Raw genomic sequence first — 72,089 nt, forward strand, 5'->3', positions numbered from 1 at the left:
TTACAGGCAACCTGACAAGGATACGGACAACCGGCTGTGGTTACAGACAACCTGCTGTGCTTACAGGCAATCTAGGGTGGTTACAGGCAACCTGCTGTGGTTACGGTAAACATGAGGTGGTTACGGGCAACGTGGAGTGGTTACGGGCAACGTGGGGTGGTTACGGACAATCTGGGGTGGTTATGGGCAATCTGGGGTGGTTAAGGATAAACTGAAGTGCTCATAGGTAATCTGGGGTGGGTACCTGTAATCTGGCGTGGTTACGGGCAATCTGGAGGGGGTCATTGGCAATTTGGGGTGGTCAGTGGCAAGGTGCGGTGGTCAGAGGCAAGGTGCGGTGGTCAGAGGCATATAAGGAGCAAAAAAAATTAAAAGAAAGAACTTAAGGTGGTATACGAACATCTGAACAAAGAAGGGGAGGTATGAGTTAGAAATAGGGAGAAGTGGCATGAAGAGATAGGGCAGGAAAATCAGTGGTCAGACATAATAAAAAATATAAAGTTAGTTTCCAAATCGGGGGATCATAGAATTATCCAATTTAACATCATTAATCGTGTATACTACACTCCAAATTTTCTTTATAAAATAAAGAGAAGAAATGATAATATCTGCCCTAGGTGTGGCAATTCAAGAGCTGGCTTTGCTCATATGCTGTGGGCTTGTGGTGGGGTGGAATTATTTTGGCGGCAGATGTTATTGCGAATTTTCAAAGAAGTAGATCTGGTTTTGGAGCCGACACCAGAGATGGCAATATTGGGAGATACCACAAAGATAATAAAGGGTAGGAAAACGAAGAACAAAATTGTAAGATGGTTATTTTATGCAAAACTGGTAATAATTAGAAATTGGATGTCATCCGTAATTCCAACAGTAAGGATGTGGGAGGTTTGTGTCGAAAAATATGAGAAATGGCAGAATTTCGGGAAGTAGAGAGTGTATTTATCTTTTTTTTTTTTTTTTTTTTCTCTCTTGGGGGGGGGGGGGAGGGGGAGGGTGGGTTAAAGGAGGTTTTTTAGGAGAAGGGGAATAAAATATTGAGAGTATTGTATAAGATTATTGTAAATTGAGAGTCTTTTTTATGCTGTATTATATATTATGTGACATGTTTAATGCAGATGTTAAAAATTAAATAAAGTAAAAAAAAAAATGATGCTGGCAGTAAAATTATTGCATGATTAAACCTGCGCAGTGACTGCAGAAAGTTTTAAATGAGGAAAATGCAAATTTTGTCATATTTTCTGCCTGAATTACAATATGTAAAAAAAAAAAAAGATCTTAGAATCGGAAAGAAAAGTGATGGCATCACGTAGCTATTTAAAAAATGGGCTTTGGTCCTGAAGGCCAAAATCAGTCCGGTCCTGAATGGGTTAAAAAGGAAAAAAATGATATGTTATAAGATGGTAAAAATGGATGCTGCTATATGCCATACAATAGAATCTGTGTAATATACAGCGAATAAGGACCCACAATTGGTTTTGGGCCACTAAAGGGAGCGGAATCTAATTCTCCTTTAGTTCTTCACTCTTTATCCCACTCTTTATCCCATGATGCGAAAGCTGGACTTCTGTGGCAAGAGGACACCATGTCACTCCACAAGTGAAGTCTAGGTTTAAACAGCAGCTGGTCCCCAAGGCATGGGTGAATTGTAGTCAGCCGGCTTGATTATCAACAGGAAAGTCAGCGCAGCAACAGGGATGAGACAGGTATTGTAGTTGGAGAAAAAGTCAGGGCAGGTGGCTTCAGAGGAAGGACAGATGGAGGAAGATTCGAGGTGGCAACAGGGGGTCAAACAGTACACACAGGGGGACAGAAGGGAGGGAAAGGGGCGCCTCCTGGTGTATTGGAGTCAGGTAAGTGTTCACACAATTTTAGATGAAAAGCACTCACCCAATCGAGTTGTGCTATTTTATAGGCACAACTCTACATAGCACATGAGGGTGGAAGTGTCGCAGCTCCTAGCGGGAACACTGACCGAAGTGGTGCAGAGGAAGATATTGCTGTGAAATAAACATTTTTATTGGCAAATAACCTGTGGATCATGGATGGTTTACTTTGGCCAAACACCGATGACCTATGAATCTGAGTACCTGCACCCGACTATTGACTGGGAGTTATCCAGGTCCAGTGACCCCGAGCGGTCCACACCAGTACAGACAGGGGACAGACAGGAAGCATAATCTGAACAACAGCCACAGGTCAAAATACAGAGAAATAAAGAAGGAATAACAGATAGACACGTCTTACGTATGCAGAAATGCAACAATGCTTAGGCAAAGATGAGTGGGCGGAGAGATTTTAAATAGGTGCAGATAGAGTTTGACTGGCAGAAGGCACCAGCAGGTGAAAACAGACTGGGCATAAAAATCCAGAGTAGGTGGCTGCCCACACATCGTAGTGGCCAGAGGTGTCATTGTAACAGGAATCATAAATATCATACTCTAAGTAATGGATACTATTTAGCCTAAATGTAAGCAAAACAGTGTTTCTTATCTATGGTACTAAATATTTTTTTTTTTTAAATCAACCAAGTTCAACTGCACAAGTCAAGGAAAATTAAACTAAATGAAATGACAATTGTTATCCACGAGCACATTTAGTCACTTATTGAGGCATTAAATATTCTTGCAGTGTTTTCAATGTTTTATGTAACCCCTCTGTGATGAGTTTTATCTGATTTGACATTAATCCTGTTATGTTAGACAAAGGCATAAAATTCATGTTTTCTTTACAAATCTAACATTTGGATAGTTGCTGAATAGATTGCTAGATAAGTATTAGAAATGCAGACTGAAGAAAATCTTTGTTTCTGCAAAAATAGTTTTACTTAGTTTTAAGTAGAAGAAAGTATTTGCTGGGATTTGTTGCCGATAAAGATCAAGTGGTAGATTGTTCCTAGAGAAGTGGGGGTAATACTGTTTGCAGTGTTAAGGGAATGGTTTGGCACACTGTACTCATCATGCCAGATGTTATATGTCCTAAAAAAATATGGCTATTGTTTGTCTAATATTAGAGGAGTTATTTCAGTGAACATTAGCATCACCAATGCTAATGTGGAATGTACAGTGCAGTAAAAAGTACAGGGACACATAAAAATAAAGAATATTCTATGAAACACTACGAAGTAAGTCTTTATGTAATAGTACTGTGCTGAGCAGAAGGCAATACACAAAATATTTATGAGGGTCCCCCCCGTCAAAAGCATGCTGTTGGGGTAGGGGGTTACAATTATTGAGACCACCACAGACCCTGAGAAAGAGTTAGTCTCGCTTCCAGCTGCTTTTGGAGTAATGTCAACTAAAATGAATGTACTGTATGTTATATATATTTCAATGGGATAAGCAAAACTGGCACATGTTTAAGTCTTAGGACCCTCTATTCAGTATTTAGCGGCCAGCATATTACATCAGCTTTAAAAAAAATGTATAAATTATGTGTTATAAAAACCCTTTTTAGTCTCCATAGGGACATATAGAGTACATACAGTATGTACTGCATAGATCAATTAGATTTGTACTGTGTTGATAGCTGATTCAAAGCAACCATGAGGCCTTGCAATGGCCTCGGGCTGCTATTACAATTGATCACGTTGCGAGGAGCCAACCTGAAGCACTGGACCACCAATGATATGCTGTAATGCCATTTAGCTGCCGCCATAAGCTTTGAGAGCAACATCAAAAAAGTTAAATAGCTGGGGTGGAGTTCACTAGCGAACGTCTGCCTGCTCCAAACACCCTTAATAGCAACATTGCATACATATATATATACCTGATTTTGTGTTAAGGGGTAATAGCTGCACAATTGAGGGAGCTGGGTAAAGGCTCATTGCCCCCCCCCCAATTGCCTCTTGTTAAAGGGCATTTAGGGGGAGTCTTGTTTTTCACATTTTAAATAAGGACATAAGGAAAAAATTTTTAATTACATGAAGATGTCAATTTCAAATGGCCGTGTGGTATAGTATAAGTATAATATCAAGTATAGTAGTATAGTATCAAGACCACAAATCACATAGGGGGACATGTATCAACGGGCGTACATTTTTTTTTCGAATAAAATATTTGCAAATCGCCCCTTTCCGCTGTGTACGCAGGGGGGCGGGGAGGGGGTGTGGAGGGGGCGGGACAGGGGACGCAGACTCATAGTCCGCACGATTCATCATTTTTTAAACTGAAAGATACGCCGAAAACCTACCCCACATTTTAGGTGGCGTAGGTTTTCGGCTGTGCGCACCGACGCGCACAAGATTTGTATAGAGGCAGTCCACCTCTACATAAATCTCCGTAGCGCCGGAGATGCGGGGACATTTATAAGTCCAGCGTAAAAAACTTCGGACTTAATAAATGTCCCCATAGTGTGCAGTCAGCATTAGGGTCAGGTGTATTTTCCAATGGATCCTATAGGGAAGATTTATCAAAACTTGTGCAGAGAAACAGTGAAAGAGTTTGCCCATGACAACCAATCTGATAGGTTGTTAACCAATTAATCTGATAGGTTGTTATGGGCAACAACTCCACTGCACAAAATTGTATTAATGTAGATTTCTATAGCTAAACAAGTGTCAAAGAGTGTCTTTTTTTAGCAAAATTTGGTCAGAATGCACTGAAAAGAGTATACCACACTTCTCAGTATAAGGAACCCTGCAAAAAATACATTTTTTTCAGTGGGAGTCAATAGCAGACAAATACTCAAATGTGCATGCCAATTGTATGTCACTGTCCCTAATGTGATAAGTTTACCCACAGTATTTTGGTCAGTATGTTTTTAAAAATATAAAGAAAAGCCCTCCCATGGTAAAGTTCACACCCCACCATTTTCCATTCTCTATATAAAAAAGGTAAACAACAAGAAAATTGGTTTTGGTTAGTGATCATGATAATTGTAGTCACATCACATCTTGACTGAATAAAAAGTGTTACAAAAGTCCAAAAAAAGTCCAAGTACAAAAATGGCAAAATCGAAACTACAGATAATGGTGCACAAAATGATCACCCAAACAGCTCTGTAGATAAAAGAAAAACTTATAGGGGTCAGAATATGGTATATGAAAGTTTTAAAACATTTTTTGGATTTTTTCAAACCAATAAAACAACAAATTGGGTGTCATCATAATCGTTCTGACCTGAGGGATACTTATAATGTGTTGGTTTTACCGCACAGTGATCAGTGTAAAAACAAGCCCCTAACAAATTTACCAAATTGCAATTTTTATTTTTCAATTTCACTTCACATTTTTTTTTGTTTGTTTTTGCAGTACACTTTATTTTATGGTAAAATATAGGGTGTAGAGATGAGTCGATCCGAACCCGAAAGTTCGGCATTTGATTAGCGGTGGCTGCTGAACTCTAGCTCTAAGGTTGTCTGGAAAACATGGATACAGCCAATGACTATATCCATGATTTCCACATAGCCTTAGGGCTTTATCCAAGTTCAGCAGCCACCGCTAATCAAATGCCGAAAGTTCGGGTTCGGATCGACTCGAGCATTACAAAGTACAGTTAGTGCCGCAAAACAAGCCCCAATGTGGCTCTGTAGATAGAAAAAATATATTTATGGCTCCTAGAATATGAGGAGAAAAAAATAAAATGCAAAAATAAAAATGGTTAAAGGGGTTAAAGAGATTGGTTGAAGGATACAGCACATTTGTGCAAAAATAAGTTTAAGACTTGCTTTTCTTTCTGTATGTTGCAACAATCCAGAATTTTTCAGGACCATATGACAGCACTGAAATAATTATTGAGAGCCTTTAGCCATATTTTCAATTGTTAATTTGATTCATATGTGACTTTGCTGATGGGGCGCCTGAGCCACCGGATGATATAATAAATGATCTTGTGGGAAATATTATAAGACCAAGAACTGTAATTAGGAGTGACTTTCTCAATGTTTTCCCCTTAGTAATAAATAAATTGATCTTGGAATTATTAACAGTATTGTAAATGTGCCAGATTTTAAACAACACAGGATGTACCAGGAACCCCATTGAGGTTAATATGTATCTTTTGCTGTGAGTACATTGCTTAGATTTTACTCTTAGTGCTTCCTATCGGTGCAGGAATGAGGTGGCATAATAAAAGAACTAGAAGCCTGTTAAATTACGGGTTTGTTGCTTCTCTGCTGTTTGTGTTGAAAGGCAAATCCTTGTTTGTGTCCGATTTTTCCCTGTATCTCCCTCCATCTAAACAACAAAACATCAAATATTTCTTGGGTGTTCTTGCCAAAAGTATCAAGCAGATTCCTGTGGCATTTTTTTTATCTCAACCATATTTCTTAATATCTCACATCCTTCTGTGCCTTTCTCCTACTTGGCTGTGTATTTGAAAGAATAGCAGTACTTCTGTAATTCTGAAGCTGATTTCCTTCTTCTAAAAAGAAATGAGATTGTTGGATCCTGTTGTCAGCGTCAGGTATGGCAAAAGGCAGTCAGACAGGACACAGACAGTGAGCCCTAGCTGAACCCGCCCACTGTCCCTGCCTACTTGCCACAGACAGCCCTAGGAGGCTGCGGACAACCGCAATGGCAGTCCCTACACTGATAAAGTGTAACACAGAAAAATGACAGACAAAACAAACACAATGGGCCACAGTATACAATCCAGGTCAGCAACGTCGGGCGGCAAAAGTTCAAAATCAGGAACCAAAAGAGTAGTCAAAGTCAGGTGGTAATGTCAGGACAGGCTGCAAAACAGGGAAGTCAGGAAACAAAGTCAAAGGTCAGAAATACACAGACAATAGTAGAGGTAAAAGCTGTAGCAGAGTATAATTCAATAGCCAGCATCAAACTGCTGGAGTGTCAGGCTTTTATAATAGACCAGGAGCCCAGTCCATAACCTCATTGGACCGGCCGCCTGAATCCACCTGTGCAAGTAAACTCTGGCTGGCAGAGGCATCTGTCAGTCAAGAGAACACAATACTGAGCAGATGAAGGAACCCTGAGTAGCAAAGAATCTAGCAGCAGAGTAACTCCTTCACTACCAGAACTCTGACAGACAAAACGGGTGGGGCTGAACAAACAAGACAGATCCCTGTTCAGACCAGGTTCAGGAATCAGCACCTTGTCTGCTGCACAGCCTGAACTGATGAGCAAAAAGGCACAATCCTGACACTTGTTGATCAATAGCTTTGACATATATATTTTCTAGAATAATTACTAGTCCTGAGATGTACTTGTTATTTTTATTATAACTTGTCTGGATCGAGGCATTTTTGGCCTTCAGGACAAAATAGAGGGGCCGTTTTATTAAAGATAATTGCTTTACAGTTCATGCTTCTTAGCTTATCTGTTCTGGAGTAAAGTGGTTAAAATTTATTAGGAGATGCAGCCCTCATAATAAATATGTCACATGTGTGGCTGTATGTACACTAGACACAGAGAGAGTCTAAGCAATGGTAGATGTTAGCAACTTATTTTTGAGCATTTTTAAATGGCATCTCTCAGCTCTAGATCATTCTCAGAGCTCAAGTGTCAAAGAGGTAGTGCTGAGCGGCTGCTGCTGCATCATGTATATCTCCTCCCTTCCCCAATGTTAGGGTCCTATTCCACGGGCCGATGGCCCAATCAATGATGTAAACGAGCGCCGATCTGCTAGATTGGCGCTCGTTTACTGGGCCTATTCCACGGCCCCGATGATCTTTAAGCGAGGGCTGCAGGGACATCGTTACCGATGTCCTTGCAGCCCTTGCACCATACATTACCTGGCTGCGGGTCTTCTCCTTCTCCCGGGGTCGTGCACGCAGCAGCTTCGGAGCGCGGCTGTCAGAACTGACAGACTGCTCAGCCAATCACTGGCCGCGGCGGAGAGAAGGAGAAGACCTGCAGCCCGGACAGGTAATGTATGGTGCTGCTGAAATCGTCAGTCGCCGCTGTGCTCCGCTATTCCACCGTAGCGATGCGCTGGTGGCGAACGATGATGACGCGATCATCGGCTGATCGTTCTCTCTATTCCACGGAGCGATAATTGCCCGAATTGGGCTGATTCGGCCGATTATCGCTCTGTAGAATAGGCCCCTTAGGACTGGGTGGTATACTCAGTCAGAAAAGGGACCGGGAAGACACAGACAATGGACCCGAACATTGTCCCTGCCTACTTTCCACGATCAGCCCTAAGCGGCTGCGAACAAGTTGGTGACAATCCCTAACTTGGATACAGTGGCACACAAAACACAGACAAGACAGACACACACACACACACACACACACACAAGAAGGGTCAGCAAGCTGAGTCAAAACCAGAGGACAGCAGAGGTACAAAATTGGAGGCATAATGAATAGTCGGGTCATGAAGCAAACGGTCAGGGCAGATGGAAAGCAAAGATAGTCAGGGAACAGATGCAGGAGGGTCAGAAAAGGCAGAAGGTAAGTGCAGGGAACGCTGTGCTTGCTAGGGGAAACTAGATTTAATAGCCAGCATGGAATAGCAGGCAGTGATGCACTTAATAGAAGACAAGGGACCCAGTCCAGAAGATGATTGGACCACATCCAGGGCCGTATTTACCACTAGGCACCCGTGGTCCGGTGCCTAGGGCAGCACCTTGCAGGGGGGCAGCACAAGGGAGCAGGGGGGAAGGAAAGAGTTTTTTTTTTTTTTTTAATCTTACACCTCCTGTTCAGACTTGCCAGTAAATCTGGTGTCTTTTTAAGGGGGTAAGGGGGGAGGTATGATCAGGTCTGGTGTGGCAGTGTTGTTCAGGTGTGTTTTGGCTTTGACGTCTGGAGCTATTACCTACCAATCCTGTGGTGAGAATACCTTCAGACAATATGCAGATGGCTCTAATCATTGATTCAATGTGGAAATGTATGTTTTAAGCAGTTAAAAACCATGAAAATGCGATTAAGATAATCTTTCTACATGTAGAGAGATGCATGTGGCCGAAACCACGTTCCCCCATGCTCCGCAAGATGGGGGCGTCTTCAGGTTTAGTGCCTAGGGCAGCAGCAGCTGTTGAGACGGCCCTGACCACATCCACCCACATGGAAACAGAAACAGTATGGGTGAATGGAGAAACCAAATGTCAATCACCTAACCAAAACAGAGGTTAATGGTGAAGAGGCCAGAAGGAACTTAGCAGAGCAGAGATGGGTAAAGGACAGAAGGAGTAAGACAAGACAAGACAGAAGGAGTAGGACAGAGTTCAAACAAATGCAATTAACACACAGAAAAAACACAAATTCATGTACCTTACGAACCGAGGACCGCGCCAAGTCTAAACAGGTACATTCATAACAGTTAGCCTCCCTGCCTTGATTTGTTTATGTACAAGGCTTGTCTTTCAATCGCACAGGTAAATCTGTCAAGGCAGGGAGTGGTAGAAGAGGCATGCAAGCTATGAGCTACAACCTTTTTAACACCAAGTCCTGGGCATGATTGAGAGCCAACAGATTTAAATTGTAAATTGTAGTTCTGCATGCACATTTTTGAGTATATACCATGGGTATGCCTTAAAGGAAAAGTCCAGCGGGGGCAAAAATATAATTTTGCGAAGGGGGTGGGGGAAACATAATAACGAATTTATATTTACCTGTCCTGGTGCCTGAGTTGCACCATGTCCCGCTCCTGGACCCCCACCAACAGTCTTCATATCTCTCATCTTGCTACGTCACAACCCGACTGAAGGATGGCCTGTTCAGAGACTGGTGTGGGACACCCCTGTAGTCACTATTTGGCTGGGCAGGCTAAATCCCACCCTTTCATAACATTTCAGCTGAGTCGTGAGCCTGGTTATAGCTCTGTATTACCTATCCTAGGGATTCTGAGATTTTTTTTGTTACACATTGTGTTGGTAAATATTGGCCAATATCCTTACAATTTCCGTGTGAAAAATGCCCCGTTCCATGAAAAAATGGCATAGCAGATAAGACTCTGCCTTTGGGTTGATCAGCTTCTATAAATATGACATCGGATCTCTCAGGGAGACCTCCGGTTCTCATAGTTACTATCGGGACTCTACAATCGCAACTACCTCTTTTCTTCGCAGCATCTATAGGGTTAAATGCCAAGATCCCAGTGTGGCTCAGGCCTAGGCAGTGGGCATCCAGCTATCACTGATGTAACTGTAAGTCCATGAGCGGGAACACACCGAAAAAATGGATGTGCAGTCAAGATTGATTATATATAATTATAGCACTTAACAAGTTAACGTCTTTAAAGAAGCAAAACATACTAACGCTTTGTAACAAGATTTTTGGTTTGGCATTATGGAAATTATCTGAAAGGCAGAGTCCTACCTTTGCAACTAATTTATTCCTTATACATTTGAACTAAAACTGAACTTTGCAAACAGCCTTGTTAAACTTAACCCCTAGATAACCCTGGACGTACAGTTACATCATGTTTGTCTAGCCAGAAACCTACTCCACACTGATGAGGGGCAAAAACCCCTGAAACAGCTGTCTGTGGATGGATACCTTGCTGAGGTGGTTTCCTTAACTAAAGAACGCCTTTGGCTTGGTTGTTCCTTCCCGGAGGGAAGGTCTGGCCAGTTCACTGACGTCGAGACATGTGATGGTGTCTCTGCAGTGTTCTTTTGCACATCATGGATGTCTGTCACCAGATGACCCTGGGTCTCTAAGGAGTAATGAAGTAGAGTAGCAGAGAGGAGGATTCCGTTAGAGTCTCAACCCATGTAGTACTGTGCTCTGCCGGGATGTTGGAGGATGAGGTAGAATACTTAGAATAATAATAATAAGATGAACACTTGTGCCTGTGTATTGACCTTTGACTTCAGTCTTCACACCACCTTATGCCCACTAGACTCAGCTGAACCTTCCTAATGGGTAACGAAGGCCCCAGACCTTGTTACCTGGGATAAGCGGAATGCTGAGGGTTCCCTGCTGACACCCACCCTGCCGGACAGAGTTCCTAGGCTACTGCAACTTTGCTCTGTCCGGATCAGTTCCTAGCTCTTTGGCTCTGTTGTGGATACTGTCCTGCTCTGTGACTTCTCCTTTTCCTCAGTGTGGGCTGAGGTTGTCTCTGGCTAGTCCTCTCTTAAGAGGAGTTTAACAGTGCATAGTGCTTTGGAATGTTACTAGGGAAGAAGTTGTGAGAGACGTGCTGTCTTGCATTCTTCCCATGAGGGGTACTGACTAAGACTGACTTTGGGGTACGGGGACCTGGCAGAGGGCCAGGGCCCAGATAAGATCACTGTGGAGAACTATTTGGCTCAAGAACGAAAAAGGCTTAGCTTCTCCACCACTCGTGACTTACTTCCTCCCCAGCGTGTAAGGTGCGCTGCGAGTGTCTGAAAGGGTGCAACAGAAAAAGAAAGGAGGGAGATGATAGGAAAGAAGAAAGCAGAACTCCTACTGGTCTACAGATTCAGGTGACACACAGAAAACAATAATCCTTTAGCTGTGCAGCTTACATATACATATACATAATATAGCGACATCTAGTGGTGAACTTTAGTACTACTTTCATCATCATAATAACACAATAAGTACAGACTTTTGCAAAGGGTGTTTATAAACGCAACAGCCCTAGTGGCACACCACATATACCATCTAAAGATTGCATGTAAAGGCTGGGTTCACACTACGTATATTTCAGTCAGTATTGTGGTCCTCATATTGCAACCAAAACCAGGAGTGGATTGAAAAGACAGAAAGGCTCTGTTCACACAATGTTGAAATTGAGTGGATGGTTGCCATTTAATGGCAAATATTTGATCGATTTTTTTGTTACATTATATATAAAAAAAAAAATAATAAAAAGTGATCAAAACATACGAGCTACACACATATGGGATATATGGTATGGTATAAAAACTAGAGATCATTGCGCAAAAAATACACCCCATACAGCCCCATAGGTAAAAAACTAAAACCGTTATAAGAGTCACACTAGGCCCATTTTATTAATAATTAATTGCAAAAAAAAAAAGGATTTAATAAAAATATATGTATATAACATTAGAGAATCTGTGTAAACCTTCATATGATTGCTTTCGGACTGACCTATAGAATAATGGTATCATGTCGCTTTTACCGTATAGTGCATTACGTAGACACAGGAACCCCCCAAAAGTTACAATATTGCCTTTTATTCCCAATTTCACCAATTTATATCATCATAAATAATATTTTTGGGGTTCCATCATACACGTTATGATAAAATGAAAGATGCCATTACAAAGTATACCTATTCCTAAAAAAAGAAGCCCTTTCATGGCCTTGTAGATGGAAAAAAGAAAGGGCTACAGCTTTTAGAAGGGGAGGAGAAAAAAAAATGAAAATGCAAAAATGAAAATTATCGCGGTCCACTGGGTCATTTTGGGCTTTTTCCTAAAAAGGGTTAAAGGGGTAATTCACCAATATTTTTCTTTTAAATCGATTTGAGATTTGTAATTTACGTCTATTAAAAAATGTCAAGTCTTTCAGTACTTATCAGCTGCTGTATGACCTCCAAGAAGTGGTGTATTCTTTCCAGTCCGGAGAGGTGTAGAGGTTTTCTATAGGGATTTGCTGCTGCTCTGGACAGTTCCTGACTGGAAAGAATACAACACGTCCACAGGATATACAGCAGCTGATAAGTAAATTACAAATCTCTGACACTTGCTGGGACCAGCTGATTTGAAAGAAATTTCTTTGGGGGTGAGCTACCCCTTTAAAAAGGATCTGTCAGCCTGTACAATGCTTGCAGACCCCACTAATAGGATATAATTGGAAAGAACTAACTACAATTTTTTTTTTTTTGCTGTGGCAGATTGATGTACAGGGCTAGACTGTCTGACTGTTTGTATAATTGTGCATGACTGCCCTGCACTAATCAGATTTTATAGTCATTTTATATATTTCTATATGAAATAAAAATGTCTGATTTGCAGCAAGGATGCCCTGATGTGAGAAACTGAAGAGCGATTTGTAAAACGTAGCAACCAAATACCTAAATATTTATTTTACTTACGTAAATCCAGCATAAAAATTCTCCAGCCACCTCGGTAACATTAATGAGCCTTTCCGTGGGGACAAGAAGGGTACAGTTAATTTTGTCCTATGTGTATGAAATGTATCCTGTTTTCAATCATCGTTGTGCTGACAAGTCCCAAGCTTATGATTTTTGGCAGCACTGACTATCTATGGGCTTAATCAGACTGGAAGATTTGTTTTTGAAATGCTGCTAACTAAACATAGAGAGACTTACTATCCTGTCTTTATAACTAATCCTTAGTATATGGCCAGACTGTCATATGCAAATAAATCTTTGGGTACATCTTGAAAATACATCTTTTTGGACAGGTCATACATGTGGTAAAGGTGGCATGCTGTGACAGTGTGTGCCTTTTCAAGTCACAGAGCAGCACAAAGCAGCTTTAGTATAAACCAGACTGATATTGTACTGAGATTGATGAGTAAAGGGGGCCGATTACCGCTGCAACCATACTAATGCCCTAAAAATTAATAATGGGTACCGCAAGGGTCACAAGGTTAACAGGTGGTACACAAAGCTTCACCCAGAGGCAAACAGGAGGAAATTTGCAAAAATGAAGGAACATTTCACCAAAGTCCGCTATAGCATGGGAGTGAGCAATCATCTTGCTTGTAATTGCTTTTAAAGAAGAAGTCTGGCGAAAATTAAAATTTTATTAAAATATTGTATTGACCCCCAAAAGTTACACAAATCAGCAATATACACTTATTACGGGAAATGCCTATAAAGTGCTTTTTTCCCTGCACTTACTACAGCATCAAGGCGTCACTTCCTGGATAAAATGGTGATGTCACGACCTGACTCCCAGAGCTGTGCGGGCTGTGGCTGCTGGAGAGGATGATGGCAGGGGGACACTGATGGACACAGGGCACTGGGGGGACACTGAGCATCCCCCTGGCATCATCCTCTCCAGCAGCCACAGCCCGCACAGCTCTGGCATTTCAGGCCCACTCAGCCAGTCAGGGGCTGATGCAGAACACTGCTACAGATGCTGAGTGGGTGGATGGGCCTGGCACATCACTTACCAGGTCCCCTCTCTTACCAGGAAGATGCCAGGGACTGGGGGCCCCAGAGCTGCAGGATACCAGCTTTAGCGCTGAAGTGGGGGAGGTGAGAGCATTTAGCTTCTTTCATCCTCTCCCTCACCGGCATTTTGCCAAAAATCACCTCAGCCCAGAATTCTCCTTTTATAAATGAAAACAAATGCACACAAAAAAAAGCCAAAGTGCAAAATTGCTGTCTTTTGGTCGCAATCAAGCTACCAAAGTAAGTACAGATTATGGTGCAAAAAATTACACCTCCTAGCTCCGTAGACCAAAAAATGCTTTGTTTTCTTAACTTCACTGTGCAAATAATCTTTTTGCGTTTTTTAAAGCAATAATTAAGTCTGTTATTGCAAAATACAATTGGTGTTGCAAAAAATAAGGGCTCATGTGGATCTGCAGCGGAAAGAATGCAAGTGCTAGGGCCTTTTAAATATGAGAAGGAAAGAACGTAAGAGCAAAAACGAAAATTGGCTATGTCCTTAAAGCGACTCTGTACCCACAATCTGACCCCACCAAACTGCTAGTACCTTAACCCTTTAAGGACATGGCCCATTTTCGTTTTTACGTTTTCGGTTTTTCCTCCTTGTGTTTAAAAGGTCATAGCACTTGCATTTTTCCACCTAGAAACCCCCATGACCCCTTATTTTTTGCGTCACTAATTGTACTTTGCAATTACAGGCTGAATTTTTGCATAAAGTACACTGCGAAACCAGAAAAAAATTCGAAGTGTGGTGAAATTGAAAAAAAAAACGCATTTCTTTTATTTGGGGGAAATGTGTTTTTACGCCATTCACCCTGGGGTAAAACTGACTTGTTATGCATGTTCCTCAAGTCGTTACGATTAAAACGATATGTAACATGTATAACTTATATTGTATCTGATGGCCTGTAAAAAATTCAAACCGTTGTTAACCAATATACGTTCCTTAAAATCGCTCCATTCCCAGGCTTATAGCGCTTTTATCCTTTGGTCTATGGGGCTGTGTCAGATGTCATTTTTTGCGCCATGATTTGATCTTTCTATCGGTACCTTGATTGCCCATATACGTCTTTTTGATCGCTTTTTATTACATTTTTTCTGGATTTGATGCGACCAAAAATGCGCAATTTTGCACTTTGGGATTTTTTTGCGCTGACGCCGTTTACCGTACGAGATCAGGAATGTGATTAATTAATAGTTCGGGCAATTACGCACGCGGCGATAGCAAACATGTTTATTTATTTATTTATTTGTTTACTTTTATTTAAAACCTGGGAAAAGGGGGGTGATTCAGACTTTTATTAGGGGAGGGGGCTTTTTACTATTAACAACACTTTTTTTTTTTTTTTTTACACTTATACTAGAAGCCCCCCTAGGGGACTTCTAGTATATACACTGTGATCTCTCATTGAGATCTCTGCAGCATAGATATGCTGCAGAGATCCATGAGATCGGCACTCGTTTGCTTTCGGCTGCTGCAGCCGGAAGTAAACGAGTGCCGAGCCGAGGACGGCGCCATCTTGGACGCGTCCCCGGCCGGCATCAGTAACGGAGATCGCTCCTCCGGGACAAGGTCCCGGAGGAGCGATCTCCCCCACTAGACACCAGGGAAACGTTGCCTCCGGTAATCGGAGGCAGCTGTCAACTTTGACAGCTGCCTCCGATTAGCTAATTAGCGGGCACGGCGATCAGACCGTGCCCGCTAATAGCGGCGGTCCCGGGCTACACGCGGCACCCGGGATCGCGGCACTTCAAAGCGGGGCCGCCGCGCGGCCCCGCTTTGAAGTGCAAGTGAGGACATAGGACGTACCGGTACATCCTATGTCCTTAAGAGGTTAAAGAGTCACTGTCGTATTTTTTTTTTTTTTTTTCAGAAATCAATAGTGCAGGCGATTTTAAGAAACTTTGTAATTGGGTTTATTAGCCAAATATGCCATTATCTGCATGTAAAAAGCCTTTTCCCAGGTCCCCCCCTCCTTCCTCTTTTCCATCCACTGCAAAAAATCTGAAAATTGTGACTTGTTGCAGGAGTCGTACCCTGTCTGCTCTAGGGAGAGGGGAGGGGGGAGTAGGGAGGAGGGAGTTAGCCGGCAGCAGAAAGCATATAACAGGATTACAGGCACAGAGCTGGGTGACAGCTGTAATCTGAGCTCAGACAGGTCAGTGGTGACTGTCCCAGGAGATAAAGGGTGAGGTTTTTTGTAGATTAACTCTTTGTTGTCCTGTTTTGGTCTTTTCTTTAGCTCTCTCCATAGGAGAACAATGAAGACAGGGGGGAGAGCTTCAAACTGCTTTTTCATGATAAAAATGCATTTTTTGGCTATTAAACCTAATTACAAAGTTTCTTAAAATCGCCTGGACTATTGATTTCTGCAAAAAAAAAAAAAAAAATCACGACAGTGACACTTTAAGATAGCTGCTTTTATTCCAAGATCTGTCCTGGGGTCCGTTTTGCAGGTGATGCAGTTATTGTAATAAAAAACAACTTTTAAACTGGCAGCCCCGTGCCCTACAGGAGTGTCCTAGATTGTGTATACATTAGGCTGGCACACCCTCTCTGTCCCTCCTCCCCGCCCTCCTTATCATTACCAATGCTCCTGGCAGATTGCCTACTATTTGTCAGCTGTGTCAGCCCGGGACATGGGCTGGATGGTTAAGACACCTGTGCAAATGTTCAGCATGGAGAAAATGTTCCAGTGGCATTCCTAATGATGAAGAGGGTGGGGAGGAGGGACGGAGGGGTGGTGCATAGTTAGGGCACAGATACTCTAAGCCAAGCCCGTAGGGCACGGGTCTGTAAGTTTAAAAGTAGTTTTTTAGGACAATAACCGCATCACCTGCCAAATAGACCGCAGGACAGATCTTGGATTAAAAGCAGCTATCTGAAGGTACAAGTGGTTTGGGGGGAGTCAGATTGTGGGTAGTCGATTTAAGGGGCTAATAGTATGAGTTGCTTTAAGGGGCTAATAGTATGAGCTCAAATGTAATACACAGATCCTGGCAGTTTACCTGCTTGTTGCTGCAATGAAGGTATTCAGTTTTCTAACTTTGATTTAGTAGGCTGTACATACATGTATATTGGATGTACATACACTTTCTGTAGATATCTCTTTTAATCTGGATGAAATATGTAACATATGACTTTTGTCACTTTTGTCATGAAACTTTTTAAATTCTTTTTAGATACACTTTTAAAATAAAACAAAGGGAGATTTAAATATATATATATATATATATATATATATATATATATATATATTTTTTTTTTTTTAATTAGTCAGGTGTATACTGCTTACTGTGTGTTTTGCTTGTTTGACACCCTAGAAAATAAAAATGTACAGTTGCTTGCTGAAATGCTTATTCTTAGCATATATATCTAATGCTGTCAAAGAAAAAAGCTGCACATGGCTGCCAGAAGTAAACTTCACAATAACATTAAAACATCTGCAAATATTTAAGTGAAACCTGTTGTACAGACACACAATCACAGAGCACACTTTCTAACAAACATCAAAACTCATTGCAAACCCTGATGTGACATTAAGGTCTCACGTGCATGCCTGTTTGCAATATGTAATGGAGTTGTGCAATTCAGTACTGTACCACACGCTTTATTGCAGTCTAGCTCTGTGTACACTGTATTTACGAAGGACATAGGTGGAACTTTGCGCCTATTTTTAGGTGAATGATTTGATTTTTCACCCATTTTTGGTCTAAGTTCTGTTTATGAACCAGTATTCAACAGGCGAATATTTTTGAGATGCAACCTTTTTTTTAATCTGCCTGTTTTGAGTATTCACCCAAAAGTTCGGATAATCTGGGATTAGCGCCCAATTTATCATTTGCAACTTATTAAAAAGTTGCACAAACAGGTGCAGTCCTACATCTGGTCAGTACCAGGTGAATATGCTTGCACAATTTTTGCACCTTTTTGTGTGCTTTTTTTGTGCCCTTTAACTTAAATGCATTTACTAAAGCAGTACATTTTAATAAATCAGTTACAATGTATTGGACCAAAATATACACCAATCCTCATTAGAATAGTCCCACAAATTAGACTTGTCAGTAAATGTTCCCCGTAGTGTATATAGGGCCAGCTCACCACTTCATATCCATGGTACACACTCCAACCGCCTGTAGTTTTAAGTTCCAATATTCAGGCAGACAAAAATCTTTTATTTAGTGAATAAAAATAGTATCCACATCACTGCACGGCAGGCCCAATGGAGAAAAAAAAACATGTTTCAAGTGTGATATGCACTCTTAAAGCTAATGTACCACTAGTGTGATGAAACCTCTCCCCTTTAAGGGGAGGTTGCCACACTAGGGACCAGCTCACCCACCTCCAGTGCTTCATGCCCGGCAGCCGCTCCGGAGCAGACTGGCACTGGTGCGGGAATGCTGGTGGTACGGTCCTTTTCTTAAATCGCGACTCGGTTCCTGCACACAGCGCCGGTCTGCTCCCGAGCAGGTGCCGGTTCATTTAAAAAACAAAAATGCGATGTACCTAGTGGTACATTTGCTTTTACTGTGCTATGGAGTGGGCTTACGACCTGAGTTCGCCCCATAGCGGGTGAGGACCGGCTGCTATCTGCAGCCAGGCCCTCACCCTCAATGGCAGGCCGCCGTGATCATGCGGCCGCCCGCCATTAACCCGGAGGCCCCTTACCTTCCTCCATGCAGTCAGGTCTTCGGTCTGCTGATAGAGTCTGTCACAGGCAGGCTCTTTCAGAAGATCACAGATAACACTGATCCCTGCTATGCTATGGCATAGCAGTGATCAGTGTTACTGATCTATTGCAATAGTGTAAAAGTCGCCTAAGGGGAGTTAAAAAGTGTAAAAAAAAAAATTAATAAAAGTTTTATAAAATGCCTCAAAGCCCGTCCCCCAATAAAAGTGAAAATCACCTCCCTTCCCATTTTATACATAAAACACATAAAAATAATAAAGTTAATTAACATATACCGTACGTAATCGTCCGATCTATTATAATAGAGCAATATTGTTCCTGTACGGTGAACAGTGTGAACAAAAAGCAGTAAAAAATCTTTTTTTAATCTTTTTTTTTTTTAATCAAATGTCTTTTTATTTCAAAGATTACCATAACAGTCAAGTATAGCTGATTAATTCAGTGACAAGCCATCAAAATCAATAAGCATGAAGTGATCAGTGACTTGCTCACATCAATTTGAAACGTACAATAAGAGTTTGTTTCACATCTTTTAGTGGGTATAACTTAAGTAAAACCAAAACATAACTTGTAAGACAAGTGAGAGTATCAGTCAGTTATAAAGGGAAAGGTGGACTAGGGTTGCCCAATGTCCCTATGTGGTGCCCTATGGTCGACTGGTCACTTGCCAGATAGTACTGTGTGACGCCACTGCTGTGGTGGTTGGTCGGAGTGTAGCTCAGCCAGATGGTAGGTTGTCCTGACAACAGTGTCGGATAGGCACACCTGCTTTTATTTTAGGAAGACTGGTTATACCCTTTCCCCTGTAGTCAGTGACCTTCCGGGCTGTGAGAGGTTCCCTTGGGTACTTATCATGGTGGTTCAGAGTGGAATTATGACCCACCCGGACTATTGGTACCGCCACCCACAGAAAGGGGAAATGAACCAAGGATGGTGTAATGACTGTGTAGGTGCCGAAACAATAATCACTTAGACCTGTTACCATAAATAAAATCTTCTTTACTTCGGGAATACTTAGTACAGTAGCTCATAATAGACTTCTGACTTGACTAGACACAATCTGCATTCAAGAGGAAGTATCATCAGGTACATCCTCTTTAATATGATAGAACGGGGAAGCCTTCATGGGGAAGCCGGTGCTGTGATCCGATTTTTGAACCTCGGCCTGGTTCCCGTGTACGGTTCCATTCTATCCACGGGTAATGGAGCCGCATCATAGAGGGGAGGGAATTCCCTCCCACTGGGGGCGTGCCGGCCCACTTCCAGTGCTTCAGCCCCGGCCTGTTACCCGTGGATAGAACAGCGTCATACACAGGAGCCAGGCCGCGGTTCAAAAAACGAACTATGGCATCGGCTTCCGATTTTCGTTTTTGCACTTTTTCTTTTTCCACTTTATCTTTAAAAGGCCATAGCGTTTGCATTTTTTCACCTAGAGACGTATATGAGCCCTTATTTTTTGTGAAACCAATTGTACTTTGCAATGACAGGCATTATTTTTCCATAACATATGCTGCGAAACCGGAAAAAAATCATTGGCGCCGTCAAATTGAAAAAAAAAAGGAATTTGTTTTGATTTGGGGGAGTTTTGCATTTACGCCGTTCACCCTATGGTAAAACTGACTGGTTATGCATGTTCCTCAAGTCGTTACGATTACAACGATATGTAACATGTATAACTTTTATATTATCTGATGGCTTGTAAAAAATTCAAACCATTGTTAACAGATATATGTTCCTTAAAATTGCTCTATTCCCATGCTTACAGCGCTTTTATCCTTTGGTATATGGGGCTGTTTGAGGTGTCATTTTTTGCACCATGATGCGTTCTTTCTATCAGAACCTTGATTGCGCATATACGACTTTTTGATCACTTTTTATTACATTTTTTCTGGATTTGATGCGACCAAAAATGCGCAATTTTGCATTTTAGAATATTTTTGCGCTTACGCCATTTACCGTGCGAGATCAGTAATGTGATTAATTAATAGTTTGGGCGATTACGCGCGGCGATTCCAAACATGTTTGTTTATTTGTTTATTTATTTATTTATATTTATAAAATAGGAAAAGGGGGGTGATTTGGACTTTTAATAGGGGAGGGTATTTTTTATTAATAAAAAAATTTTTTACTTTTATTTTTACTGTAACTAGAAGTCCACCTGGGGGACTTGTATATAGACCGCACTGATCTCTCATAGAGATCAATGCTGTGTATATACACAGCAAAGATCAATGAGATCGGTCATAGATTGCTATGGCCTGCTGCAGGCCATAGCAATCTATTGCCGAGCCGGGATCAGCGTCATTCCGACGCTGAGGCCCAGCACGGGCAGAAGAACGGATCTCCCCCCGCGATCGCATCGCGGGGGGGGGAGATCCGTCCCACTAGACACCAGGGACGTGAGGTCTGAAGCCTCTAAGTGCAGCTGTCAGGTTTAACAGCTGCACTTAGAGGCTTAATTAGCCAGCGCGGCAACGGGACCCGCGCTGGCTAATAGAGGCACTGCCTGGCTGCACATGTAAGCCGGGATCAGCGTCGTTCAGAGCGGGGTCCCGGAGGGACCCCGCTCTGAACACCCCCTGCGGCACCATGACGTATCAGATACGTCATGGGTCGCTAAGGGGTTAAGAGCTTTTGGAGCAGAAGAGCTGTGCTGACTTAGTTGCGTGCTGAGAAGTAGAGTGAGTTTCGAGCAGTAGAAAGGAGTTTGTGCTGAGAATTCAGAGTAGTATAGAGGAGTTTGGGCTGAGAGTCCCAACCCAGGGTAGACGTTTGCTCTGCCGAAATTTTAGAAGAAGAAGTAGTAGAATACTGATGAATATCTGAAAGTATAAGACTACTTGTGCCCATGTTTCGACCTTTGTTGTCGCTGTACCACCTGTTGCCCTACAGTGTCGGGTGACCCCTCCTCCTAGGGTGACACAAGCCCCAGACCTTGTTACCCGAGTTGAGCAAGGTGGCCAAATTACCTGGTTAAACCTGTGCTGCGAGAGAGTACGTAGGTTTGTAGGAACTTTGTTCGATCCAGATCAGTTCCTCTTGTTTCAGGATACTGTCCTGCACTGTTAGAGATGTTCACGGCATGGGTTGGGATGATCTCTGACTTGTCCTCTCCATAATGGTTTACCACTGCATAATAAGAGTAAGTGTAGCTTTGAGGAAGAAAAAAGTCTCTGTGCTTCCCATACATCTGTCCACTATCACACTCCTGACTAGACTACACTAGACTGACTTAATGTGACAACTTACTAAAGGGTGTTTAATACTTTCTGTGAGTGGTGGAGAAGTAAGTGCAACTACCTACAGGGTGTTTAATACTTCCCGTAAGTGGTGGTGAAAAAAGTGCAAAGAAAGAAAGGAGAATAGAGATAGGTGCTAAAAGAAAAGAGCTCTTATTGGTGCGCAGATTACCAACAAACAATAACCCCTTGTTCACTACAGCTGTGCAATATACAAATGCATAAACAAATAATAGTGACTACAGATGAGCGAATACGATTCGATCGAGTAGGTATTCGATCGAATATTGCGGTATTCGAAAGATTCAAATTCAATTGAGTAGTGAGGCGAATACACGAGAAACATTCGAAAGCCCTCTCATCGCAGTTGGCACTTTTTAAAATCCAATGACCAAGCAGGGAGGCCGTGAGAGACCCTGAGAGTACGCACGCAGCGCGAAAACGGCATCTACCCTCATTGGATATCTGAACCATATGACCTCAAATCTTAAATACCTGCTTCTTGACCGCAGATGAGCTTTCAACCTAGCCAGGGAAAGATCTTGCAGCAGGGAGAGATAGGTTTTAGTAGCGTTTTGGTTAGGCAGGTTTACTACAGAACCCAAAAGTCCTTTTCAGGGCTAAGATCAAGCGAAAAAGTTATCTCTGAATCAAAAGCACTGTACCCGGCGTTGCCCAGGTATAAAGTTTCAGTGTGTTAATTAGATTTATTCTAAGGTGCACAGGAGGCCAATCTATGTCCTTGTTTTTTTTGTTTAAGGGAAAATCGCCAGTAGCCCTATATGACCCTATATACCCGACAATTCTGCACTGATTATGTAAATTGTAGCTTATGCACATTAGAAATAAACTAAAAACTTCAAACATCCATCCTGTATACCTGTAGTGTATAGTTGGGGGGGGGGGCTGTATATCTGTAGTGTATAGTTGAGGGGGGACCTGTTTACCAGTAGTGTATAATTGGGGGGAAGGCCTGTGTACCTGTACTGTATAGTTTGGGAAGTACTGTATATCTGCAGTGTATAGCTGGTAGAGGTCCTGTATACCTGTACTGTATAGTTGGGGGTCCTGTATACCTGTAATGTATAGTTGGTGGAGGTCTTGTATACCTGTAGTTTATAGTTTGAGGGTCCTGGATACCTGTAGTGTATAGTTGGTGGAGGTCTTGTATACCTGTAGTATATAGTTTGGAGGTCCTGTATACCTGTAGTGTATAGTTTGGGGGTCCTGTGTACCTGTAGTTTATGGTTGGTAGAGGTCTTGAATACCTGTAGTGTAAAATTTGGGGGTCCTGTATACCTGTAGTGTATAGTTTTGGGGTCCTGTTTACCTGTAGTATATAGTTGATGGAGGTCCAGTATACCAGTAGTGTAGAGTTGGTGGAGATCTTATATACCTAAAGTATATAGTTCGGGGGTCCTGTATACCTGTTGTGTATAGTTTGAGGGTCTTGTATACCTGTAGTATATAGGTGGTGGAGTTCCTGTATACCTGTAGTGTATAATTGTGGGGTCCTGTATACCTGTAGTGTATAGTTTGGGGTCCTGTATACATGTAGTATAGAGTTGGTGGGGGTGCTGTATACCTGTAGTGTATAGTTTTGGGTTCCTGTATACCTGTAGTGTATAGTTTGGGATCCTGTATACCTGTAGTTTATAGTTGATGGAGGTCCTGTATACCTGTAGTGTATACTTTTTGGGTCCTGTATACCTGTAGTGTATAGTTGGTGGAGGTCCTGTATACCTGTAGTGTATAGTTTTGGGGTCCTGTATACCTGTAGTGTTCTGTAGTATATAGTTCGGGGGTCCTGTATACCTGTACTGTATAGTTTGAGGGTCCTGTATACCTGTAGTATAGAGTTGGTGGAGGTGCTGCATACCTGTAGTGTATAGTTTGGGGTCCTGTATACCTGCCGTATTTAGTTGGTGAAGTTCCTGTATACCTGTAGTGTATAGTTTTGGGTCCTCTATACCTGTAGTATAGAGTTGGTGGGGGTGCTGTATACCTGTAGTATATAGTTGGTGGAGGTTCTGTATATCTGTAGTGTATAGTTTGGGGTCCTGTATACCTTTAGTATATAGTCGGTGGAGGTCCTGTATACCTGTAGTATAGAGTTGGTGGACGTCCTGTATACCTGTAGTGTATAGTTTGGGGTCCTGTATACCTGTCGTATATAGTTGGTGGAGGTCCCGTGCACCTGTAGTGTATAGTTTTGGGGTCCTGTATACCTGTAGTGTCCTGTATACCTGCAGGGTCGTATTTATCACTAGGCACTCGTGGTCTGCCTAGGGCAGCACCTTGCATGGACGCAGCACCAGGGAGCAGGGGGAAGGAAACAACTTTTATTTTTTTGTTTCTAGTCTTCCACCTCCTGTTCAGACTTGGCAGAAAATCTAGTCTTTTCGAATGGAGGGGGGGGGGGGGGGGGTATGGTAGTATTGATCAGGTCTGGTGTGGCAGTGTTATCCAATTATAGTATGGTGGTATTGGTCAGGTGTGGTATGGCGGTGTTATCCAGTCACAGTATGGCGGTATTGATCAGGTCTGGTATGCCAGTGTTATCCATTCACAGTATGGCGGTATTGGTCAGGTCTGGCGGTGTTATCCAGTCACAGTGTGGTGGTATTGTTCAGGTCTGGTATGGCAGTGTTATCCAGTCACAGTATGGCGGTATTGGTCAGATCTAGTATGGCAGTGTTATCCAGTCACAGTGTGGCAGCATTGGTCAGGTCTGGTATGGCGGTGTTATCCAGTCACAGCATGGCGGTATTGGTCAGGTCTGGTATAGCAGTGTTATCCAGTTACAGTGTGGCGGTATTGGTCAGGTCTGGAATGGCAGTGTTATCCAGTCACAGTAAGGCGGTATTGGTCAGGTCTGGTGTGGCGGTGTTTAATGTGATGTCTGGAGCTATTACCTACCTATCCTGATGCTAATTGGTGAGTGAGGATGAGGCATCTTCAGGTTTAGTGCTTAGGGCAGCAGTTGCTGGTAATACTGTCCTGTATACCTGTATAGATGGAGTAGGGGGTCTACCAGTTATTACTGTGGATGTTGTGAGGCAGCTTCCCTAGCAACCATTCACATTCCAGCTCCCTGTGAAAGTAGTAATCCCAACTGCCAACTGCTGGGCAGCTGCAGCTAATTATATCACCTGTGTGCAGTGTGGAGATTTTCCCATTCATTTCTATGGGGCGCCGCGCTTCCCCCTCCCCCTCCTCTCCTGTATGTCTGGCGGGGACGGGACCTTCGCAATTACCTTCCCGGGCACCCAATGTATCTGTGTGCCAAATTTGGGGTCAACGGTTTGGAAGTCTATTTGGGACAGACAGACAGACAGATAGACTGACTTTCATTTTTATGATATAGATAACAGCAGCATTAGCATCAGCAGGTGTATTCATTCCAGTACTCTGTGTGTACAAGTGACTTATAGTGTCCCTGTTTAACACCACTAAGGGCACGTTATACATATTGTTCTAGTAGCCCACTAATTGCACTTGATATATACTGTTTCAGTAGCCCATTAAAAGGCACATGATACATATTGTTCCAGTAGCCTAGAAAAAGGCACGTCATGTATACTGTTCCAGTAACGTTCGTACAGCATTACGCGCGATACGCGCCAATAACATGACGCTCTGCATAAGAAATACGAACAAAATGTGTGAATATTGCCATAAATGTTCATAAAGCGTTCGCAAATATTTTTCCTTCGCAACTGCAGAGAGTAGCATTATACTGCGATTTTGGGGTGTTGGGTGCACCCAGGCATGCTCCCCCTAATGTCCCAGTGTCATTGCGGAGGTGTTTGCATCGTTTACGGAGGTGTCATGGAGGACTTGGTGACCTCCAAGTGGTCGAATTTTGATTTCCAAGTGCCGCTAATTTTTTTCCCATACACTATAATGGGATTGAATACTCGTTCGAATAGTTAAATATCGGTGCCTATTCAATTCCAATTCTCGAAAGTCCAATATTTAACTACTCGCTCATCTCAAGTAGCGACATCTAGTCGTAAAACTTAGGTATGACTTCATTACCACTTTACTTAGAGTACAGGCTTTTGCGAGAGGTGTATAGACCAGTAACACCCATGGTGGAACACGACACCTATATACCAGGAACACTTGAGACAACAGATGTCAAAGGTGTGGAGGGAGGAGCTGGGCTATTTTTGGAATCCAGGATGGGGAATACTCTGACTCCAGCCAAGGCTGCCAGGTTTTAGCAAATATGTCATGGGTACTACTCAACCAGCATGACATTTCTCCAAAACAACAGATTTGGTTTACCTTATTTATCCAGTCTGCAAAAAATGGTGGTAAAGTTTGTTTCCATTTTGAAGGAATAAGAGATTTTGCATCTGCTCAAAGATGGGTGGTTAAATTACGTTTAATCAGGTTGGAGAGGTTTGGGAAGCTGATATCACGGAGAGCAAATTCAACCTGTTGCCAGAATGGACAATATGTGGGCAGTCCGACCATATGTGGGTAAGAGATCCAGTCTGTGCCAAGCTTCTCCAACATTTGTAAGTTGGGGATAATTTATATGTGAATAACCACTCAGGTGTTTTGTACCATCTCGTCAGTAGTTTGTAGTGGTTCTCCTGCAGGAGGACTCATCTAGAGAATCCATGAGAGTTTTCCAAAATTGTGTGCACCTCCGCATCTGTGTGAGAGATATGCAACTCTTTTCCCCAAGAAACAACAAAACCTGGTCTGGATGAATGCAAGGAAGTAATAAGAAGATGGTACAAAAAAGAGAAAAATCTCTGTTTGCAGGTTTGGGAGCAAAGTTTTTCAAAGTTGATGAGCTCTTTAGAAGAAGGGCTGTTGGCAATTAATATGAGAGAGATGTAGAAAGGACAGTTTGTGTGGCCCCAGATCCCCATAGATTTTTTTTTTGTCTTCTTCAAATGTATCTGTAAGAAGGGCAGAGGTAGGTGTTTGGTCTAATTGTGACTACATGGGCAGGTAGGTGGGATTAGGGTTGTTTGTCAACCCTGGGAGTAGCAAGGCCGGCATGATTGGAGGGGATCAGAGGGGATTGGAGGGGATCAGACTTCCTGACTTAAAGGGTGTCCAGCAGAATCGGGGTGACCGATGAGGCCTTGTAGCTTTGAATAATGGGCATCCACAAGTCCTTTAGTGGCAATGGGGATGAGGGTGCATGAGGGGGATCTTGAGAGGGGGATGGTTGGGAGCAACTCATTTTTGTAACAACAGTTTTTATATATGAATCCTAGAGATAAACAAACATTTCTAAAATTTGGTTTGGCAGATTTGCAGAAGTAAAGGTAGGTTGGTTTGCAGGTAGGTTTGCTGAAGTAAAGTTTAGTTTTGTCTGAAGCAAACCTTAAATGAACTGCAGTAAAATGTGTTGCGCATGTCCTCCATCTTGTGCTAAACGTCATCTTCGGCCGGCTGGCCGAATCGCTGCCGCCATCCCCCCTCTGCCGCGTCATAACTGTGCTCAGCTGCATCATCAGCCGCTCAGCCAATCGCGGCTGTGCACAGTTACGACGCGGCAGAGGGGGGGGGGGGGCGGCGGCAGCGATTCAGCAGGCCGAAGATTACGTTTGGCACAAGATGGAGGACATGCGCGACACGGATCAGGTAATGTATAATGCACCAACACTTCCGGGTACACGTACGGGGGTGGTGGGACACGGGAAGGGGGCGATTCACAGACATAACATACATTACAAAGTTCTATAACTTTGTAATGTGTGTTATTCTGTGAATAATTTCTTAGCGCTGCACTACCCCTTTAATATGCGATGATTGTTTGAATGTGATCAATGTGGGAGACAGGTGGCCTGTGTATGGAATAAATAGATTGTGTATTTATAACATAAGCTGTTTCACATTTTTCTTGTAGGGTGTAAAGAAGTTAATGTAACTTTTTTCTTCTTTTAAGGGGCCCTGATATTCCTTGGGGGTCTTTCTATAGATGTACAGGGGAGTAGGGTAGAATGATATGTTTTTTCAGGCTGCGTTCACACTACATATATTTCAGTCAGTATATTTCAGTCAGTATTGCAACCAAAACCAGGCAAGTAAGGCAAGATAATTAGGGCATATTTCAAGTTACTGTTTATGGTACTTTTCATATATCTGTCTGCACTTCCATAGCATGAAAAACTACTTTGATTCTTTAGTGCAAACCCATCCCTATACCTACAAAAAATTACAGGCTCCAGCATTGTCCTGCTTCCAAATCTCATTCTTGTGCTTTGCATACGAATGTGTGCCAGCAGTTATCAGAGTACCCCAACCTTGTGCTGAGGCAGGTTCCCCCTGCTCACCCCCTAAACCTATAGAGATAATTAGCCCTTGCTGATCCTAAACTTATAGACTACACTAAAGGAAACCTACAACAAAATCTGCCCTAAGAGGCAGCCTCCAGCTGGTCAATTGTTCCTACTCTACTTACTAGGTCCAGGAGCAGTCAGGGAAAAAATTAAGTCATCAGTCCAAGTCAAAACCTGTCAGTCATGACATTGAGTCATTGAGTCAAATCATATATACAAACATCAATTAACACATCCTCTTTCTTCAATGTTATACCAACCTGTTGTCTTTGCCTGCTAAATACCAGACTTTGTCTTATCATGTGTATTAAACTCTGAGAGCTCCTCTGTAGCACCAGCATTTGACACAGTCATAGCCTATAACTACTTGATAGGCACCCATATTAACCAATGAGATTCTCTAGTGACAGAAAGTGCTCATTGGTTACTAATAGCACTTCCATGTGTGTGTGAAAGGAGCCTGCATTAACTAATCACACACTTTCCTTTACTGGCAAGTCAAGTACCCATCATAGTCACCAATTGTGTCTTTGTTCAGGAAGATGAAGTCTGCAAGCAGAATTATTGCACCCCCTTCTCAAAGTCATGTATTGTTAGGGGTCTGGCAACATGTAATATGATAACTTAGGGCACATACCTAATTTCTAAAAATATACAATTGCTGGTGTCTGGAAATGGAACGACCATTGTACCACTTTCTTTTGCACATTGGTTTCAGTCATTGTCTCCCTGCTGTACAGAAATAGTACACGTTATTAATTAATGCCTCTTTTTGGCGTTTTCTCGCCAAATGACAGTTAGATTGGGAAATGAGATCCTTATGTCTCAGCAAGCGTTAAGGTCATTTTTCACAACCTTTATACTTCTCTATTGCTTTGGAGCTTGTATGGGTTGGGTAGTCTGTCAATCTTCTTTTGTTAGATTATCTTGTTACAAAGGTTCAAGGTTTGCCAAATGAAGATTGCTGTTTAGTTGTTTTTCCTCTCAGCTGAAATCCTACAGGTTATCAGGTTGCTTCTAAAATAGTGCCAGGTTACATTCCACTAGCTGATGCCAGACTGTCCTGAATAAGATTCAGTGCAAGCTTACATTAGCTGGTCCTGCAACCTGCCACCCAAGCAGTACCCATAATACATGTATTATTAAGCATAACATAAACTGACTCATGTACTGAATTGCAGGACTAGGCCCTAGGGCCGAAAATTAAAATCTCATTTTTCCTTTAGATGATTCTTGATTTTAATCTTGATATTCCTTTTCTTCTGAAACATGCTAAAAATACAAAGAGAACTGCTACAGAATTGTCCCCTAGGGTTTTTAATTGGTATTTTTAAAAAGAGGACAAGTTCCAGTCTTTCCTTTATGTATGTCCTCCATTTAGGTTATCTGTTCCTTGCTTTGTATTTAAAATTGCAGTTAAAAATCTAAACTTGTCAACACACTCTTAATTAGAACCTGTTACCTGATTTTGGGGCACTAATTCACCTGTATGTTATTAATCAGCTGCGGTTTAGGGGGCATTTACTGGTTCCGTGCATGCAACGGTATTTAAAGTTCATGGCCTGTCAGATCACTGCTCGCTTGCCCCTCGTTCCCCACTCGCTGATGGCACTACTACGCACGCCGACAGTGAGCGGGTAAGAGTGGGGGTCGCAGGCAGCTGCTGGAGGGGCTTTCTGGATGATCTTTAGATCATCTGAGGAGCCCATAGGAGATAACGGCGGTCTGCTGCCACCGCTTTTATTGCATGGAGCGATGACCAGCAGACCGCCACTATTCTAAATTTTTTCAACAAGTTGAAAAGCAAGGATCAGCTAACATCTTTCATGTTGGCTGATCATTGCCTTTTAACAAGAGCTACTACACCAAGTGATTATTGGCTGTAACGTATTTGGCCGATAATCGCTTGGTGTAATAGCGCCTTAAAGGGAACCTGTCACCTGCCCAGAAGCCCCCCCCCCGGTGCAGCCCCCCGGATACTTACCCTTTCCAGCGAGTCCCGCTCCTGGAGCCGGTCCCGGGACGAAGATATCAGCGCCTGAAGCCATGCGCGTGCTGTATGCAAATTACCTGAGATGAGTCCGATGCCCATAAGCTTCGGGCGCTGATATCTTCGTCCCGGGAGCGGCTCCAGGAGCGGGACTGGTGGAAAGGGTAAGTATCCGGGGGTTGCACGGGGGGGTCGGGCGGGCTCTGTGCCCGCGTCCGTGGTGACAGGTTTCCTTTAAGGAGAGATGGAGGTGGTGGAGGTGTAGGGGTAGTGACATGGAAGAATTTGAACACAGCCTAAGGGAGGCAGTACGTAATGTTTCCAGTAAGGGATCCAATTTACCAATAGGACAAAGGGTTTCTGCACAATGAGTAGTAGCAGTAGAAGGAGTAATGTAGAAATAAAAGCACAAAAAACACCTTAAGGTATTAAAATATTTGTTTATGTATACAATATGTGTCTCCACATTTTGTATCAATTTTATGATTACTGATAACCCCTTTAAGCTGTTAGATTTAATGGTGGTACCTCCAAATACATTGGCATGAAAAATACATTTATTTTTTATTTTCAATGTGAAGCAAAGGATGTTAAAGGAGAAAAATAATACCAGTCATTATTTAGCAGCAATAAACAATGACTTTTTCATTGGAACATATTACTGTTTTACACCTTTATAAACTGAAATAAGTTAAGATTTTTCCACTTACTGCAGCTTCGGCTTTAGTGCAGTTCATGAGAAAGTAAATGAGCACTTTATAAAGCATTGTCAGCAGCATTAAAAATATTAATCATTATGAGTACTAATGGGAATGAATGCAGCAGAGGGATGTTCAACAAACGCCAGGGAAGCGTGTAATGGAAATATACTGCCGAGGTTGAGTGTGTGTTCAGTAGATCAGTCAATGGTATTAGTTAGCGGAAACAGTCTTGATAGCAAGGTCAGCTTCAGTATTGAGATCCAGGATACTGCAGGGGAAGTCAGAACAAAACCTTTCTTTTTTATCTTCCAACATGACTCTGTCGGTTAATTATCACTTTAGCAGCTTTGTATTCTCTTTCTGAAGAATTTCTGCGTAACATTGTTTGGCTTCATAGTTAACACAAGCCTATTATATGTATAAAACTGAGGCGTAGGCACAGATTGCTTAATAGGAACACTTAAGTATGCATATAGCTGACGTTAGATCATGATAGGGGATGTATGATCATTTAAAGGAGGACCTATCACTTTTCAAGCATTAGAAGAAAATATTTCTTACATTACAGTATATATATATATATATATATATATATAGTTGTCCAGTTATTTTTTTTTATTAAACTTAATAAACTTGCCCTGTCTAGCTAAACTCTAATTGGCATCTATTCCTAATTCCATCTAGTTTTGAGGTTTTCCGGGTTGGTCACGTAAAGCAGTGATGTATTGGTTTGTATACATGTTTAAAAGTCCTGCCCTATACATGGAATGTCACACCCTACTGCTGTGTTAATATTTAGGTCCGGCCCCAGGAAGTGATAACTTGAGGAGCGGGAGGGACAGATGACAGCAAACTCAATATGAATATATATCTGCTGTCTTCTGCCAAAATGTCCCTCTCCTTCAGTTATAGACCTAGCCTCCCCCATACTCTGCAACTCACTACCCCGACACATCCGGCTCTCATCCACCATCAAGTCCTTCAAAAGTAATCTGAAAACCCATCTTTTCAAACTAGGTTACAACCTATTATAATAATTCTGCATCACACTTGACTGGCTGAACTCTACCTCCTGTTTCTCTCCCCGTACCTTATAGATTGTAAGCCCTTGCGGGCAGGGTCCTCTTCCCCCATGTACCATTCTTTCTTTTGCCTTCATGTAATGTGTTCTGATGCTCAGTGTCCCTCCAGTGCATTGTGTCCCTCAGTGTCCCTCTGCCACCATCCTCTCCAGCAGCCACAGCCAGCACAGCTCTGGGAGTCTGGTCGTGACATCACCATGTTATCCATGTGAGACCTTGATGCAGTAGTCAGTGCAGGGAAAAAAAGCACTTTATGAGCATTTCCCCTAATAAGTGTATATTGGTGATTTGTATAACTTTTAGGGGGCAATACAAAACTTTAATACAATTTTTTGCTGGACTTCTCCTTTAATTATTAACAAACTGGCTACAGTTTCTTGTTTATCCCAAACATATTGCTAGCTTCATATGGTAAAATACCCAGTTTGCACCATTATCTGGTTTGGTTTTTGGCATTTTCAAGCTGTTCAAAGAAAATTTGGAATTCAATCAGTAAAGGTAAACTCTAAGGGTACTATTACACCAAGCAATTTTTCGACGACTAACGATTAACGATAAACAATCTTAAACGACTGCTAAGGCAAACGACCCAAAATCGTTCGCCCAATTACACGGAACATTGATCGTTACTTAATGATTGTTCTTGTGGTCGTTTAGTTGTCACTATTGCGTACGTTTCAGCTGCGAATTCTTATTCCACCGAACAATGTGCCAACGATGTGCGAACGATCAAACGATAAAAATAGGTCCGGATCTTATTAAACGATCAACAATTTCTTGTTGGTCGTTTAATCGTTGCCTGCTATTACATGAAACGGTTATCGTTCAAATCCGAACTATTTAACGATTTTTCGAACGATAATCACTCTGTGTAATACCACCCTAAGTGATTTAATCCTCTGGGTCTCTAAATTGGTAATTAATTGTATTTTGATAGATGCCTCCCTATGGAATTTTCTTATCTGGGTTTTATTTTAAATGTTTTTGTCTTTCATTCAATGGCTTGTTTTGTGTAGATGTAAAGAAGGATATTCCTATAAACATGTGTAATGGCCCAGAAAGGTGTTTATTGTCAGGCGTCTGGAGATGTATTGTTTCTATTGGCAACCTTAGACAGTCTGTATTGGGACTTATGTATTTGCTGCTTTTTCCTAACTCTCTTATGGAGATAGTGTTTTCTGTCATACACTCACTGGCCACTTTATTAGGTACACCTGTCCAACTGCACGTTACCACTTAATTTCTAATCAGCCAATCACATGGCGGCAACTCAGTGCATTTAGGCATGTAGACATGGTCAAGACAATCTCCTGCAGTTCAAACCGAGCATCAGTATGGGGAAGAAAGGTGATTTGAGTGCCTTTGAACGTGGCATGGTTGTTGGTGCCAGAAGGGCTGGCCTGAGTATTTCAGAAACTGCTGATCTACTGGGATTTTCACGCACAACCATCTCTAGGGTTTACAGAGAATGGTCCAAAAAGAAAAAACATCCAGTGAGCGGCAGTTCTGTCGGCGGAAATGCCTTGTTGATGCCAGAGGTCAGAGGAGAATGGGCAGACTGGTTCGAGCTGATAGAAAGGCAACAGTGACTCAAATAGCCAACCGTTACAACCAAGGTAGGCAGAAGAGCATCTCTGAACACACAGTACATCGAACTTTGAGGCAGATGGGCTACAGCAGCAGAAGACCACACCGGGTGCCACTCCTTCCAGCTAAGAACAGGAAACTGAGGCTACAATTTGCACAAGCTCATCGAAATTGGACAGTAGAAGATTGGAAAAACGTTGCCTGGTCTGATGAGTCTCGATTTCTGCTGCGACATTCGGATGGTAGGGTCAGAATTTGGCTTCAACAACATTAAACCATGGATCCATCCTGCCTTGTATCAACGGTTCAGGCTGGTGGTGGTGGTGTCATGGTGTGGGGAATATTTTCTTGGCACTCTTTGGGCCCCTTGGTACCAATTGAGCATCGTTGCAACGCCACAGCCTTCCTGAGTATTGTTGCTGACCATGTCCATCCCTTTATGACCACAATGTACCCAACATCTGATGGCTACTTTCAGCAGGATAATGCGCCATGTCATAAAGCTAGAATCATCTCAGACTGGTTTCTTGAACATGACAATGAGTTCACTGTACTCAAATGGCCTCCACAGTCACCAGATCTCAATCCAATAGAGCATCTTTGGGATGTGGTGGAACGGGAGATTTGCATCATGGATGTGCAGCCGACAAATCTGCGGCAACTGTGTGATGCCATCATGTCAATATGGACCAAAATCTCTGAGGAATGCTTCCAGCACCTTGTTGAATCGATGCCACGAACAATTGAGGCAGTTCTGAAGGCAAAAGGGGGTCCAACCCGTTACTAGCATGGTGTACCTAATAAAGTGGCCGGTGAGTGTATATTTATTCAATATGTTGTTATGTATTAATCACTAATAATACAAGTGTTGAGCTTGATCAGTGCTCCTCCTCTGCAACCTATCACACTCTAGTGATTGGCCAGGGGAAAGCTAGCTCCGCCTACCTTCTACCCAGAAGGGCTGTGCGGTCTTGTCACTGACAGTTGGTAGTCTGGCATTGCCAGAGTCACATCTAACCTCCCTACGTCACCTCAGTAATCCTGTCAGACTCCATCTTCAACCCCCTAACCTGTTTCTAGTCAGCCATAAGGACTAATACGTGTCTTCAAAGTCTCAGCAGGACATCCTCTGTATTTATTAGTGCCTGCTGTCGGATTGGTGAAGTGTACCTTATAAAGGCTGGAATCACAAAGTCCCTGGAACAGGTCTGTCTATTTAAAACCCTATTTTTCCACCAAGTCTAAGCTATAGTAACCAAGGTAACTCTCCCCCTGAAGCTAAGGACTCTGATCAAGCCAACAGTTTACAATCAGATGCCCCTGTATTTGATTGTACATAGTTATCCTTCAAGTAGTTTTAATATACTTTCATCGCTATTGTGTGAAGACTTTTACTAAAAATTATATGTCCCTGTGTGTATGCCCTCCTCACCTTGCTGTGCCCCCCTACCCACCCATCGGGCAAGCGGGGGATACAGCAGGAGTACGCCAGGGAGAAGGGACGAATCTGCGCCTGCTGGACTTTTCATAAATGTCCCTATAAGTGTTTAAAGAAGACCTATGGCCTTTCCTGTCTGTTTGAGTAAATACTTGTACTTCTCATAAAATAACAAATATGGATCACCCATTTATTGGTTATTCCTCCTAGAAATGTATGACAAAATAGCAGACGGGGTGATATCACTTTGGGAAAGTTCTTCTGGCAAGGTAAGCTTTCATTGCATAGTTCAAAGCAAACATCCCGACAGGTATATCGCTGCACTTTTTTTTTTACCTCAATGGCCGCCGCACTTTTTTTTACCTTAATGGCTCAGTGCCAGTGGGGGGATGTCGGTGGCACAGTCTTCTTTTTGAAACACCGTCTGGTTTGCGCATTCTGTTCCAGTCTTTTCCTGAGCACCGACCTGTCCCGAAGCACTGGGGGGCCACCGTCCTCCCCCCCAGTGTGACAAAATCCCCAAAATTTGTGAAACAGCTTTATTCAATCAATGGAGCAACGTCACAGAGGGGATGGGATATAGCTTTAAACAGTTTAAACTGATGGTACATTCTCTTTAAACAGTGTGGGTATACTCCACCAACAGTTAACACCCATTAGCAATGCTTATGCAGTTCGCTGTATACTGTGAAGCGCTATTTGTCCACAGTATCAGTTAATGTGATACTGATTCACAATCATATATTAAACAGCATCTATTTAACAAAATTTTAATATAATTTCCTACATATTTCTGCAAAGTAGTTATAAGTTGTCTTCACAATATTATATGACACTTGCAAACGTAAGCATTTTAATGACCTGGGGTCATGGTCCTTAACTTACACACCCACACATGCCCTGAAATGTTAGCACTCGAAATTCAAACAAACCTTTGCTTCAAATGACCGAAGACCTTAAATAACTTTTCACTGTGCCTTCTATGCCAATGATCATTCGACGATGGGTCAAATACTGTAATGAAAAATCTAGTTGAAATGTTTTGTGGTGTAAAAAATACTAACTCTGTGTTGACTTAATATTGCTAACTTTGCCAGTTGTATTAAAGTTTATAATTTTTCCATACCAATATAATCTTGCATCAACTTCTCTGACCTCTGGGGTGTTGTGGATTAACTGAACAAATACAATCTATTGACCTTATGTTTAGCATAATTGGGTCAAAGTTTTAAGGAAGTTTTAAGTTACAGATAACAATGTTGGCTTTGTTTTTTATAAGGAAAATAATCCAGCACTTTAATCCTAACTCTGTTGATTCATGGACCAGTATCCTAAACAGTTGTTTTAAAGGGGTACTCCAAATTTTTTTTAGTTTCTAAATATCAAGCCTTCAAGTATTTATTAGCTGTTGTACACCCGGGATTACAGCGCAGCGGGGAGTGACTACAGCCCGGGATAGACTAGTTGAGGGAGAGATGCTGCCTATATGACTTGTTAGTAGAGATAAGCGAGTAGTGAAATATTCAACTTTCGATAATTCGAATCGGCACCGAGATTCGACTATTTGAACAAATATTCGATCCCATTATAGTCTATGGGAAAAAATTTCTCGCCACTTGGAAATCAAAATTCGACCACTTGGAGGTCGCCAAGTCCCCCATGAAACCTCACACATTTCTGTTGTATTTCCTGCGCAACGTTACATATATGATTCCAATGTGCGTCTGTAGTGCGTCATGTTATTCACGCATATCACGCATCATGCTGTACGAACGTTACTGGAACAGTATGTATGAAATGCCTTTTTGTGGGCTACTGGAACAATATGTATCACGTGCCCTTTACTGGGCTACTGGCACAATAGGTATCACGTGCCTTTTACTGGGCTACTGGCACAATAGGTATAAGGTTAACGTGCCCTTAGTGGGCTAAACCACTAGTCACTTGTAAACACAGGGTACTGGAATGAATACACCTGCTGCTGCTGTTATATTATCTATGTCTTAGCACTGAGAAGTGCTTTGGATTCAGAGATGACTTTTTTTGCTGGATCTTGAAAGCGCCTCTGCGGTCGAGAGGCGGAAGTCAAGTCTTAAATATTCAAGGTCATGTGGTTAAGCCATCCAGACGCCTTTTCGCACTGCGCGCATACTCCCAGGGTCCTTCATGGCCTCCCTGCATGGTGATTGGATTAAAAAAAGCGCCAAGTCCGATGGAAGGGCTTTGGAATGTTTGCCGCATATTCGACACACTACTCGATTGTATTCGAATCTTTCGAATACTGCAATATTCGATCGAATACCTACTCGATCGAATCGTATTCGCTCATCTCTACTAGTTAGTATTAATTTGCATACAGTAAGGAGAGCAATAAAACTACATTTTTAGGGAGATGAAGGCAACGGCAAACAAGCAGTTAACATGATAGAAAATGCTGCAGCATGCTTCATAACATGATTAGGCTATGTTAACACTATGTTTAACAGCGTCAGTTGCATAGCAATAGACGCTGTTAAACTGTTGGTCGCAATGCTGCATTCAGCCCGTTCCTGCAGCCGATACCTCTGTATTGGCTGCAGGAACGTTCTTAATTTAATTTAACACCCGTCGGGTGTGCCCGCAAATTAATTAGTCATTCACTTCAATGCAATGTGCGGAAATAATAGGCAGGTACATTATTTTAACTACCATTCTAAAGAACGGGCATTAACATAACACTATGAGCACAGTGGGCGGCATTGCATTGACTTCAATGCAATGCTGCCTCTGCAGTAAAGAGCGGACACTGATTCCATTGCAATCAGCGTCCATTCTTTACTGGAATCTAACATTGTGTGACCCTAAATCCTCATCATTGGTTCCCTTTAAGACCAGCGTATGAGTATGCCAGTCTTAATAAATGTCCCCCAATGTGACCAGTTTTAAAAAATAAAAAAGACAATCAATACTTATGATGGGGCCCTAGCGCCAAACTCCTGCCCACCCTATTCTCCATGTATCTCACAATATGAAGTCTATAAAAATTGTGCTCAAATTTAAAGAACATGTAGGATTGGCACCTGTCAGATATCTTCCTAGATGTTGCAATCACTATTGACTGTGGAATCTAGGGACTTAAATGACCAACATCAGAATAATCTCTGTTTTCAGCTGTAGTTAAAAATTGGAGGTCTCTGGGTATGAAGTCAGCTCAGCGAATGCTCTACACTCCCTCATCCAACATACTGTAAGATGTCCATGTTCTTTATAGTTTGGGACGCAACTATAGTGGTTTTCCTTTCTGACAAATTGAGGCTCTAATCATACATAGTAACATAAAAATGAAATACAACAGTAAAATAGGTGTATAATGCAGCTAATTAGAATAAACTAACAGATTTTAGTATCTGGCTCTAATCAGTAAAAAGAAATCTAGGTGATACATTCCTTTTAATAAAAAGAACACAATCTCATCACTGGAAGGCTCTATATGTAAAAGCAAGGTATACATAAAATCAGACTGAGAAGCCCTATACAAACATGTTTAAAGGGAACCAATCACTTGTTTTATGGTAAGGAAATGTGCTGCTACATGACCCAGCACACTTCTGAAACATATTCCTGTAGCCCGCATCCCTGCCTGGTATAAAGAGCAAACTTACATTTATAAAGTACTGGTCACCAGGCTTGTCAGCATGTCATTCAAAGAGTTGTAATCTCCATAATGTCACAAAGAGGCAGGCCTTCACGTCACTGAAGAGAGGACAATGCTCTGAAGTCTTCTTTACGCTGCACAGGCTCATATGCAACGCCACTCAGTGACACAAAGGCTCGTCTCCTGTGGATGTCATAGAAAATACAGCCCTTTGAATCATGCCCAGAGGGACATGATTACATCGCTGACGCTAGTTGCCGAAAAGAAGATGCTAAGATGACTGGTTAGGGATCATTTACACAGAGTGCAGGAATTTATATGTGTAAGCTTTCTCTTTATACCGGGTAGGGACACGGGCTACAGGAATATGTTTCGGAAATGTGTTGGGTCGTGAAGCAGCGCATTTCCTTAGCGTTATAGTAATTGTATGAGCGATTTATTTCCTTTAACCACCTAAAACTTTGTGATGGGTCAATCTTAAGGTAAAAGCACAAGATATGTAACAGTTAAATCACCCTAGAGAGGAGGAGAAGGGCTGGAGAGGTGGCTTTGTATGTGTTTTTTTCTCTTCACTGTAGTTTATGGACATAGTCATATCCATAACAGAAGACTCACATTCTCCTAATCTATGGTTGTCCTAGTTGTGAAACCAAGACCTGACAAACATGAAGTTAAAGCAGTTAAACGGGCTTATCTAGCTTATTGCAAGATAGGGATACTCAAAGGAATTTCGGGAATACCTTTTTATCTCCATAGTCAAGATACAAGCCTTCTGTTAATATAATCAAAAGACTTTTTTTTTGCTAAGGTGGTTATTCCCAACAGTGCAAGAACACAGGGGGAGATTTATCAAAGGGTGTAAAGTTTAGACTGGTGCAAACTGGCCACAGCAACCAATTACAGCTCAGCTTCCAGCTCTGGTGAAAGGAAAGAGGAGCTGTGATTTGTTGCTGTGGCCAGTTTGCACCAGTCTAAATTTTACACCCTTTGATAAATCTCCCCCACTGTCTCTTTGACATGGCCGATTTTTTTTTTTTTTTTAAGTGACAGTACCTGCTTAAAGGGGAACTCCGGATAAGGAAAACTTGTTTTCTATTAAAAGTACATTAAAAGTTATAAAGATGTGTCTATATAATGTATTACCATATCTGTACAGTTCTGCCACACTGGTAGCTGAAAGAAATCCAGGAAGTGAAGAAAATGGTCTCTGTGCCAATTCACATTGTCTCCTGCTCCTTCTGCTATCCCCCCTTAGGAGACAAATCTTCCATGTCTCTGTCTCACATTGTGTGTGTTTGCTGAGATCAGGCTGATGATGCAGACAGGGAGCAGGGCGTGATCTCACAGGAGGCTTGGCTGGATCCCCCAATCCCCTGAGTGATTCACCATCTCTGACCGGCCAGAAGCAGGTGTTGCACTGATTTCGCTGATTGTGCAGAAGTGTGCTGTGAAATTAGGGCTGTGTTCACACATGTTGGAGTTTCATTGCAGTACTGCAGCATATTCACAAAAACAAGTAAATGATGCTAAACAGCAGAGAGAATCAGAGCCTTATTGTGGGGCTCAACTTCAAAAATAACAGATGCTTGATCATAATATGTGTGTGAAAATTAAAAGAAAAAATTCAAAAAGGTCTTTACTTTATTCCAATATCAGTGTTACAGGTAGAGAACACAGCATGCTGTGTGGTGTTACAGGTAGAGAATACAGCGTGCTGTGTGGTGTTACAGGTAGAGAATAGAGCGCTGTGTGGTGTTACAGGTAAAGAATACAGCGTGCTGTGTGGTGTTACAGGTAGAGAATACAGTGTGCTGTGTGGTGTTACAGGTAGTAACAGTGCTGTGTGGTGTTACAGGTAGAGAATACAGTGTGCTGTGTGGTGTTACAGGTAGTGAATACAGCGTGCTGTGTGGTGTTACAGGTAGAGAATACAGTGCTGTGTGGTGTTACAGGTAGAGAATACAGTGCTGTGTGGTGTTACAGGTAGAGAATACAGCGTGCTGTGTGGTGTTACAGGTAGAGAATACAGCGTGCTGTTTGGTGTTACAGGTAGAGAATACAGCGTGCTGTGTGGTGTTACAGGTAGAGAATACAGCGTGCTGTGTGGTGTTACAGGTAGAGAATACAGCGTGCTGTGTAATGTTGCAGGTAGAGAATACAGGATGCTGTGTGGTGTTACAGGTAGAGAATACAGCGTGCTGTGTGGTGTTACAGGTAGAGAATACAGCGTGCTGTGTGGTGTTACAGGTAGAGAATACAGTGTGCTGTGTGGTGTTACAGGTAGAGAATACAGCGTGCTGTGTGGTGTTTCAGGTAGAGAATACAGTGTGCTGTGTGGTGTTACAGGTAGAGAATACAATGTGCTGTGTGGTGTTACAGGTAGAGAATACAGCGTGCTGTGTGGTGTTACAGGTAGAGAATACAGCGTGCTGTGTGGTGTAACAGGTAGAGAATACAGCGTGTTGTTTGGTGTTTCAGGTAGACAATACAGTGTGCTGTGTGGTGTTTCAGGTAGAGAATGCAGTGTGCTGTGTGGTGTTACAAGTAGAGAGTACAGCATGCTGTGTGTGTGGGACAGCAATGACATGATAAAGTACTACAAATAATTCAGTAACACAATGAAACTGCAATGTGTGAACACAGCCTAGATGTTCTGAAACAGATTTGGGTGGGGAATGGGCAGGGTGGGGGACTGTGATGAACAGCTGAGGGAAAGCATTGCATTCTGGAACCTGTAGTACTGTGTACAACTGCTCAACCAGGAAGTGCAGAAACACAAAACAGAACAAAACCCACTCAAACAAATGGATTTTTGGTAGTTTCAAAACTGGAATAGATAGGTACTATAAGTAATGCTTTATGCTTCTGCAAAAGTTTAATTTTTTTCAACCTCTACCTGGAGTTCCCCCTTAAATGCAAAATTTCTGATTACTTTCAGCTATCGCTGGGGGGGGGGGGGGGGGGGGGGGATACGAACTACATACATGTTGTATGACCTGGAGGTAATGGTGTTGGTTGGGTGGTGTGGGGGGGGGGGGGGGATTAGGAACTTACTGCATGTTGTGAAACTTAAACTTATCTGCGTAATTCTGAGATTGTTTTCTTGTGACAAAATGTACTGCCTGTTAGTAGTACATTTTGGTTGAAACATTAACCTTTTTTTGTGAAAAACTCTAAAATGTCCGAGGATACATATCAGGTACAATAACAGGGATCAGGGTAAATTATCACGTACAGCAACAGAGAACAGGAATGACTATTGGTTACAGCAACAGGGATTTAAACTCCTTTAGGCCTGTACATGAAATAGTTTTTAGGTACAGCAACCCCTCACGTACATGCATGTGATTTTACATTAAGAGGTTAATTACCGAGTTAGTTTATAACTAGTATGCACTAGAATGTCCCTAGTGGTGGCTGAAGGTAGCAAACATATTGTTATCTAAATCTATGGCTATGTAGCTCTGTATATTAACAGGGCCCTGACTTCTATAAGAACATTATATTTTCACTTCTTTCATAATAGTTTAATAAAAATATTCACTGAGATGTCCTCTTGCTTTAAAGTTTTATTGCTAAAAGAACAGGTTATTAAATGGTTAAGATGTTATCAGAAAATAAACCCTGAGTTAAATTTATCTCATGGCAGTTACCTTATTCCCTGAAATGACAGGGTGTGAAAAGCATAGGATGCTACCTTGAGCCTTTGTGCAGTTTGTGTACAATGTGTGCCATTTAATCAGAACAGTAAATAGTATTTTTTGTTGATGATTTTCCCGCCACTCCTTAGGTGTTTAAACAAATATTAAATAAACATGATATCTCTTATTTATGTACATATTGATAAAGGGCTGCTTGATAGATTGTATGCATTTCACAGGTCTGCAGCTAGAGGGAGCTGTTCAGTAATTATTCATGTATACTAGAAAATCTATTGATGCCATGTAAAACTATATTTTCTGCTTCAGGAGAAATGAAAAGACCACTTTTGTAGAATTTGCTCCTTAATCGGAATACTTATGTTGCCAAATCATTAGAATACATACTTAGTAATTTTGTATGTACACAGCACAGTACACACAATGTATACAGATGGGTCAGTAGCAAGTAACCATGTAGACCCACAGAGAAATGTGGAATGGGAATATTGTAAAAAATAATAGATGGGTTGATACAGGTGCTTAAGGCCTTACTTGGCTAGCATCGCCTCTCCCATAGACAATGATTGCCCTCAGTAGGTAGAGCTGCCATCCAGTGGGTATAATGTATCATCCTAGGTGGGTATGGAGAAGGTCTCTCCCTAGTGCAATATAGCCAGTATCCAGTGCTTTGTAGGTGAGGTGCCCCTTCACCATACACTCATCTGATGAGGTTGTACAAGATAGATAGGCACAACTCTATGTAGCGCATATAAGACAACCACCACAGTATAGCAGAGGGTCATCTAAAACCACGTTGGGAGCAAAAAGAAGGAATTAGATCCCTTTTCCAAACCACAGAAATCTCATAAAATCCTCTTAAATGCAGAGTGCATGTGGTACCATGACCACGAGGCAAAACACGCATCCAAACTGCAGGTGATTGTTGCTGACAAGCGACCTCAGGCCAAAAAAAATTGCTTTATTTTAACATAGCTTATGTTAAAATCTCCCTAGCTTGCAGGCCGTCTACTGTCACCACCGCTAACCACAGTGTTTCTGTCAGCGCGGACAAACACAACCAGACAGTGGGCCCTGATCTGATCCCACCCACTGTCCCTGCCTAATTGCCTCAGTCGACCCTAGGCGGTCGTGGACAACCACGAAGACGTTCCCTGTACTGAATACGTGGAACACAAAACACGACAGACGGACAAAACACAATAAAGAGTAGTAAACAAGCCAGGTCAAACCACACGGACAACGCAGTACAGAATCGGCAAGCAAAGAATGGTCACAGGTCAGGCGGAGGGTCAAGAACACGAGAAGGCAAGCAGAAAGGGATATAGGGCAGGGAACGCTGGGAAGGAGCAGGGGAGCTGGGACTAGACGAACTAATAGCCAGCAACTACCAGCTGGCTATCACTTTACTTTATACTGAACCAGGAGCCTGGACCAGACACTGATTGGTCCAGTCTCCTGATCCAGCAATCTCTGCAGCTGCGGTGCTGCAGACCAAGTGGCAGAGCGATCTGCCACTCAGCCTGCACGAGCCGCATAGCTGCGCTGGCCGGCCAGCTGACTACTGTCACGTGAGCCCGCGGCGTCCCCGGTTACTAGGGACGCCGTCGGGTCTCCGTGACGTCACTCTGCTCCGGCGGGCGGAGCTCCGGCGCGTACTCGAGCCGGCCGCCGGAGCAGAGGCCGGGGAAGACGCCGCAGGAGCCAGGTCAGGTGAGTTCCTGACAGTTTCCTGTTATACTCCTGAATTTATCTTCTGGGTTTATCTGACTCTGTCTTTCTGTACCTGACTTCCCTGGTTATCTGGCTTCCTTGATCTTTTGGCTTTTGTGACCTGACCATTCTCTGGATTACGTCACTGTACTTTTGCTGCCCGTTTGTTGTGCCCTCGGCTTTCTAAATATCCCTTTCTGTTTGCATTCTCTCGTCTGTATTCTGAGTTCGGCATTTGTCGCAGGGGAGGGACTCTCTTCATGGTTGTCTGCAGTCACTTAGGACTGTTCGAGGAAAGCAGGCAGACAGTAGGTGGGGACCAATTCAGGATTCACTGTCTATGTCCAGCCCGTTCCTATCGATGGTCGAAACTCTACCTGCGGCCGTAACATCCCCAGTCTTTTTTTAAAGGCTGTTGAATGAGTCAAACAATGACTTGAAAGAAAGCTACCTTCTAGTAGGTGGTATTTTGGTACTTTACATATCTTTTTTTCCAAAATACCATTGGAGCAGGAATGGGCAATACATATCTGCATGCTTAATTGGTACTTTCCCTAAAAGAAACCTTACACTAAGAGATTTATATGTCACATTCTGCACAACTAAGATGTAGAAAATTATAGAATGTTCTGCTAAATGTCAAATGTATGGAAGTTTTTCCCCTAGAAGCTCGTGCTATTGCATATTATTTTTAAGGGAATGCCTAGGAATTTGTTTTAATACAAATCTCAAAAAAGGATCATTTAATAAGGATAGTGGTAATAGGGTCAAGAGAAGGGTCTTTCCCCTTGCTCATTCCCCTCAGAGCATTACTAAAAAGAAAACATAAAATCATATTCAGACCACTGTGTAACAAATAACTTAGTGAAAAAGAGGTTCTTAACATTGAGACTGGTAATGAATAAATTAAAAAGGAAATAACAGATTCTTTTTCTAGGCGAGTACATTTAAGGTCAGGGAACTAAGAGTTTCCTCTTAATAGTTCTTTATTATAATATCATTGTTAATAGATGGCAACATTTTTCCATAAATGTCCCCTCAGCTACTGCTGTTGAAAGGGTGAAGCCTCATGCACACAGCATTTTTTTTTTTTAGTTTTGGCAAGGAGGACTTGTTTAATGGGTGAAACTACCTAAAGGGTTCTACTAACAGAAGAAACCTTCCTAATGGGAGAAACTACCTAGAAGAAACTTGTCTAATGGGGAAAACTACCTAATGAATGACCTGTATACCTACTAGATTGACCTAACTATCTAATTGGGTTACAGTTTTATATGATAACTATGTACTGTATGTATATGAATCCTTTATTTTCCTCTTTGTGGAGGCAGGGGAAGGGTGTGGATTTGCCTTTTGCCCCAGTTATGCAGCGGTAAATAGTTTAGCATGTAGGTAAAAAGAAATAAAAACAAAAAGGCGAAGGCGCTTCCTAGTGTAATATATCCAGTAACACCGGAGGTGGACAAATCGTATGTAAAGGCTCAATCACCTTGTAAGGGTGTGCAAACTTAAGCATAACTCTAATACCCGCATTCAAATCTACCACAGCTCTACAGAAGACAACAATAGCGTTGAGGATAAGATATAAGACAAAAGTGTTCTATCAGGACCAGGAAAAACAAACTTCTGTGCATAGGGCACAGGTAGGAGAACCACAAGTCTCAGATGTACACGCTGATTGCACACAGTAGGCTGCGACAGACGACAGTATTCTTACGCCATGTAGGCTAAAACAGATGAATTGATTGGCGTCAATCCGTTTCTGCCCCTAAATGCAGGGGGGCCTTTTTCAAGAACTTTAAAACAACAAAGTGTTCAAGAGAAGACTTACATGTAATGCCAAACATATCAACCAAACCCACCTGCCTGAGGTCAACCTTCATTCTTTTGAATGCACTTACTAAGCTTTGCTCCCACTTGCCAGAATCCTGCTCCACACTGATGAGGGGCAAATATCCTGAAACAAGCGGTCTGTGGATGGAAACCTGGCTTGGCTTGGTTTTCTCTTTCCGGTAGAAGGTCTGGCTATCTCACTGATGTTGAGAAAAGTGATAGTGTCAGTATTTTTGCATACTCAGGTTAATGCGGCATAAAGCCACATTTTATTTAGTAAAAGTATATGCAGTACATTCCCTTTATATTTTTTCTTTTATAAAGTTTCACATCATAAATCTTCCTTTAGACTTCCATTCTTCTTCTAATTAAAACATGAAATATAACATTATGCACAGCTTACTCTAAATAAGGATATGGGCAGGTGGTTTACCAATGAAATAGAAAAGGAAAACGACAATGAATGTCAGGTGAACATGTGGAAAGTTTAGCCCATTACAGAAGAGTGTTTAGATAACTAAAATGGAATTAGTATAAATATTAGTGGATCAATACTGCTATTGTGTTTGTCGGTATCAATCAATGTGTTCTTTTTACTGTATTCAGATGAAATTAGCTATGGGGACAGCTTTATTAATAAAGTCATAGCATAAAATTGAATTATAGAATTAGAAATGTGCAGTAAATCCTAAGAGATCTCTGTGTTTTAATCAGATTATTTAGATATATAGAAATAAAAACACACAACATATGTAATATTTAATTTTAATTTCAAATTGTAAATATGACACTATGCCTTTGTAACGCCTGGAGTAGTGGATCCACTGAACCGTCACTAGCGATGGCACCAACCTCACCAGGGAGCGGAGTCTAAGGGGCCGCTGGTTTTCACCAGAGCCCGCCGTAAGGCGGGAAGGACTTGCTGCGGCAGGCGACCCCCAGGTCGCTACCCCTGGCTTGGTTGCTAGTGACGGCAGGCGAGGCGTGACAGGAGCAGTAGTGCAGGCAGAGGTCTGTATGCGTGATGGCAGGTGGCGGACAGGACTCAGGAACAATGGGAAGGGACTAGGGACAAGGAGTGCGGACAGGAACAAGGAACAAGGACTACGGTCAGGAACAACAGGGAGCTGGACCAAACGCTATTGCAAGCATGCAGAGGCTCCAACACCTGTAGTGGGGTAGGGCTGGAATTTATAGGGAGTGATTAGTGCAACTTCCAATTAGGGGCGGACTGGCCCTTTAAATCTGAGACAGCCGACGCGCGTGCGCCCTAGGAGGCGGGGACGCGCGCGCCGGCCGGCACAGACGGAGACAGGAGAGGGGCGAGGTAAGGCGCCCCCCGGGGCCGAACAGATAGCAGCGCCGGGTCCCTGCACAAGGACCCCGGCGGCTGCATGGGGCAGAGAGAGGTCGCGGCGGCGGCCCGGAGCACGGGCTGCCGCCGCGGCCGTGACAGCCTTAGGCCCATGATGGTGAATACAGGGGTGTAATATCATAATATATCTTCATTTCATGTATTCACTAAATAGGTTTGTTATCAGACCTTCTGTCCTCTTCTGAGAGAACTATTAGGCTTTGTTCCCACACAGTATTTTTGCTCTGTATTTTGGTCAGTATTTTGAAACCAAAACCAGGAGTGGATTGAAAACACAAAAAGGATATATTCCCACACTGTACCCATCCTATGAGGATGACACAAACCCCTAGTTACCTGAGTTAAGCGAAGTGTCCGAGCGTTTCCCGGTATCACCTGCGATGCGAGATAGAGTACGTAGGCTCTTAGCTGCTTTGCTCTTACCGGATCAGTTCATCTGTCTAGGATACTGTCCTGCACTGTGTCAAGATGTTCACGGCGTGGGTTGGGCTGATCCCTACTTTAGGTGTTTAGCACTGCATCTTGAAGATAAGTGTTGCTTTAAAGAAAGTCTCTGTGTTCTCCATAGGCATACACTACAGCTGGTTTGTCCTTGACAGGAAACCTGGCAGAGCCAGGCTCCTGGCTAAGCTCAGCAGGGATGCCTGATCTGTGTGTCTTGCTCCATTGAAAAACAGTAAGGAACTAAGTGTGGGTCTACACCTCCTCTCGCCATGTGACAACTTCCTACAGGGTGCATGTAACAGCTCCTGTGAGTGGTGGAGAAGAGAGTGTGAGAAGAAAGGAAAATAGAGATAGACAAAAAAAGAGAACAGCAACTCTCATCTAAAAATCACAAACAAAACAATAACCCTTAGTTCACTACAGATTTGCAACAGTTATAAATATACAGACAGTGGCCTCTTGTAGTAAAACTCAAATATACACTTTCATTACCACATTGTTTCTTACAGTGCAAGGCTTTTGCGAGGGGTGTTCAAGCTAGTAACACCACCAGTGATACCACCAGCCTTTAAATAATACAATTCTGGATGCCTGCATCTGCTGCTAGTGGGAGCTCTTCGCATATAAATTTAATTTACAGGGAGATATAAAAGAAGTATTGTGCCCAAAAGTATTGGATGGCTGGGCTGTGGTAATCACTGGCTATGGCGATGAGTTTGACACGGAAGTGGCGGCTGCTGCAGTCAGGATGACTCTGGGGGAGCTTGGTAAGGATAAGTCAAGCACTTAAATGTCACTTTAGAATATGTTTTACAGTGACATCTGACCTTTGGCTGGGTGACACTGGGAGACAAGGGGTGTCGTGGTATAGAAACTAAATACAAGCCGCTGTTGAAAGTACTCATGATCTTCAAAAAAACAATGCAAAATGATGCTTTAAATGAGATAACCATGAATGGCAGTGGCACACTGCACTATTTGTTTTTCCCCTGTGAATCTTATCACTTTATTCCAAATCAATTCCTTAGAAGAGGTCTTTTCATCTGTCCATTGTAGAAATAATAGATTGGAGATTTGTGTGTGTTAACCCAGGGACTTTATGGTGCAGAAAGAGGAATATCGTTTATCCTTGACTTTCAGCTGTACAAATATTTCTGCACCACTTGCCATATGTGTTTGCCCACGGATTATGTCCATTCCCTTTTATTAAAGTAGAAGTGACTAAAAAAATAGTCATACTGTACCTTATATTTTCACATATGGTTAAAATCTGTGAATAGCGTAATTGCATTGATCTCACAGATGTTAACCTCCTGTTTGATGTTGGTTATTGTCTGTGTAATGTTACAGCTGAATAAAAGCAACATATATGTACCAAAAAATGTAACATGAATTTTGAACATTTGATTTTATGTGTAAAGGTGCCAATACTGTTTACATGAACTCACCCATTAAATTGTTACATGCTTGGAAACCTAGAAAATTGCCAGCGGGTCCATCTAGTCTGCCATTTTAGTATTTCCCTTATTATTATTTTAGGATAGATATATGTTTATCCCAGGCAGGTTTACATTCAGTTATTGTAGATTTACCTACCACATCTGCTGAAAGTTTGTTCCAAGCCAGGGGTGGACACAGACTGCCTAGGGTCCCTGTACAGAAAATTTGCCTGGGCCCCCCATAAGCAAACTATGGCACCACATTCCTGGCCGCCCCCCTTACCCACACAATGCCCATCCTGGCTGACCACCATCCCCACACACTACCCATCTTGGCTTCCTCCCTTACCCACACACAACCCATCCTGGCTGACCCCCATCCCCACGGACACTACCCATCCTCGCTGACCCTCATCCCCACACACTACCCATCCTGGCTGACCCTCATCCCCACACACTACCCATCCTGGCTGACCCCCATCCCCACACACTACCCATCCTAGCTGACCCTCATCCCCACACACTACCCATCCTGGCTGATCCCCACACATGACCCATCCTGGCTGAGCCCCATGCCCACACACACTACCCCACCGCCCCCCATCTCCACACACACACTACTCATTCTGGCTGCCCTCCATCCCCACACACACTACCCATCCTGGATGACCCCCATCCCCACACACAATACCCTACCTGACCCCGCAGTGGTCCTCCAGGTCATCAGGATGGCCAATGCCGCGATTGCCAATGTACAACCACCAAATGACGTCACTGGTGCGCGCATCCAATAGACAAGTGCGGCATGTGGGGCAGGCTGTGGCTGCAGGCATCTTGGCACTGGCGGGCCGTGGGTGGCAGGGCATCTGATTGGGCACTTGGTACATGGGTGGATGCACTATACATATCACCTATTTAGTGGGGCCCAGGGCAGTTGATGGGCCCGCTAGGCTCAGGCTCAGAGTCTGAACCTGGAGGGCCCCTCTTTTGGCCTGGGCCCCTGTGCAGCTAAACAACCAGAAAAAGTGATATGTCCTCCACTTTTCTAAGTATCTACTACTCTTTCAGTAAAGTAATATTTTCTCACAATGCGTCTGATCTTTCCCCCAACTAATCTCTCACTGTGTCCTCTTGTTATTGAGTTTATTTCCCCCCTGAACCTTATCTAGTCTTTTAACATATTTAAAAGTTTTGATCATGTCCCCCCTTTCTTTTCTCTTCTCCAGACTAGATTCAGATCCTTTAGGCCCCCTTTACACTTCAGGAAAATCTGTCTGTTTTTCTTATCAGGAATTCCTGTCAGGATTTCCTGACCTATAGGGTTTCATTGAACACTGACAACCTTCAGGATTTTACCTGACGGGTGTCTGTTCAAGAAAATGGGTAAGGAAATTATAGAAACTGTCCTATTTTCATCAGGATTTTTTGAACGGATGCCCCCAAAGAAGTCTATGGGAACTCAGGAAATCCTGAAGACACTGCTGATGGTTTCTTGAACTGTCAAGAAATCCTGATTGTTTCCTGAAGCCATTTAAGGCCTTCTGATCAGGATTTCCTGATAGTAAAAACTAACATGAATGTGTAAAGGAGGCCTTAGTCTTTCCTGTTATGTTTTATGTCTGCCCTCTACCATATAATCTATTGCAGAAGAGCCTGGCCTGGCTGTGTGTGGCGCGGGGGGTCTAGGCATTCTTCTGGCAGGGTAAGAGCATGGGAACGGGATGCCGCTGGCTCTGCGTTGTAGTCATGATGGGTGATGTGGTGGTCAGAAGGGGATGAAGTGGTCGGAGAGGAGGGGTAGGCGAATAGGTGGACGTGAGGCAAAATTTTAAATTGTCGTGGTCATTAAGGTCATTTTAGTCTCTGTCCTTAAGGGGTTAATAAAAGTAGATCAATAATTTTTTTATATTCCAAAACAAGTTTAAATTAAACTACAATTCATCCAACCTAAACAAGCTTTCAAATGTTTAGTCAACTGTAAAAACTGTCATAGCTTTTGGAATGTGTCAATGAAACTATAAAGATCTAAAAAATAAATAAGTAAAACACTCAATCCAGAGTATCGAAAATAGAACAAGGTGTTCATAATGGCTCTGTGCTTTTTGTAAAGATAATATACCTTCAGTTCATTGTAACAGACTAAATCTTCTTCTTACATATAAGGGCACGTGTGGCGAACAGATAGCCCTGTTGAGTATAACATCAAGCAATTGTATAAAGGACGACTTCCCTGCATTAATGGTAATAAAGCTAAAAAAAGGAGATGCTCCCAAACCTAAGGGGTCTTGCCCCCCACCCGGCACAAAACTGTCCCACAAAGCCACCGGCCTGTTCCCATGCTGCTAACCCACTGACACCACCGCCCCACCCGGCAAACAACTGTCCCACACAGCCATCAGCCCGTTCCTGGGCTGCTAAATCACCAACCCCACACCCTCGGCACATAACTGCAAAGCACAGTCAGTAGCTTTCCGTTCCCGTGCTCTGACGCAGCCAGCAGAACACCGAGATCCCCTTCCCAGCACACAGCTGACAATGGCTGCAAACTGTCAGTTGTGTGTGGTGTGGGGGATCTGGGCGTACTGTTGGTGCGGTCAGAGCACGGAATGGAAAGCCGACATCTGTGCTTTGTAGTTGTCTGCCGGGGGTGAGGTGTTGGTGATTTAGCAGCCCAGGAACGGGCCGATGGCTGTGTGGGACAGTTGTGTGCCGGTCATGGGGGGTATCAGTGGGTTAGCAGCGCGGGAATGGGCCTGTGGCTATATGGGACAGTTGTGTGCTGGTGGCACTATCAGCAGTGTGTGTGTGTATAGCAACACACTATCCCTTTAATCATAAAGGCTTATTGTCTTTGCAATACTATTAGTGGATCATGTGAGGACAAAGAAGAGCCAAACATTACTATGAAATTTTAGAATAGCGAAGTCACAGTTTGAAGATGTGGTGAAATCATTTGTCCTCCTTATTGTTGTTTTTGTCAGTTTTATGTCTTGTTTTATGGGTATTGTCACATAAGAAAGCTCCATCTGAAAGGTAGAAACACCGTCTTTTAAACAAATGATTCAGGTTACAATTGTTTGAGACTGACCTTCAGGTGACCTTGGTCATATATACAAAGCATTAGAATAGCATCATTAAAACGCTATATTGGTAAATATAAAACTGAGCTAAATATAGTAGGAGTAATTATAACCATAGCAAAACATTACAACTATATAGAAAAAGCATAAACTGGGACTGTGGCTTTCAGAATTCATCTTATTTATATTATGTATATATTATGTCATTATGTAACTATTTATGCATTATGTATAGACTGTATGGAGGGCATTTATCATTGTTGCACCACGGAGCCACGGAGAAGGTACTGGGTCTTACCTTCTCCATGGCATACGCCAGCTCTAACCCCCGCTCGCCTGATGGGTGAACAGGGGGCATGGTAAAATGGGTAAGAGGCGTGGCCTCCTCCCACCCCTTATTTGGTGTGAGCAGAAGCTCAGTTGAGCAGCAATTAGGTAACTTGGTGATCCATTGTTACCAACCAGAGGACACAATGGCCCAGATAATCAAACTGTGTAGAAATAAGTGCAAATAGCCCACAGCAACCAATCACAGCTCAGTTTTTAGCTATTGTAAGATCAAAGCCAAGCTGTGATTGGTCGCTGTGGGCAGTTTACACCATCTTCTATCTCACAGTTTGATAAATTTTGTTTAATGGGTTTCAGGTATTGGTTTCATGTGGCTATTAATGATAAGCAATCAATTTTAATGTCTATTTTAATATCTATCTATCTATCTATCTATCTTACTACACTTAACCCATGTTTAAGGTTAATTAGCATATTTACATAGGGTAAAATATCCACATTACATTGCAGTCATGCCTTTCTAATGGTTTTATCATACTGTACATGGTTTTCAGAATGTTAAACAATTTTATAGAGGAATTAGTTATGATGATGTAGACATGAGACAATGGAACAATGACAGTTGTCAAAATGCAGTCTTGTCCTTTTCTGAGAACACTGGCATAACCATGCTGGCACAATGTGAACCTTTCTTCAACTTGATGAGTCTTGGCTCTAACTTATCATCTTTTACTGACTTAACAATCAAGTACTGTTCAATGAAGCCAGGAGTTCCTGGGAAAGAGCTACACCTTAGGCAAAACTGCAGCAACAAATAGAAAAAGAAAATAATAATAATCCATGGGACAAAGAACTAGTAAATGAGCAAAGACACAATAGAGAAAAAGAAGGATCACTGTTTCATGTCCCTGTCATGTGTACAATATTTGGGGCATAAAGTGGACCCTGTGGAGAACACATTTGGTAACTGATTGGTTGGTTTCACGGATCCAGATGATTAACATAGATACAGGGTTGACATATTTCAAGTCAATTCTAATAAGAGTCAGAAGTCAAACACATTGGGGGACAGTTATCAAGATGGGCATACTTGTACGCCAGTCTTGCATAAAGCCCCAACCCCATTTGCTCCAATTTTTTCTTCTTCTTCTTTTCTACTTCCAATTTACCCCCAATTATTTTTGCATTGGTTTACGCCTGTTTTCAGGTGTAAAAGACGATAGCTTAGGCATTGAAAGAGGCCACTTATCCCCCCCCATTTTGCCACGCCCACACATTGCAGGTCACAGCTGGCATAAGCCGCAGAAAAGGTAAGGATCTACGCCTTACCCTAGGGGTTGCAACTTTAATAAATGATCCTCACATATCTTAAATCCATCTTCTTAATGTGGATGTATGCACAATTTTATGTATGAAGAAATGAATAAGCAAATAAAGTGAAAGTTTTAAATGCAAACACTTGTACTAGATGATCTTCCTTAGATGGCTTCCACACTGAAATGTAGTACATGTTAACATGATCAGGCTGGCTGACTTGTTAACATTGGCCACCATTCCAGGCATAAACCATGATAATTTTAAAAGATCACATGGCTGTTTCAGAGTAGCATATAAAGATGGGTGATCACTCAGTCAATACCAACCTGCATTGCTTATCTTTGCAATAATCTAAAAAATTCCAGTCTAAGTAATTAGTATTATGGAGGGCATGATGCCATGCTCCATAGATATGGCCTAATACTATACATGATCACATAGGTGGCATAATACTATAAAGGGAGCACAGATGGCCTAATGCTATACAGGTTAGAAGGTTTAAAACCATACAAAGTGGCCCTATACACAGGGCTGGATTAAGGTTGTGGAGGCCCCGGGCGACAATTTTGTTGCCCCCCCCCCCAAAAAAAAAGAATAACTATTTAGTGATCTATACAGATGGCTGCTTACTGTTGGGGACTTAGCATGTACCCCTCCTCACTCCTGGCTGTAAGGCTCATGCATATGCATATGCAGTTGTGAATCACGGGCAGAATCAGGACTTGGAAATCTAGGTCCCATTTGCAGTTCCCAATCACACACACTAGCTGAAGCAGTAAAGAGAACCCACAAAGTACTTAAAGACTGGGTAAAATCCATCCGTGCAGCCCCTGCTTAACGATTATCGAGCCGTGTAAAAGGCTAAGTAAACGAGTGCCGATCTAGCAGATCAGCACTCATTTACATTACTGATTGGGCCATCATCGGCCCATCTAATAGGACCCTAACTCAGCCTGTGCATCCGGGGGGATTTTGCTTGGAAGAAGCAGGGTCTGTATAATGGCTAAGAGCAGTATTGCCCAACCTTTTTCTTACCTCGGGGGCAACCCTACCGAATAAAGTTCAACAAAATACAAAAGAAAATTCATACAGTGACTTACAGTTGAGATCAGAGGCGTTCGCCTTCCTTTTCCTCTCCTTCTGGCTTGGACCACCATGATGATTACTTGCAGCTACAATTCATCTCTTCAGAACCTGCCAGACAAACATCTTAGGCTCCGCAATTTTCCAGCAACTTCCTTCTTTTCCCACCCATAGGTTTCAAACAGTAGTAATTCCGCTTTTTGGTGTCATGTGTAGTAAACTTAGTAGGTATGTAGGCTGTCCCTTGTATGGTCCCCTGCTGTGTCCCCAAATAATAATAATAATAATGTCGGTGCTGTACCCCGTATAGTAATGATGACCCCTGCTGTGTCCTCCATATAGTAATAATGTCACCTGCTGTGTCCTCCATATAGTAATAATGCCTCCTGCTGTGCCCCCATATAGTAATAAAGTCCCTTGCTGTGTCCCCATATAGTAATAATGCCTCCTGCTTTGCCCCAATATTGTAATAATATCCCTGTTATGCCCCATTATAGTAATAATGTCTCCTGCTATGCCCCCATATAGTAAAAATAACTGTTGTAGTTAAGCACCTAGTATTGTAGCTAACCCCTCCACTGCCAGGATGCCCCTAGTTCTGTAGATAACCCTTCTACTGCCAGGATAATCCTGCAGGGGTAAATTCTGGCAGAAGAAGTGTCAAGTACAATACTAGGGGGCATTCTGGCAGTGGAGGGGTTAACTACAATACCAGGGGCATCATGGGGTGGTATCTCACCCCACTGCCAGGATTCCCCTAGTATGGTAGTTATTCCCCCCCCCAGGATGCCCCTAGTAAGGTAATTATCCCCCCCCCCCAGGATGCCCCTAGTATGGTAGTTATCCCCCCCAGGATGCCCCTAGTATGGTAGTTATCCTCCCCCCAAGATGCCCCTAGTATGGTAGTTATCCCCGCCCCCTTCCCCAGGATACCCCTAGTATGGTAGTAATCCCCCCCCAGGATGTCCTTAGTATGGTAGTCATCCTTCCCCCTCCCCCCAGGATGCCCCTAGTATGATAGTTATCCCCCCCTCCCCCCAAGATGCCCCTATTATGGTAGTTATGCCCCCCAAGGATGCCCTTAGTATGGTAGTTATCCCCTCCCCCAAAGATGCCCCTAGTAAGGTAGTTATTCCCATTCCCCCCCCCAAGGATGCTCCTAGTATGCTAGTTATCCCCCCCAGGATGCCCCTAGTATGGTAGTTCCCCCCCCCCCAAGGATGCCCCTAGTATGGTAGTTATCCCCCCCCCCAAGGATGCCCCTAGTATGGTAGTTATCCCCCCCAGGATGCCCCTAGTATGGTAGTTATCCCCCCCCCAAGGATGCCACTAGGGGACCCCCAAATAAATGCCCCTGGTCTGTGCTAAGTAAAAAAAATTATAAACGTCCCTCTTACCTGTCCTCCGTCCCAATGCTGCAATATCTCTTCATCTTCTGACAGTCCCTGGCGGAGCGTGCAGACCTTATCCTGCAGGCTGCGCGCAATGAAATGACATCATCGCGCGGCCTGCAGGAGAAGATGTGCGCCGCTCTGCCACACAGGAGAGCCCCGGAGATTAGAGCTTCCTCACCTGCTTCTCCTGAATGTGGCTGAACCCGTCCCCCTCCAGAAGAAACCTTCTCTAATGCTTCTGGAGGGGGACGGGTTCAGCCACATCCAGGCAAAGCAGGTAAGGGAGCTCTGATCTCCTGGGCTCTCCTGAGTGGCGCACATCTTCTCATGCAGGCCAAGCAATGACATCATTTAATTGCGGACAGCCTGCAGGAGAAGATCTGCACGCTCCGCCCACCCGACCCCCACCATCCCCATGGCCCCCATGCACCCCCCACCGGCTGGGCTCTGCTGAGGGTTGCTGTAGATCACTACAGATCCACCAGCCGGAACTCGGAATCCTGCGTGCCCCAGGTGCCCTCCCTTTAATGCAGCCCTGCCTATACACTATACAGGGGCCATAGAGATGGCCCAATACTATACAGAGGTGAGCTAATACTGTACAGGGGTCAGAGAGAGGGGGCTAATACTATACAGAATGCACACAAAGGGTCTTATACTGCTCAGGGGGGCAGTGAAGGAGCTTAATGCTATATAGGGGACACACAGGGGGCCTCATACTATAGAAGGGTCACAGGGGGACTTAAAGGGGAACTATCAGCAGGTTACACTAATATAACCTGCTGATAGCTCCCTATTGCACAGGAGACACTGAGGATGAAGGTAAGTCTCCTACCTTCAACTTTAGAGCTTTCCCCATGCAGGTTCCCATGCATTGTTTATTCCTCGTTCCGGTAAGAACTTTTGGAGCACTGGGGCACCGTTAGGAGCACTGCCCTGCCCCCATAACACTGATCTACCCTCACCCCTTCTAATGATAATCAATGGAGCGACAAGCTGAATCATCGCTATGGGGACAGGGCAGTGCTCCTAGCGGTCTTACCGGACTGAGGAATACAAAGCTAAGTGCACAGAAATGTCTCCTGCGCAACAGGGGGCTATCAGCAAGTTAGAGTTATCTAACCTGCTGATAGTTCCTCTTTAATACAACAGTAGGTGCACAGAGGGGGCCTAATATTATACAGAGGGCACAGCACAGAGATGGCCTTCTACTATACAGGGGACATGGAGAGGGCTAATACTATAAGGTGTCACAAAGAGAGTCAAATACTACACAGGTGGCACAGTAGGGCCTTACACTATACGGGGGCATGGAAGGGGCCTAAAACTATAGAGGGGCATAGGGGTAAGCTAGAAACATCTCACTATTCCAGTCCATTATGTATTGTGTGCTCAAAAATGCCAAACTGCTGAAGAGATTTTTTGGGACTGTGTTTTAGTGGGCCAAAAGAATTTAACTATAGATTGCCACTATTTGGCTGTCTGCTGGTCAAGTTTTTTATGCGCCAGGCTCTATGCAGCAAATCTGCGTCTGCTTCCAGCTTCCAGATTTATGTAAATCATGATAAATCAGGTGCCGGAAAAGACCACGCCTCCTCCCTGGCTTGCTGTGCCCCCCCCATCCCGGCAGTCTATCAGGTGAGTGGGGGATACAGCTGGTGTACACCATTAAAAGGGGCGAATCTGCCCCTTTTCTGTTACAGACGCTAGGGGCACACATTGACAAATGAGCCCCTATATCTCTATACATTGACATTATAGCGATACTGTATACACACCAGCCAAACTGTTTTTAGAGACAAGTGGTGGTTGATAACCTAGACAGTTTTTAACAAGAGGAGGAAAAGAGCCAGCATGTCAGGAGAAGGAGGCAGGTCTGTTAAATGAATGAATTTGCAAAAATATTGAACTTGACAAGCCCTACAGGTTTACCTATACAGAGATGGGAATATCCCTTTAAAAAGGGCCTAAGAAATAAGAGAAAGTCTACTTCCAATGTTATTTTATGTCCAACAATATATTGCTAAACCACATACACCATACAATATAATAGTAAAACATTATGGTAATTATTTTACGTTATACTGTATGGTAATCAACGTGCCTTATGTGCATAATGTTTAACATTATTTTTTTTTTTGATAGAAACAGCTTATTTTAAGCCTGTTTCCATCTGGCTACAGAGGACAATGAAAATCTTGAAGAATTTAAGAGATATAAGCACAGATGGGAAGTAAATGGTACTGGACATGGTTAATGGAAAAAAAAGCATTCATTTCATGTTGAGAAGAAACTTTAAAGTCGGAAGGATGGGACACAAAGACACAATGAGAATTTGAATCAGTGATGGGCACTTTCCATGCACCATATCTGATGTTCTTCCTGTCAGCCCTGATAAATCAGCAAAATATGGTATCACGTATTGTTAGTTTGCTTGGTGCTAGCTACAGATTAGATATAAGGGTATAATATAAGTAAAGAGTACTTTGTTTTTTTACACATTGTATTCCTTGAGTGAAGTACTATATAATTAACCCAGTAACGTCCTGGTGCAGCTAGGGGAGTTCAGAGGGGGGTCGCGCGGCGACCCTGCTCTGAACCGCCACGATCCCGGGTGCTATATGCAGCCCTGGACCGCGGCTATTAGCGTGCACGGTCCGATCGCCATGCCCGCTAATTAAGATTCAGCTGTCAAAGTTGAAAGTTGTCCCCCTTCCCTGGTGGTCTAGTGGGGGGATCACCCCCACGCGATGCTATCGCGGAGGAGCGATCCCCGCATCTGTTACTGGCCGGAGTCTGCACCGTAATGTGCCGATCCCGGCTCGGCGCTCTATTTCTTTCGGCTACAGCAGCCGAGGGCAATAGAACACTGATCTCATGGATCTATGCAGTATATCCATATTGCATAGATTTCAATGAGAGATCATAGCAGTCATACTAGAAGTCCCCCAGAGGAACCTCTAGTATGTGAGTAAAAAAATAAATATTTTTGTTTTTTTAATAAAAAATCCCCTCCCCTAATAAAAGTCAGAATCACCCCCCTTTCCCCATTTTATAAATAAAAAATAAATAAATGAAATAATAAATATGTTTGGTATCGCCGCGTGCGTAATCACCTGAACTATTAAATTATCACATTCCCGATCTCACACGCTAAACGGCGTAAGCGCTAAAACATTCCAAAGTGCAAAATTGCGCTTTTTTTGGTCGCATCAAATCTAGAAAAAAATGTATTAAAAAGCGATCAAAAAGTTGCATATGCACAATTGAGGTACCGATAGAAAGCAGAAGTGAAGCAGACTTCAAAATCACAGCCTGATGAGTGCTGGTAGGAACGAAGAGCTTTGCTCATCCTTCATCCCTAATCATTATAAAGTGACTTGACTGCATATATTTCAGTGACTTAATATAGTTGTAAGCTCACATAACAATGACAACAATTCAGTCTGGAAAATAAGAGGGGGATTTACAGATAATGTGAGTAATGTAGGTTGTCATTCCTAATCATTTCTATAACTGGCTCTGTTTCAGTGTTAATAGGTCTACTGGGGAAAGAGTTAAAGTTATTGTTGTGGTGAGTGTCTGGCTGGAGCTGCAATGTTTTCCTGGCTAATTTAATCAGGCAATTCATTTGAAGTAGGATGCAGAGTATAGCTGGATTTTTGTGTCACCCAGGAAACTGGATCTGTCAAATGATCAAACATTCAGGCTTGTCTAATTAGTCAGTATGCTGTCTATTAGAGTCTCCTCTGGGTGCTGCTAACAGAATCAGGGTTTATCACATCTCCATTTACAAACCTGGGGTTGCCGATATACAAAACATGTCACTGACACGTGTGTCTCTAGTGTTTACTTTTATTTTACAAATTAACTGTAAAATCTGAAACTAGAGCACAAGGAGAACAGCAGGGTCTTGCTTCTCACTGACATCCGCTGCCCCTCTGGTTTGTTACAGCAATTATTTTCCTGCCTTGTAAGTCTTTTATTTTCGCCCTCATTTATTTCTAAATGACTTGCTGCACAAATTGTGTTTTATAGGCTTTTTTTTCTTAAGATGAGTATGTGTCCTACAAAGACCCTTTCCAGTATGGAGCTTTATTTATTTAATGCCATAAATACACAAATTATTCTCAATTCATTACAGATCATTAGAAGTATGAACACTTAAGGGTGCGTTCACATGTAACGGATCCGCAGCAGATTTCTCATTGCAAATTCGCAGCAAGATTCGCTGCGGATCCCTGCCCTGTACACCCTATAGGCAGACAAACTTGCAGCAGGATGTACATCCTGCTGCGATTTTGTCAGCAGCCCACCCCGTTAACCCCCCTGCCGCTGGAGGCTATACTTTACCTGGTCCCTGCTCCGGCTTGCTTCGGGGCTCCCGGTGTCTTCACGTCCCGCTCAGCCAATCAGTGCACTGCGGCTGGGCAGTGCACTGATTGGCTGACCGGGACGTGCCTGGAACCCCCAAAGCAAGTGGGACACTGAGTGGGACACACTTGAGATGTGAAAGCCTTGTCTGTAAACCGTTGATCGGTATTTGCTTTGAATAAACCGCACTTGCTTGGTGAGTTGCCGCTTCCTGCATTTGTTCTTATCTCGTTGTCTTGGATGATCTGAATGCTGAGCATCACCTGAGTGCTTTATACGTCACACATGCGAAGATTGCACACCAGCAACCCCCATTACCGTGTGAACAAGGGACAGTGCCAAGCGCTTTATGTGTTTTGCTGGATTGCTATTATACATGTTATAATAACGAAACAAATGTTTCCAAATATGTTAAAGCATATTTGCATATTTAGAAAAGGAATTTTCCAAAGTTTATTGATGACCTATCCTCAACATAATTTATTAATAGTAGGTGGGTGGGTGCCAACACCTGAAATCCCTGTGATCAGCGGTTTTCCAGTGTGTAGTGGCCAATCTGAGTTATTGCATCACAGCTACCACTTAAGTGAATAAGGGCTGGGCTGCAGTAACTCAGCTTGGCCACTACACAGTGTACAGAGCTGTTTGCTACCTCCTCTATTTTACTGTGTACAACTGTGTAACAGCTTTGGCAAACAGTTGATCGATAGGGGTGTCGGACATTGACGCCGCCACCATCTGCTATTGAGAACATATCTTGAGGGTAGGTCATCATAAAATTTTGCCTGTAAACCTTGCTATAATCCTTGAGGGTCAGCAGAGTGCCAATACTCAAAATGGTATTGCTAAAGGCCCAAAGGTAAAATTATGTTTTATGTAAAAGATTTTTGGCAGCATAGAACCTTCTTCATACATTTCGTTTGAGCTACATGCAAGAGAAACTGGGACAGTGAAAAGGTGTTTTTGGCAGATTACTCTGTGTTATTAAGATGGAGCTGTGGGGAAAAATGAAATACATTTCCGCTTTTTAGTTACTACTTTAATGGTTACAAAGTCACTTACTGTCTACATAATCAATGTTCAATGGTTTATACATGTTCAAAGTTTGTACATGTGTGTTATGACTATGACCCATAGACCAAAAACTTGCCATGTGACCCATAGCCAAAACTTGCCATTGCCTACTGAAATTCATTTGCAAGCATTAATATTGCTGAATACTTTCATTCAATCTAGAATGATGTAATTCTGAAATGTTTAGTGGGTTTCATTTTTACACCATTCACTGTGCTGTGAAAAATGACATGTTATCTTTATTTTTATTTATCTAGGCTTAAAAAGATTCTATTTTACCTTTCCATCAGTTTTATAGAAGTAATGGTATCTTTAAGTGGAGGCAACATATAGCCATAGCTTCACATACTTATATGATGCACCACAATCTACTGAGTGTGATACAGCAACCTGATAGTCCATGGCGAATTTTCTTGAGGCTGTTGGGTTGCAGTTGCTGCCACTTTGCCACCAGATATTCACCGCCTGTTGTAAGTGTGCATCCTCACTTAACCCCTGGGGACCAGACCGCTCAGTGCTATGCATCTATAAGTGGGGTTACTGTGGTATGCATCCCATTTAATCACCTAGGGGAAGACTTCATCTGTTGTGACTTAACCCCTTCTTTGCTGGGGTTGGTGCAGTACGCTCAACATAGCAGATGAAGCACAGTCTGGCCCCTTGGGGTTAAAGTGAGGATGCATAGCACCTCCACTCAACCTCATGGCAGCCAGAGGGTAAGCAGCTTTCTATATAAAAAGGAGCAGAACACCTATCAAAATGATGGGTGTTCTGCTCCTGCCTTTTTTATCTCTTTTTTTTTCCTTCAGAAATCAGTATTCCAAGGACTACATTGGATTTGGTAGACTACGTTGATGACCAACAGATTTTTTTATTTTTAATGTAATGGTCAACGAGGGGTGTTTTTATTTAGATGAAAACAAAGTCTGTTGAGTATTATTACCCTAGTACCCACTGCCACAGGGGTATGGGGAAGAGCCAGGTACCAGTAGTCCTGAAGTGTCAAAAATGGCAAAGGGGGGTTCTACACTTTACTTAAAAAATAATAGTAATAATATTACAAAATTGTAGGATTTTCCCCACCCTTTTCCATAATCAGCCATGTAAAAATCAAACAGCAGCAGCCTATTAATACCAGGAAGGGTCATTTATTTTGGCCCTTCACAGCTTAATAATACCAACCTGCAATCATCCAAGCTAGGGGCCATATTTGCTCTGGGACTACTTGTACCTGGCTCTTCCCAGTATCCTTGTGGTGGTGGGTACTGGAGTAATAATGTGGGGGTTAGTGTTAGCAATTTTACAGGTTAAGGCTATGTTCACACTACGTAAAATAACGGCCGTTGTCCGTGCCGAAAAACTACGGCCGTTGTTTTGAGGTTCCCTATAATGACTGCAATGCAATGTAACTACGGCTGTTGAATTCACACTACGTATCAGATAACAGCCGTTGTTTATACGGCCCCCGTGAAAAATTAATTTCCACATGAACAAGTCAATTATTGCAACAACGGCCGTGGATTTCAATGCGGCCGCTAACGTAAAACTTATATCTGCCGAATTAAACTTGATTTTGATGTAAAAAAAATTCTGAGTGGTTTCTCGGGCTGGGCGCAGTATTTGAAGTAAATGACCTGTTTCATCTCGTTTATAAACATGCTAGGAATCAAAATTAAACAATTAAACGATAGTAATTCTACGGCCGTTGTTTTGGCCTCAAAATAACGGCCGTTGAAAACAACGGCCATTATTTTGCGTAGTGTTAACATAGCCTAACACTGTACCCTGGCTTTGTAATGGATGCTATCTATTAGAAGGCTTTTATTACTAAGCCTGTAAGGTGCATAAAAGAATACACACTAGAAACATTTTTTATTAAAATAAAAACACTGTCTCATGCCTTGTTGACCATTCTATTAAAAATAGAAATCTTCTGTTCATCGATGTAGTCCACCAAATCTAATATAGTCCTCGAGATATTGATATCTGAAAAAAAAAAAAAACAAGAGCAGAACACCAATCAGTTTGACAGATGTTCTGCGCCTTTACAGTATACAGCATTTGCACAGATAGCTGCTTACCGTCTGGCCCTCAGGAGGTTAAATGGGGATGTTATGCTAGGTAATCTAACAAAATATACAGATTTGAAAGAGTATGGGTACATGTTAACAGTCTAACAGAAAAAGACAACTGAAAGGCTCAAATTTACTGGTAATATCTTTATTTACTAGGAAATGTTATTTAAGGAATTAATTAGAGGAAGTAAACAAACATCTACTGTATAAAACAACACAACATGGAAAATAGAATAAAAATAACTCTCACCTATTGGGAAGCAGGGAGAACATTATGGATTTATGAAAATGTTGTTTGTATCAATATAATTATCCGTTTATTTTTCTTGTTTGCTATGATTAATAAAGTGTGCTGAACAGATATGTTTATTTTCCTCCCATAGACACTTTACACATTAGAACATGAGATGTACGTGCTGTTTCTTGTGGTTATTTAATTAATAATCTCTGTTTTCTAAGAGCTTTGTTATTGTAAAGAAGCTGGAAAGATGCCTCATACCCATTCAGAGAAGTAACACTTGCAAGACCATTCGCTAGCATCTACTGCTGCAGATGGTTACCACATGCTAGAATTGACAGAAAATCCACACTAACCTGCCACAATTCGATATCTACTGTATGTTTTTTTTAAGGATTTCATACATTAACTGATTCTGATAATTACAAATGTACCCCCATTTGAAATACTGACACTGTAAAAGGCATGCTTGTCAACTTCCCCAGGAAGTTTTAGAACATTGATCCCCAGCTAAGAGTCCTAGGTTGACCATGTATAAAAGTTTGGAAACTTCTGGGCTACCTAGCCTGCAGAGTATTATTACATTACAGAGAACATAGCACTAATCAGATACGCACAGGCAAAGTATATAACATAAAGGAGTAGTCCCATTTGAACAAATGAAGCCCTATCCACAATATCCACAGCATAAGGCATTAGGTAGGTGGGGTGGGGGTGGGGTCTTCCAACTGGGGTTTCTTGCTTCCTGTAACACTAAAATGAGAAAGGCGGGCTGTGTGTCACTCTATTCAATCTCTGCGGAGCCTCTGAATATAGCCATTGTCAAAGGGTAGTATTACATGGGCCGATGGGGGCCCAATATTAACTGTAAACTGTTTACTGGGCCTATTACACAGCCCGATAATCGTTTAACAAGGGCTGCATGGACATTTTTACCGATGCCCTTGCAGCCCTTGCTAAACTGGCATACATTACCTATCCATGGTCCAGGGCTCCTCTTGTGGTCCGCTTCTTCCCGGGTCCCGCGCTGCAGCTTCAGAGCGTCCTGTCTTAACTGACAGGCTGCTCAGCCAATCACTGGCCGTGGTGGTCCTGGCCTGTGATTGGCTGAGTGGCCTGTCAGCTAAGACAGGACGCTCTGAAGCTGCAGTGCACGGGACCCGGGGAGAAGCAGAGCGCAGGAGGAGCCCTGGACCATGGATAGTTAATGCATTTACTTTGCAAATTTTCTGCGGGAGACCCCAGTGGTAAGACCGATTGCAATCTCTTAGTTATGCCCTATCCTAGGGATACTGCAGATAGGGCATAACTTGTCCAGATGGGACAGGACCTGTTATCTTTCCAGACCTATCTACTATTTACTACCTATTTTAGTCAACATTTCCTCATGAGAAAAATTCGGGAGGATTCTTTCTTAGAACTCTGCATTGTGCCATTTCTATCCTATTACTCCTGAAATTGTATCGTTTCCAGACATTGCAAAGCAGTTAACAGAACAGAAGGTAATATTTAAGGCTGGACGCCAGTGCCCAGCATTACTAGACAGAGGGCTGTAAGGATAAAGTTTCCAGGACATATGTAGATTTTTTTCTGGAGATCAAATTATAGAGACAGATAAATGCATGGGCACAGTAGGACCCCTCATAACAAAGCCACCATAGAAGTGTCAGACACAATTCCGACAAAAACAATGTTTGCTTTTGTGGTGTCACATGCCATAGTGATGCCAGCAACAATTGCCAGCATAAGAGTACTTTAACTCTTTCCATACAGTATGTATATCTAATACGAACGAATGAACAAACTCACAGTAAGTTTGGGATCACACGAACTAAAACATACTGTGAGTTTGTTCATCTCTAATAACCTTAAACTTGCCTAAAGAAGTCTGGCCACATCTAAAAATCCAGTGCAGACAGGTAGCAGAGGGAACTATACTTACCCACCCCTGTGCCCCTCAGAGCGCAGTTTCACCAGCTTTTTGACAGCGTCTGGTCTCCTGTTTCTCCTGGCTTTTAGCATTGTCACAACGCAGTGGAAAGTACCCACTCGGTCATTAGGTTACTGCAGTGATGTTCTGCCCCTGTCATTGACTTGCTAAGAGGGCATTTTTGAGCCGGGGTGTCATGTAACAGAAGCAGGAGCTCCAGGAGGCCAGTGGCTGTCAGAGGCACAGGGACAAGTAAGTATACATTTTTTATTATGTTCTTACCTGCCTGAAGCAAATTTTTGGATTTGGCTGGCTTTAAAATGATATCCCAGACCTCTGTATATACTGTGACTGTGAGTATCTATCTATCTATCTATCTATCTATCTATCTATCTATCTATCTATCTATCTACAGTAAAGTATACAGAAAGCAGCACTACCTCCAGGTGGTAAGGGGTGCCAGCAGATCCAAGTCTGATTCTAGGACCGTATTCACATATGCAAAGGAAAATCCACAGCGCACCCGGATTTGTGAAAAAACTTCAAACTGGTGTTTATTTCATAAGTGTTTCATCATATACAGCAATCATGAGACGCGATGTTTCGGGGCTTGAAAATGGTGGCAGATGGCCGCCGAAACTTCACGTCTCACGATTGCTGTATATGATGAAACACTTATTAAATAAACACCAGTTTGAAGTTTTTTCACAAATCCGGGAGTGCTGTGGATTTTCCTTTGCATATCTATCTATCTGTCTGTCTGTCTGTCTGTCTATCTATCTATCTATCTATCTATCTATCTATCTATCTATCTATCTATCTATCATCTCTCTCCTATCTTTCTCTCTCCTATCTATCTATCTATCTATCTATCTATCTATCTATCTATCTATCTATCTATCTAGTACAGAGAAAAGCCGCACTTCCAAGGAAAAGGAGTGGGTGCTTGCAGAGAAAATCCCTTGGCCGGGGGTCCCAGACACAGTCCAAAAAAAGTCCGCAGCACTCCAACATAAAGTAAGGTGGTTTATTCCATCAACACAGGTACAAAAGAATTAGCAACGTTTCGACTCCCTCACAGAGTCATTCTCAAGCATTGTGGGAACATCCGTAGTGCATATTTATAGGGCTAACACATTAGCATATGAAAACACCAATTATAATAAAAAAGATAAATAATCATTTAAAATTGTATAATAATTATTTAATAAAGTGCATTCGTGTAAATAAATCTATAAAAAGTGAAATCACCCCGGTTCTGTGCTATATGTGACCGTGAACATATAAAATCCTAAACAAGCAGCATGAATATTCATCGGGAGGGAGGAGCCACTCACCACTTCTAATGAACCAAGAGAGTACGTCCAGACCAGGTAATGGCGACCGGTACGCTGGCTTGGCGTGGTGCATATCCTAGGGCGCATGTGTGAAGTCATGCCGCACAATAGCAACCACTAGCCAACCGGATCAAGGGAAACTGTATACATAGCAACTGGACTCAGTAAATGTAAAATGAATCAAACAATGCATCGAAGTGTCTAGTGCATACATGATATAGTCTGCCTCGGACAGCGGAGCCCCAGAAGTCCCTTCCGGGGATCAGTAGAATAAGGGCTGCGATCGGCACCCGGGACCGGGCGAGTCGCGCAGCCACCCCATGTATGCCTTGCGTCCGGTGTGAGCACAGCCGCCGCTGGCACCCTGGGACATCCACTTAACCCTTTTGGAGACATCACTAAAGGGGACGCTTGTCATGACGGCTTGACATAAGAAGTTGAAGGAAGATATTGTTTGCAAAAAGGGGAAGATATCCAGAGTGGTTCATGAGTGGCTCCAAAATTCCCGATGGTCTAAAAAAAGAGAATAAAAGGAACAGATTAAAACTGGAGAAATCTAGAAGATGACGTAATCATAGTCACATAGCAATAACCATTAAATGTATAACGTATATTTTATGTAAACATGTTTTGATGTATCTTAAATTCAACGTTAAGCCCATTGGGTTTTAGAGTTTGTAACTCATAAATCCATTTGAGTTCTTTTTTCATATATATATAAGAGGGGATAGCAATTTAAAGGATAGACTTGTTAAAAGTGATGTTTCTCTGGGTAATAGGCAAAAACAGACCTACCTGATGACACAAAGGAAAGGGTCCTTCCCATGCTGTAGTTGTGTGAATTGTCCCCTTATGAACAAGGGATCTGAATTTATACATCCGAGCACTAAGAAAAAATACCAACTCTCTCATTACCTAACTTGCACCTCTGATTATGTTGTATATGTTTTATGGTGCCCGTGCCAACTTCTGTACGTTGGTGAAACTAAATGCGACTTTAAAACTCGAATCAATCATCACAGGTACACCATCAGGAGACAGAGACTGGATTTACCAGTCTCCAAACATTTTTCAGAGATGGGCCATGGTGAAAAGGATCTCAAATTCATGCTTGTAGATCATGTCCCACCCCTGAAACGTGGAGGGGATAGTTTGAGCATTTTGATGAAAAAAGAACTCAAATGGATTTATGAGTTACAAACTCTAAAACCCAATGGGCTTAACGTTGAATTTAAGATACATCAAAACATGTTTACATAAAATATACGTTATACATTTAATGGTTATTGCTATGTGACTATGATTACGTCATCTTCTAGATTTCTCCAGTTTTAATCTGTTCCTTTTATTCTCTTTTTTTAGACCATCGGGAATTTTGGAGCCACTCATGAACCACTCTGGATATCTTCCCCTTTTTGCAAACAATATCTTCCTTCAACTTCTTATGTCAAGCCGTCATGACAAGCGTCCCCTTTAGTGATGTCTCCAAAAGGGTTAAGTGGATGTCCCAGGGTGCCAGCGGCGGCTGTGCTCACACCGGACGCAAGGCATACATGGGGTGGCTGCGCGACTCGCCCGGTCCCGGGTGCCGATCGCAGCCCTTATTCTACTGATCCCCGGAAGGGACTTCTGGGGCTCCGCTGTCCGAGGCAGACTATATCATGTATGCACTAGACACTTCGATGCATTGTTTGATTCATTTTACATTTACTGAGTCCAGTTGCTATGTATACAGTTTCCCTTGATCCGGTTGGCTAGTGGTTGCTATTGTGCGGCATGACTTCACGCATGCGCCCTAGGATATGCACCACGCCAAGCCAGCGTACCGGTCGCCATTACCTGGTCTGGACGTACTCTCTTGGTTCATTAGAAGTGGTGAGTGGCTCCTCCCTCCCGATGAATATTCATGCTGCTTGTTTAGGATTTTATATGTTCACGGTCACATATAGCACAGAACCGGGGTGATTTCACTTTTTATAGATTTATTTACACGAATGCACTTTATTAAATAATTATTATACAATTTTAAATGATTATTTATCTTTTTTATTATAATTGGTGTTTTCATATGCTAATGTGTTAGCCCTATAAATATGCACTACGGATGTTCCCACAATGCTTGAGAATGACTCTGTGAGGGAGTCGAAACGTTGCTAATTCTTTTGTACCTGTGTTGATGGAATAAACCACCTTACTTTATGTTGGAGTGCTGCGGACTTTTTTTGGACTATCTATCTATCTATCTATCTGACCTTGTAAAGCACTGCTCAAAAACTATTTTGATACATGTTGATCACGTGCATTAGCAATGTGATAGATTCGTCTAACCACGGTTGTTACTGTAGGTCAGATCTAATGTTTGTTCTGGAAAAAAATAATTATGAAAAGCCTTTTTGTGCTCAATTATTTGAGGTTTAGGAAGAGCTTTCATTATTTGGAGAAATTATGCTGTTTTGCAGCCAGCAATGAAAATACAGGCAAAGCACTCAACGTACTTACAAGAGAGGCTCCCATCATCTGCGTAATTACTTACCTATTTATTAAGAAAAAGGGAATTATTGCTGTAACTACAGAATATTTTATAGACTAAATAATCCCTACTGAGAGTGGAACATCAGGTTGTGAAACATTTCTTTTCTCTTTAAGGCAGTGGTTTTATTTCAATCAATTCTACCCAATTATTGTCCTTAGTTCTATTTACAAAGCAAATGTGCGGTTCATGGTTTTCTTTATCTCTTGATTTCCACTATTAAAATGTGTGATTTGCCACCAATTTATGCTTATAAAAGACCCATCAAATTATGAAATTGTGAAGTAAAGAAATGCCATTTGCTATGGCTTTAATGTTCTCTATTAAGGGAATTTGTCTTATATTATTATCTTCAGTTTCATTAGTTAGATTAATCCCCTGAGCAAATTTTAGTTTTTGCACTTTTTCCTCCTTGTGTTTAAAGGGCCATACTGCTTTAATTTTTTCACCTACAGACTCATATGAGGTCCTATTTTTGTGATGCCAATTGTACTTTGTATTCGCACACTTATATAGTCCATAAAATACGCTGCAAAACTAGAAAAGAAAATTTGTATGGTAGAAATGGTAAAAATATTTCTTTTTGGATGGGCAGTTGTTTTTTCGATGTTCACCACGTGTTAAAACTGAGATGTTATTTATTTTCCTCAAGTCAGTACAGTTAAAATGGTATTCAATGTATGACTGGCTGTTCTGTGACACGGTCATGTTACACAAAGACCGCTGTCTGTGAAGTTCACTTCTTTTGATTTGGAATGTGGGCGCATTCGAGTGTGCCCACATTCCAAATCACCATAGTAGACAATGTAAAGTGAGGCCTGAGCCCCACTTTACATTGTCTGCATATTGAGTTGTGTACGGCTGCCTTTCAATGAATAGCGGCCGCACAAAACTGAGTGTATTCCATAGGACCCAATGTTATTTTAATTTTCAATGAATAGTGTGTTGCAACGGCCGTTATTTATTGAAAATTTACGTTGTATAAAAATGAATAAATATGTTCACAATTTCTTGTGTCATAAGTAGGGAAGGTCCGAACCGAGTTCGGTTCGGGTTCGTACGAACCCGAACTCTCGGTAATGATTCCCGCTGTCTGCCCGCTCCATGCATACAGCCATAGGCTAGGTTCACACTATGTAACTGTGCGGCTGTATTTGCGGCTGTAATTGTGCGGCGGTATTTTTGGTGGTTCATGCGTACGCTGGAAAGTATAGGATATACGGCTGCACAGTGCACACTATGTATGAATCTACGGCCCTATTGTAAACGGACCCGTAAAAAATTAACAAGACCATTGTTTGCGGCTGGAAATGCGGCTGTGGATTGACAGGCGGTCCGTACAAAGTACTTCAAAAATAGCCGGCAATGATGCCAAATGCCGATGCCTCTAATAGTTAATATATTAAATTAATAAAACACATTTTCTTTGTAATAAAGTCCCTTTCGTTGTTCAATAATTAAATTTTAATGAATCCATCATTGTGTAATTAAATATACTGTTAAAATAAATATATATATAAATAAATGTATATTTATATATATATATTTATTTTTTGACAGTATATTTAATTGCACAATAATGGATTCGTTAGAATTAAATTATTGAACAACGAAACTGATTTTATTTCAACAAAAATGTGTTTTATTAATTAAATATTAATTAGTACTAATCATCACTTTACTTTAATTAAAACATCAAATGTTTCTTCTAATTATGTTATCACAATAGCATTATTAGAAGAAACATTTAGAATTATATGTGCGCTCAGCTGATTGGCTGATCGGCTAAGCGCACATATAATTAGCGGGTCCGCAGCACAGTGACTTCATTGTGCTGCGGACCAGCGAAGAGACAACATCGGGGTGAGTATAGAGCTCTCCCCACCCCCTCCCCTGCACTGCACTTCTCCCAGCAAGGAAGGGGGGTCACTTAACCCCTTCCTTGCTGGGATGGGTGCAGTCGGACATCAGTCTGGCCCCCAAGGGGTTAAGGGGGATACAATACATCCTCCCTTAACCCCTTGGGGGCCAGACTGTAAGCATCGATCTGTAAAGATGCTGCATACTGTAAGGAGCACAACACCGCTCACAATGATGGGTGTTGTGCTCCTGTTTGTGTGTTTTTTGTGTGTTTCTCCCTTTTTGTTTTTCAGATATCGGTATCCTGGGGATTACGTCGGATTCCGTGGACTACGTCGATGACCAGCGGTTGTTTGTTGTTGTTTTTTTTATAAAATGGTCAATGAGGGGTGTGGGGGTGTTTTTATTTGAATAAAAAATT

Source organism: Dendropsophus ebraccatus, chromosome 1 (assembly GCF_027789765.1).
Source record: "Dendropsophus ebraccatus isolate aDenEbr1 chromosome 1, aDenEbr1.pat, whole genome shotgun sequence".
NCBI classification, from domain to species: domain Eukaryota; kingdom Metazoa; phylum Chordata; class Amphibia; order Anura; family Hylidae; genus Dendropsophus; species Dendropsophus ebraccatus.